This window comes from Coregonus clupeaformis, chromosome 38 (assembly GCF_020615455.1).
Source record: "Coregonus clupeaformis isolate EN_2021a chromosome 38, ASM2061545v1, whole genome shotgun sequence".
Taxonomy (NCBI): domain Eukaryota; kingdom Metazoa; phylum Chordata; class Actinopteri; order Salmoniformes; family Salmonidae; genus Coregonus; species Coregonus clupeaformis.
Window position 1 is genome coordinate 6054842 of NC_059229.1, and position 72089 is coordinate 6126930.

Here is a 72089-nt window from a genome sequence, read left to right on the forward strand (position 1 = left end):
CATGTCACAATATTGTGCTTATCTACTCATAATAGTTTCATAATTTAGTTCACTTACATCAGACAGTTGTTTCACAAAATTAATTTGAATAAAGCCAATTTGCAGATCTTTAGTTATTTAACAATAGGCATCTGCTTACCTTTAAGTTTGTCCGGACTTTTTGTGAACCACAGTCCAATGAAAGAGATGACCAATGGGCCGGAAAGTATCCAGCGAAGTCCCTTCTACCAGATCACGTCGGGGTCACCAATTGTCAAAGTTGCGTCAATTCAAATCTGGCATTAGGAACAAAAGAGGTCAACACGACTTCTAAGGTATACTAGTAATTTTAATTAATGCAAAAACCTTCAATGGTAAATATGATGTTTCGTATATTACGGGCTCTCTGAGATACCTCGCAGGGCACCCCAGAGAACTAAAGACATTGTTCCAGATTCAATACTCAAATACTCTGACAGAGAAAATTTCCCACTTCTCTGCTGGCCAATTAGAGTAGAGACTTGAGCGTGGTTTAAACTTTACTCAGCCAATCCATTGATGCACCCCTGTTGCCAGGCTCTTCTGTTACCAGGCATACGTTCATCATAACAACCTTTCATAGTGAGAAGAGCCAGCTCCCTTAGACATCATTACTATGTCCAAGGAAGGTTCACAGATAACAAAGAACCAGTATATTCCAGCATCTGGAGACACAATCCTTATCTCATTTTACCCCCTAAAACAGCTCTTCACATCAATCACAGCCTGCCAGGTGTCACAGCCTACATTAGCCCAGTCAAGAATGCATTCTTTCTAAGTTAGTCATCCCATCAATTTAGGAGAATAATAAATCCCCAATACTACCAAAGTACGTTCATCTCTAGGAGACAGAACGCGTCTCCTTCCTGAGCGGTATGATGGCTGCGTGGTCCCATGGTGTTTATACTTGCGTACTATTGTTTGTACAGATGAACGTGTTACCTTCAGGCATTTGTAAATTGCTCCCAAGGATGAACCAGACTTGTGGAGGTCTACAACTTTTTTTCTGAGGTCTTGGCTGATTTCTTTTGATTTTCCCATGTAAAGCAAAGAGGCACTGAGTTTGAAGGTAGGCCTTGAAATACATCCACAGGTACACCTCCAATTGACTTAAATGATGTCAATTAGCCTATCAGAAGTTTCTAAAGCCATGACATCATTTTCTGGAATTTTCCAAGCTGTTTAAAGGCACAGTCAACTTAGTGTATGTAAACTTCTGACCCTCTGGAATTATGATACAGTGAATTATAAGTGAAATAATCTGTCTGTAAACAATTGTTGGAAAAATTACTTGTGTCATGCACAAAGTAGATGTCCTAACCGACTTGCCAAAACTATAGTTTGTTGCCAAGAAATGTGTGGAGTGGTTGAAAAAACGAGTTTTAATGACTCCAACCTAAGTGTATGTAAACTTCCGACTTCAACTGTATATAGTTTAGTAGAAAGGGAGGCGGCAGAGGGAATGGATAGTAGGAAGAACAGGGGGTCTGTTCATTTCAGCTGACGAGAGAGAGAGAGAGAGAGAGAGAGAGAGAGAGAGAGAGAGAGAGAGAGACAGAGAGAGACAGAGAGAGACAGAGAGAGACAGAGAGAGAGAGAGAGAGAGAGAGAGAGAGAGAGAGAGAGAGAGAGAGAGAGAGAGAGAGAGAGACAGAGAGAGACAGAGAGAGAGAGAGAGAGAGAGAGAGAGAGAGAGAGAGAGAGAGAGAGAGAGACACAACATTGCTTGGGTAGTCTTGGATAGATGTCAGATCATCTGACAGCAATTACTTGAGGCTTGGATGAAATTCCGATTTCAGATCAGCTGACTAGGGACAGTGAGAGAGAGCATGGAGTATTGCCTGGCTAATGGCTTGGGCCTGGCAGGGCACAGGTGTATGAGGTGTTCTGTTGGCAGGGTGTGAGACTAGTCTGGTGGCCAGTCAGGTCAGTAGTCAGTCAGTGTACTGTAGTCACAGTCAGTAGGGTCATTAACGTATGACTATCTATTCCAAATGTCTGGCTAACTCTGGGCCGACGGTCTAAGGGTCACACCCTTTCCCATTCACTAACAAGGCACTGGGTTACCCTGGTCCCAGAGAGACTGTAACTGGCAAGACAGCACAAACAGACCTTGGGTCAGTGGGATTTCATCAGACAGAAAATAAAGTGTGAGGAGACTAGAGGATCACAATTAACTTCTGGGTGTCCCACTTGGCAGATTGAAATTGATAAAATGGTTCAATTAGGGCCATTGATCAGATGTTAATCTGGGTTTCATTTCCTTCCTGTTTCTGATTGACATCTTATAAGCCAACTTCAAAAATACTGTCACGCTCAGTGGTAGAAATCAATCAATTTTTTTGGTCATATTTAGGTGCCCCACATGGCAGATTGAAACTAGGTTTCTGGTAGCTATCCTCTTCACTGATATGATCCCTGTCTGATATTACATCTTAACATTATGAAATACCAGCAGACTCAAGTGTCATGATCTCAAATAATTATCTGTGTCACTCCTCTAGACATTCAGTATGTATATTATAGGTCACTCATTACACCTCGTGGTGTAACTTCATCTTATTTCGTGGTCCATGTAGTTACCAGACAGATGTATGGTTCAGGAGGTGAAAAGATTGTGACCTAGCGCCACCCAGTGGTATAATGCTACACAGATCACATGTCACACTACAACTTACTTCACTACAAATGCACACAACTTTCTTCAGGAAATGTTCGTTTTCTAGTTGACTTCATGATCCTACGAAAGATCTATACGATTTAAGCGTAAGATTTATACATTTTATTTTTATTGTTTTCTAATAGAGTAACAGGGAGAGAAAAACAAGTTTACATGCTGCAGTCAGTGTAGAACTAACTGGTTACAAGAGCATGACCTACAACAGGGAATGCCAAGACACTGTTAACAAAAATAAAGAATAAAAATGTTCCGAATATTTCAAACCATTTTTCTGGTAACGACGATATAATAAAACATTAACTTGTTGTAAGTACAAAAAGGGGATAATATGTCACATATCTTAAACATGGAAGAATATTCTGACAAACTGGTTATTTAAAAATTATTATTTCTCTGTCTGTCACTATACCTCACAGTTTGAGATTCAAAATGACTGACTATCCTCAGCAGAACTATTTCTGTCAATTTATGGAAAAATCATCAGCACAACATCTGCACAGCACATACCAACAGTTTCAAATCAAAAAAGAACATGCATTTGAATCTCAAAAGTTCTCAATTTTCCATTAAATACAATGAGGTCAAAGGCTGCGCCAGCACTGAAAATCAACCCTCATCTCAAACATCAACATGACTTGCAAAAAAACCCCACCTGAAAACGTTGATAAAAATAAAATACAGACCAGAAAAAACTCAATGGACTCTTATTTTCCCTCCTCGGCCGCTCCTCTGAGAGAAGAAGACGATGGATGTCATCATAACAATGTCATAGAGAAGGGAACAGTGGTGCAACTACTAAGCCCTAGATGACAGACTTGGGAGTTCTGACAAGAGTTCTGACGGTAGAATTAGAATAGATTCCAATGAATGTGTTCTAATTCTATGGTTCTGGTTGAGTTCTGTCGGAGTGGAGAGGACTGAAGGCTCAGTGTTAGGCAGTGCACTACGGAGGTGGGTGAGGAAGAGGAGGATGATGAAGAGTTGATTCTTCTTAACCATGGGTAGTGTCGTCCTCCACAAAGTCTTTTGCCTGCTCTGCCGAGATCACGTCAATGTGACTCACCTGGAAACACACACACACACACACACAGTGAGCCTGTGTCTGAGTTCCACTGAGTCAATCATCTTATGAAACATATTTTTCACGTCTCTGAATGCCAGAGGGTATTAAACAAGTCTAAAACTAGCCAGTGAGTGAGTAACCAGTACCCACGCATTCATACCGATGTGGACCAACGTATAAACTTTTAAGGAACTTCACCTTGTTTCTGAACTTGACTCCGTAGAACTTGTCAGCTGACTCCAGAAGCTCAGGTCTGAATGTAGTGGTGATAAACTGGGCATGGCCCGCCAGCTCTACAATCATATCTGGAACACACATTACACACTGATAAGAGATTTATAGATATGTTATAAATGCTTACATTTCTTCATGCTTGTTGAAGGGTTGTGGTTGTCTGACAACTCAAACTGAATTCTTCCACTGCTCTACATCCTTCAGTCAGACTGCCATCATAGAAGTCGTTTGTGGTGACATCAAAATGATGGGTGTTGTACAAAACAAAGTCATCAGTGATTGGATCATTTCTAACCAATCAGACTATCAAAGCCAATGACGAATGTTCAAATTGTTGCTTTGCCCACGTGTGTTCTGGCTCTGGCCCAACCCATCGGTTTCTGGGACCAATCAGAACGATTAGAATGTGTTTGCGTTCTAGAAATCGTTGGGAGGTACTCAGATCCAGACTCATTGCGGAGAATAAACTAACGTCTATGGGCGTGGCGTAGCATTTGGCCGGCGCAAGGAGTTTGGGTAGCCAGACAAGGGTTGTGGCTGGACGAACATTGAAAATCAAGACAGAAAGCTGTAAATTCAACACACTTATTCAAGTCAGAAAAATTCTGGAATTCTTCATTATCCCATCTCTTCTTATCCAAGGGAGGCCGTCTGTGAGTGGTTGTGTTGTATAAAATATGCTTTTAAAATCGAAAATATTGATTTGATACTAGTGGTGTTATTACCTGAGACAGCCTTCCTGTGCTGTGCGTCCAGGGCCTGGTCAATCTCGTCAAACAGGTAGAAAGGAGCGGGGTCACACTTCTGGATGGCGAAGATGAGGGCCAGGGCCACCAGGGACTTCTGACCTCCAGAGAGCTGCTGCATCTCCCTCATCTCCCCCTGCTTCCCCGTGAACGACACCTGGAGGGGGCAAGAGGAGAGAAACAAATGTGGAATATTATTGAAAAGTATATACACAGAGTGCCTTCAGAAAGTATTCACACCCCTTGACTTTTCCCCCTGAATTTAAAAACGGAATCAATTGAGATTTTGTATCACTGGCCTACACACAATACACCATGATGTCAAAGTGGAATGATTTTAAAAAAAACAAATTAATAAAAAATGAAAAGCTGAAATGTCTTGAGTCAATAAGTATTCAACCCCTTTGTTATGGCAAGCCTAAATAAGTTAAGGAGTAAAAATGTGCTTAAAAGTCACAACAAGTTGCATGGACTCACTGTGTGTGCAATAATAGCATTTAACATGATTTTTGAATGACTACCTCATCTCTGTACCCCACACATACAATTATCTGTAAGGTCCCGCAGTCGAGCAGTGAATTTCAAACACAGATTCAACCACAAAGACCAGGGAGGTTTTCCAGTGGAATTTTGACAGATCGAATTTCATGACTTTTAACCAAATTTCCAAGACCAACAATTGGTGTCGTCTCTATGTATGTATAAAAAAGTAATGTGGTATCGACACTGGGAGACTGCTCTCTGATCTCATGTACCATCTCCTGTTGTTGTGCAAGGCACTTAACCCCCCACAAGCAGAATACCTGTTAGGCAACTGTATAAAACACGTGGTCAACCCTCAGTCTGGAGAGCTACTGGATGTGCAGGCTTTTGATCCAGCCCTGCTCAAACCCATCTGAGCCAGTTTATCAAGGTCCGTTTGAGCAGCTCATTTCTAAAATGGTGGTTTGTTAAGCGGGGGACAGGAATAAAAGCCTGAACACCCATTAGCTCTCCTGGAGGATGGTTGACCACCCTTGATGTAAAATATTGCAACATTACAACCAAATACATTTTATGCCTTTTAAAATAATTTGCTCATTCAATATACCAAAGATCAAATGGCAAGCCCACAAATATTTTTCAGGAAATGTACCTTTTCGAGTTTAGTCATATTTATCTTAGAAGTGTTTATTTTACACGCAGACTATAAACTATTGAGTTGCAATGTCCCAAACATTGGATGCCCAAATCAACTGAAAGTATCAACAAAACACGTTTTGAAGCCATATAATTCAAAAGAAAGGTGGAATCAAATATTTGTCGTAAAATTAAATGTTCGCGATTCACAAATTATTATTTGGATTCACATGATTCGATCCACTGCGATTTAACCAAATCCCAACTAATAAAATGGCGAAGTGCTGCAATGTCCGACTGTCTCTCTCTCCTTGAGCAACGCCCATCTCAACTAGTCTTGCACACATGAAGGTGATGCCACTGAGGTATAGGGTGGTGCCACTGAGGTATAGGGTGGTGCCACTGAGGTACGGGGTGATGCCACTGAGGTATAGGGTGGTGCCACTGAGGTATAGGGTGGTGCCACTGAGGTATAGGGTGATGCCACTGAGGTATAGGGTGGTGCCACTGAGGTATAGGGTGGTGCCACGGAGGTATAGGGTGGTGCCACGGAGGTATAGGGTGGTGCCACTGAGGTATAGGGTGGTGCCACTGAGGTATAGGGTGGTGCCACTGAGGTATAGGGTGGTGCCACGGAGGTATAGGGTGGTGCCACGGAGGTATAGGGTGGTGCCACTGAGGTATAGGGTGGTGCAACTGAGGTATAGGGTGATGCCACTGAGGTATAGGGTGGTGCCACTGAGGTATAGGGTGGTGCCACTGAGGTATAGGGTGGTGCCACGGAGGTATAGGGTGGTGCCACTGAGGTATAGGGTGGTGCCACTGAGGTATAGGGTGGTGCCACTGAGGTATAGGGTGGTGCCACTGAGGTATAGGGTGGTGCCACTGAGGTATAGGGTGGTGCCACTGAGGTATAGGGTGGTGCCACTGAGGTATAGGGTGGTGCCACTGAGGTATAGGGTGGTGCCACTGAGGTATAGGGTGGTGCCACTGAGGTATAGGGTGGTGCCACTGAGGTATAGGGTGGTGCCACTGAGGTATAGGGTGGTGCCACTGAGGTATAGGGTGGTGCCACTGAGGTATAGGGTGGTGCCACGGAGGTATAGGGTGATGCCACGGAGGTATAGGGTGATGCCACGGAGGTATAGGGTGATGCCACGGAGGTATAGGGTGATGTCACGGAGGTATAGGGTGATGCCACGGAGGTATAGGGTGGTGCCACGGAGGTATAGGGTGATGCCACTGAGGTATAGGGTGGTGCCACGGAGGTATAGGGTGATGCCACGGAGGTATAGGGTGATGCCACGGAGGTATAGGGTGATGCCACGGAGGTATAGGGTGATGTCACGGAGGTATAGGGTGATGCCACGGAGGTATAGGGTGATGCCACGGAGGTATAGGGTGATGCCACGGAGGTATAAGGTATTGCGCGCAAACAGATGATGCCTAACCACATTTCGAAATTGCAACTTGTGTATTCTACTATTCTAACTTCCAACATTAAGTTAAGATCCCAACTGAGTTCCTAAAAAAAAATAAAAAATAGGAAAGGGTTGCCATCCCTGTTCTACATGAACCTGGAAATATGATAGAACATGAACTTTTTTTTAAATTAGGAAGAAAAAAATGACATGAGCAACAGCAAACTAGGATGATGTGATACACTCAATAATGAAACTCATAATTTCTTGCCCATTCTGGTGTTTGATTACTTTCTGTGTAAAAGAGGCAACAACTAAAAAATAATCAAAAAGCTCTTCGGAGTACATATGACATTTTCACTATTTATCACAAATCTCTCTCGTGGTTCTCGTGTTCGCTCTCAAACAAACACACACACCCGCACAAACACTCTTACCCTGATGCCGACTCCGGTGAACTGGTCTACAGAGGGCACACTGCTCTGAGAGCCTGAGCCCTTCTCGCTGTCGGTGCCCCCCTCCCCCTCATCCTGGGACTGACCCCCCTCCGTGTCACCCTTTTTCATCACCAGGGTGGCCTTGCCCCCCGGAACCAGCTTCTGGAAAACCTCACTGAAGTTCTTAGACACCTGAGGAGAGGAAAGATGGAATTAGTCATGATATGGTTATTCACTTTGTAACGTAGATTATTACTGTAAAATGAAAAGCGCTTATAAGTAAAAACTGCTATTATCAATCCAGCAATGGGAATGTGCTTGATTGAACTCATGCAGACAGAACTCAACAACCGTGTCCTACATTTGGGGTCTTGAGTTTCATATGGTTAAATCATGAACATTTCTCCTGTTGAAGGATAATGACTTATTCGGGGGGAGTTGAAGTCTATCTGATTGAGACCTTGCTCAGGGGTACAGGTGTATGTGCAGAAGGCCAAATTCAGAGTCACGGTCTATCTGAGACCTAAATCAGGTTGAAAGCGTACCAATTTGAGACTTGATTGAGGTTTTGATTCAAGGGATGAAGCGTACCTCTTTCCCCTAATGAAGAGGTTAGGTACTTGTTAAAAGAGTGAAGTTGAGGACAACGTACCTGTTTGAATGTGAGCTGGATGGCCTCGTACTTCCTGAGCTCCAGGACGTTCATGAGCTCCATGATGGACTTGTGTCCTCGCTCCAGCTCGTCCTGACGCTTGATCAGCTTCTCCTTCTGCTCAGAGAAGTTGACAAACTGGTCCAGGGCCTTCTTGTTTACATGGCTGTACTTCTTCAGCTCTGTGTTGCACTGCTCTAGCTTCCGGAACAGCTACAGAGGGAGGGAGAAGAGGGCGAAAGAACGTTAGGGTAACATTAAAAACGTCTTGTTTACATGGCTGTACTTCTTCAGCTCTGTGTTGCACTGCTCTAGCTTCCCAAACAGCTACAGAGGGAGGGAGGGAGGGAGGGAGAAGAGGGCGAAAGAACGTTAGGGTAACATTAAAAACGTCTTGTTCACGTGGCTGTACTTCTTCAGCTCTGTGTTGCACGGCTTCAGTTTACAGAACCACTTGTGGGGAGGAACATTTGGATGAAGCGGCAAGGTAACACGTTACTATGCATGCTGTATTATAGACATACACGTTAGTTGAATTTCAAGTGAAAAGCTCTTGATGGCAAAGTGCCTAAAATGATATTTCTAATAATCATCACTTGAAGAGGAGTATGAGGAGTCTGCTAAATATGCCATGTCTGCTAAATGGCATATTATTATTATTATTATTATGAGGAGTTGAAATAACCATAATCCCAACTGACACGTATTCCTTCAAAACACTCAAAAAATGATTAATATTCTTCAGTTTCTATGTCAAGTCAAGAGACCCATCACAGAGATAAGCTGTATAAGAGGTATATTATTATCCTTTGGCTTCATCCACTTCTGTATTAGAATCCACTATCTGACCTGGACGGCTAATCAAGACTCAATGTCTTGGGGAGAAAGATTAAGGAAGCTAACGTTCATCATCACGAAGTATGGGATATTTCTAGTCTTGTCAAGGAGAAACACACCCACACACACACTTATGAGAGACGAGCCGGCAGCCCACTTGACACACACGGAGGTGCCCAGGGGCGTCTGGCGGCGGGAGCCGGCAAACTAGGTGTCTGAGTCACAGTGAGGTGACTGCTGCTGCTTTCATAAGTGTGTGAGTGGGTGGGCGGTGTCTCAGCCGTGTGTGTGTGACCAGGCCCTGGCCCCTCGGTCGAGCGATGAGGAGGCTTTCTGAGATGATTGTCGTCGTGACTGTTGGGCTTTGGCTGCTAATCAAAGACATGACAGGGAGCCCAGAGAGAGAGAATGTGTTTACCTATAGCATGTGTGTTTGTTTGTTAAGCATGTGTACGTGTGTAGGTTTATCCCTAGAGTGTGTCCGTGTGTGTTTATTCCTAGAGAGAGAGAGAGAGAGTGTGTGTGTGTATGTTTATTCCTAGAGAGAGAGAGAGTGTTTATTCCTAGAGAGAGAGAGTGTGTGTGTATGTTTATTCCTAGAGAGAGAGAGAGTGTGTGTGTATGTTTATCCTAAGAGAGTGAGTGAGTGAGTGAGTGTATTCACCTGTTTGAGAGTGAGGGTCTGGTACTTCTCGAAGGCCTCCTGTGGTAAGGACCCCAGCTCCCTGATCTTCTTCATACATTCCTCTTTCTTCTTCAGCAGCATGCCCTGTAGTAGGAGTAGTAACAGTAGCATTATGGCCTTAGTAGTATAGTAGTAGCAACAGTACTTTATTACCACAGCATCAGCAATGATCACATAGACAACACCAGGATCAATAACACTGATCTGAACACATTAAGACAATGCTTGAATGTTAAATGTGTTACCCGTCAGGTATTTTAACCTGTTCAATGTCTGCTTATCAAATGTTTGTAATGTCTACTACAGTCTCCTTTCAATGTACATTGTCAAGTCTTATGTCCGTAATGTATTTTTAGTCATGTGTATGGACCCCAGGAAGATTAGCGGGCGTCATGGCGTCAGCCAATGGGCATCCTAATAAAGTACAGTAAGTAGCCTTGGTTTGTGCGAGCCAGAACAGCTCATAGGAGTAGGAGCCCATCTCCTGTTTCTGTACACCCACTTGGCAGAATGCTAGTCTATCGCAGGGCCTTACCCCCAATCTACAGATAACTGCCAAAATAATGGAAACACTGAATTCTAATATAGCTGAAGATTCAAAAGGCAGACCTGTCGGTTGGTCATCTTCTCCAGCTCCTTGGTGTCATGGTTGATGGCGTCGTTCTGTTCCTTCTCTACATTCTTCCAGCGGTCCATGCTCTTGGCGTGATCCTTGACCTCAATCTCCGCCTTGTCGATCAACACGTCCAGGTCTGGGGGAGGAATAGGGACAGATACTATTTAAAAAACGTTGGCACTTTGAAGATGTAGCAATTGTACCATTATTGATATTGTTGATTGTGTGTAGGTTTCCATCAATTCAGGTCTAATAATGTACTACTGTTCAAGAGAGACCAAAACAATACTTAATGTGAGCTCCATTCTTTCTATGTGTGTGTGTGTGTGTGTGTGTGTGTGTGACCTACCCTCTGAGCGTGCCAGTGTATCTTTGATGCGTTTGTTGATTCCCTCCAGCTCTGAGGAGGTGGCTGTGAGCATAGTGCCTCCCTCAGTCTCTCTCAGTTCATTCAACTCCTACACGATCACATGGAGAAAGAAGTTAATAAGGAGTTATAAACGCATTCACAAGCACTACATAAACATGACTTAACAGCTAGAGAGCTTCCCTATGTCTCTCTCAGCTCATACAGCAGCTGTATTCAAAGTCAGGGAACTGCAGTGGGGTCGCCAAAAAAACAAACATATGCGGGAGCAAAAAAGAAAGAACACAGACTATTGTATGGGACAATATACAAAAACGTTTTTGAGAAAGATAATTTGAATTTATTTTATTGAGTACATTTATTTATTGGTTTATTTTGATTTTGATAAGAGATGAAAATGTTATGTATTTAAGGTTATTTGTTGATGTAAAAATGTAAATGTACCGATTTTAAGGTTGTGTCAATATTTGGGGTGAGGTCACAAGACTGAAAAGAATGGGGTCCCCAGAAATTCTGGTGGAAATAATGTGATCCCCGCTGAAGAAGTTTGAATACCACTGTTCTACAGGAGCACAGGGGAAAGAATACACTTCACAAAGGTGTTATAATGCATTCATAAGCACTACATAGATGACTTAACCACTGTGCCCTGCTTTCTCTGTCTCTCTGAGCTTGTTCAGCTCCAATAAGATAACAGGGGCAAGAAGGGTAGACTATTAGCAATCCTAATGAATTTCACAAGGCCCTCATTTCAGAAAGAAAGTATTTATAAGTACTACATAAAGGTGACATAAGAACCACAGGGACGTCACATGACGTTGATACATGCTTCAGTTGGTGTTTGAATGGATGTCCTGTGCCATTTTGGTCATCATCTGTATTGAGTGTATCTTGGTCTTCCTTCTGAATGCTCTCCAACTTGGTCTAGGTTGCTATCTGGACATTCTGGAATTCTACGTTGCTATCTGGATATTCTGGAATTCTACCTGTTCTAGGTTGCCATCTGGACATTCTGGAATTCTACCTGTTCTAGGTTGCTATCTGGACATTCTGGAATTCTACCTGTTCTAGGTTGCTATCTGGATATTCTGGAATTCTACCTGTTCTAGGTTGCTATCTGGACATTCTGGAATTCTACCTGTTCTAGGTTGCCATCTGGATATTCTGGAATTCTACCTGTTCTAGGTTGCTATCTGGACATTCTGGAATTCTACCTGTTCTAGGTTGCTATCTGGACATTCTGGAATTCTACCTGTTCTAGGTTGCTATCTGGACATTCTGGAACCGGACCCGTTCTTGGTTCTGTTCTGAGAATTCTGGAACCGTACCTCTACTGTGGAACCGGAAGTGTTCTAGGTTTCGTTTTGCACATTGTGTAACACCATACCTGTTCTACTTGGTCGAGGCGTTTCCGTAGGTTCTCATTGAGGTACGTCTCCACCCTGGTCATGATCCCCTCCAGCTTGATCCTCTCATTCAGCAGCTGCCTGTTGTCCTACAAACACAAAGATAACATGAAGAATTGTCTCCTTTCATACAACAATACATCACACAAACACAACAATCATGTTTGTTGTTCTACATTCATGTCCTCATCTTTCATAACAAAATATAGAACACATTTCAGAGAGAGAGAGAGACTCTGTTCGTAATAGAATAGATGAGGGGGAAAAAAGAAGAGTGTAACCCCCCCACACACACACCAAACAAATGAGCCTTTATGAGAAAGAAAGAAAAATGAATTTAGAGAACCAAATTAAATGAAAAGAACTGCAGGCGTGGAGAGAAAGAGAGAGCGAGGGAGAGGAGAGAGAGGAGACGGAGGGTCACGGCCAGTCTACCTACTCCTGTACAGAACATGAGAATCTATTTCTATATCGGGACGGTTGCATAACGTTAGCAGATAGAACGGCTGAGGTGGCTCATTGTGAGCAGCTGGCAGTGTGTGTGTATGTGGATGGCTGTGAAGTCAGTGCCCACACCACTGCAGCTAGCTAGCACTCAACTCAAAAATTGACTGAGTCTGAGGGTGTTTGTGTGCTTTTGTATCAAAAGGCAAAGACAATCCAGGTATGACATAACAATGGAAGACAGTGAAATGATCATAACCCATCATTTTCCTCTTTCATGAGGGTCAGAGTGATAAATTAGAATCAAATGAACTTCCGGTATTCATTCACTCACTGTCTGTATTAGGTCTTGACAATATTTAGATATAATCTGCGCCCCATTTAAACTTGTTCCCTGTCTCTAGCTGTAATGTTTAGATGTTGGAGCGGTCTGATCTCGACGTTGAGGTCTTAACAGGAGGTAAAACCATCCAGCTATCCAGCCATTCAAACACCACATACAACCATACATCCACACATAGTTCCATGTTTAAACTTGTTCCCCCTGTAGTCCTTCATTAACTGTCTCCTTACCTGCTGCAGCTGTCTGATCTCGTCGTTGAGATCGTCCACACGTCTCTGGTCCTCCAGACTGAGCTGAGAGAGCAGGTCTGTCCCCAGCTCAGCCTTCAGAGACTCCCTGGTGGACTCCATGGCATGGAGACTGGCCTCTAGAGACTGCAGAGAGCGTTGCTGTGAGGAGAAAACAGAGGAGAGATAGTTAGAGGAGAGGAAGAGTTACAGGGTGGACTCTGTGGAATGGAGACTGGCCTCCAGACTCTGGAGAGAGCGTTGCTGTGAGGAGATAAGAGAGGTAAGGATGAGTGGATAGTACATTAACCGGTGGACTCCATGGCATGAAGACTAGCCTCTAGAGAATGCAGAGAACATTGCTGTGGGGAGAGATTGAATGGGTTGAAATTACTTTGTCAATGCCCAAAAGATGACATTTGGTTTGCAAGCAGCAGGCACAGTTTATAATAATAATAATAATAATAATAATAATAATAATATGCCATTTAGCAGACGCTTTTATCCAAAGCGACTTACAGTCATGCGTGCATACATTATATATTTTTTTGTGTATGGGTGGTCCCGGGGATCGAACCCACTACCTTGGCGTTACAAGCGCCGTGCTCTACCAGCTGAGCTACAGAGGACCAATGTGTTAATGTGTTCAACTGGTGGACTGCATGTTCAAGAGAAGTCTAGACAGAAGAAGACAGGCATAGTATCAAGTCAAGATAGAGATTATTCAGCAACAATCATAAAGTTAGCAATATAAATGTAGGCTACATTAGGCATGAATGTCTTCTCAGACTGCTGCATGTTCTCAAATGTAAAAAGGTGGGGTGCTTGCCATGGTAGCATAATACCTCTAATTTGTAGGGTATAAAAATACACCCTTATCATCCTCTTGGATGTGTATGGTACTTTTCTGAATCTAAATATCAAAACAATCTGACATTTTTTGTCAAAATGTTGAACTGGATCGAGGTCCGATTCAGTCAACTACGGCTACATTTGATTCAGGATTTCCTTGAATAGGGCCCGATAGAAACCAAGAGTCATATTGAAGTCCAAATCAATCTTACCTTCGGCATGAATGTCTTCTCAGACTGCTGCCTCTTTTCCTTGAGCATCTTCATCTCAGACAGGATGGAGTCTCTGGAGGCCTTGAACTTCCTCTGCTGGGTCTCAATCTGCTGCATCTGGTTCATCAGCTGGTCGATCTCATTGTTGATACGTGATGCAGGGTTAAGGAACATACTTTATAAGCAATTATAAACTGGGTGGTTCGAGCCCTTAATGCTGATTGGCTGACAGCCGTAGTATATAACAAAACATTTATTTTTACTGCTCTAATTATGTTGGTAACCAGTTTATAATAGCAATAAGGCACCTCGGAGGTTTGTGATATATGGTTTGTGATATATACCACGACTAAGGCTGTGTCCAGGCACTCCTCGTTGTGTCGTGCTTAAGAACAGCCCTTAGCCGTGGTATATTGGCCATATACCATACCCCCTCTGGCATTAAATTGCTTAAATAGAACCTATATAACCTATAGATCTCATTGTTGATACGTGATGCAGGGTTAAGGAACATACTTTATACACAAATATAACCTATAGATCTCATGTTGATATGTACAGGGGAGGGTTAAGGAACATACTTCAAACATTATGGATATCATTGTTCGATTTATATATTGATTGGTTGGTTTTTAGGATTTGGAGAGGCTCAAAGCATGTAACATTGTATTGGTTACTCAAATCACCCAAAACAAGAGCTTCCGTTTTCCATTCATTTCAAATCAGTAATCAGCAGTTTAAACAATAACAAAGTGTCCTCCCCGCACCCGTTTCTGTAAAAAGCTGAGGGGCTGGAGGAATGCAACCACTCTCAAATTAATTGACAGAGCTATGGATGCAAGGACTGACCATCCATGATATCAACATCATAGTTGTAACCATGTTTTGAAGGTATATAGTGTTTGTTTACATTTACTTTGTTTACAAACTACTTTGGAGAAAAACAAACATATAGTTTGGGTTCTGATGGCATATGACAGTTGAGGCATTCATAAGTTATATTGTTCAAGAATCAATGGGTACACATAATTAATAAGTCAAAAAAGTATGTAGCAACTGCAGATTGCCCCTTTAAAGACCGACTTAAAATAAAGCAGACAGGCATCTCCCTAATGGCAAGCTTACCTAAGGGCCAGAGGTGGTGTAGATAAAAAAAAACATGCTTTAAAATCATTGATTGAACCTCTGACTCAATGCTGGGGGCTTACAGGAGTGACGCCATGTCAACAATCAACTCAAGCCATCCGCCCACACACACAGGTGCACTCAAACAAACGCGCAACGCCATGTCATCAGCTTAGCCATCCACCCACACTCACTCATTCATGGACACATTCAATAAGCTCCTCAGTGTGTCTAAGGGGCCGCTGGGCTGTGCTGCCTGATACTAGTGACACAGCATTGCCCTCTGAGACCTCTTTCTCTCTAATCCTCTTTGGCTCGATCACACACCCATATTATCCCATTTGTCAACCTCCAACATCCACCCATACACACCTCCTCCTTCCTGCTGGGTTCAAGACATAATCTGGCTGCATGAAATCCCCTCTAACCAGCCAATCACACATAACCTCCAGAGACTCAGGGAGAGGAAAACATGACACACCATTACCTACTTAACATGTTTCACAACTAAATGACATGAAACACCACACACTATCACACCCATTTCAATACGAAACATGTTCATCTTTACACATTAAAATCTCCTCCAATTTAGCGCCAGAGCCTGAGAGAGAGGACAACCCACCATCACCTACTGAGTCCCTGTATTTAGGACTAAAATAGCATATTCGTATCTCTGGTGTCTGACTCACTGCAGGTCCACTGTAGGGGACCAGCCAATGGTTGGGAGTTGAGGTAGAGTACGACACACTAGACTGAGACAGGACCATGGTAAATGGGTCAAATCACAAATCAACCCACGCCTGTATTCCTGACTAATCAGAATCAAATATAGAGCCTATAAAATACACGATGCTGAGAACGTGGACGGAATCATGGAATCCAGACATTATAACGGAATTCAACAATATTGAAAAAACGTATTGAACTTAGTAGGGAATCAACTAAATTTATTGAAAATGTATTAATTAGCCCAAGTCTATCATAATACATGAATAGAATGCATCAGATTCATATTTCCTGCAACGTTCTGAAGAGGCAACAATAATTCCCCGTCTGTATCTGCGGTGCGCGCCTACCACTTTGTGTAGCTGTTAGCGATGATGCTAGTGAAGTCTTCTGGTAGACGGAAAGGCTCTCCCAAAAACCTTCGCAATTAAAATGTTAACTACAAAATAGCCTATGCTTACCTGGCAGAATATGATTTGCATCAGTATTTGCTTTGCAAACTCTACTATCAGGTGCGCTACAAAACCACAGCTAAACAGCCAATTGCTGGGTGCCACTAGAATGAAAAGGTAACTACACCCAAATACAAATGTTTATTATTGTTGTTTTCCTTCTTTAAGTGTGATTTTGAATGTGAAAACCTGAAGTAAGAGGGGAAAACAGAAACCTGGAAAAACTAAACGGAATCAGTTTGGGTCTCTAGTTTAGAGGACTAGGGGAGGATCTGTGTGAACCAATGAACCAACCAACTAACAATGGAGTTAAAGGATATGTTCGATGTTCCTGCGGAGGTTCTCGTTGAGTTTGGCCTCCAGCTCTCCCAGCTCCTCCTCAGCCTTCCTCATGTCCTTCTGCAGCTCCAGACGCGACTTCCTGGTGTCATAGTAACCCCCCGTCAGCGCCCCACGGTGGGACACCTGGTCACCTGAGAGACACAGTAACAAGAAAATATATAGAACAAAAAGAACACAAAAAAAGTACAAATCACACACCAGAAAAATAACAGATCTACAAATAAAAAATGAACTGTCCCACAACACACTAACTGGTATGCACTGTGCTGGTCACCTCTGCAGCAGAAAAACACCAGTGATCTCAACGCACACACACAACAAAAACACCAAAACACTTCCAAATTTACACCAAGACACCTCTAGCTACTTGAGCATAGACTGTAAAAGGAGGACAATAATTGGTGTCATTTACATTAATTGTCATCTTGATCATGTAAGCCGATACCTACCCTCCAGCGTTATACAGTCCATGGTGAATGCCCTGGCCAGCTGGGTGGACACCTCCATGCTACGACAGATCAGGGTCTTTCCAAACACGTGCTTGAAGGCCTTGTCAAACTGCTGGCTGTAGCGCAGCTTGCTGATCATGGGGATGGCATCCTAAAGGAGAGAGGGAGAGGACAAATAGGTCAGTTTAACGCTCTTTGACCACCCTAAGTCATAGCAGGCCTGGGTCAAATATAGAGTACAGTATTTGAGGTGTGTTTTATTTTTTTTTACTTGGGAGGGGGGGGGGTTTACACGTTTAGGACTATTCCATTCAAGAATATTCCCTTACGTTGGTCTCAGGGTAGGCGGTGTCCCTGACGTCCAGCTTGCTGAGGGGCAGGAAGGTGACTTCTCCAGGCAGGTTCATCTTGTTGAACTCCGTCAGGATTTTGGTGCTCACCTCGTCTGTCTCCACTATGTGGTAGAACAACCTGGTAGGGAGGGGGACATTAAGGAGTATTTGAGCCGACAAGTTTGAGTAACAGTTACTTTTACATTGAGGAAACAAGCTTCTCTCTCTGGCTTTCTCAACGGTCTTTCCACGATTCACCGTGTCCTCTCCCCGGCTCCTTCTCAAAACACATTGGAGATGGTCAGAGAGGAAGAAACTCTGATCTTCTCATCCAATGTGTTCTCCAATCCAGGCGAATAGAAACGACATAAGGAATCCAAAAAAATACTATTGAAAAAGAGCCTGTCACTCACCTGGTTCCCGCGGTGACCTCCACACAGGTGTAGAAGGCGGGCTCACACTCAAAGTTGTTCATGACAATGCCATGGTAACCGTTGATGACGTGCTGGTTGATCCCCTTTCTGCGGAAATGCTCCAGCACCTTGTTGATGCTGTCAATACCATTCAGAATGGCCTAGTGGGGCCAAAAACAACAATATTTACCTTAAGAAACATGTCAACACTTTTTAAATGCATATTTATCTGTGGCATCATACCAGTGTCTTCATTAGGGATGGGCATTTGAAAAGATTTCACTATTCGAATAATATCATGAATTCTTTTTCAGATATTCGGAAAGTCGAAATAGATGCGTTTTAAAGAAAACATTTGTTTTGATCCCCACGTCCTTGTCTACAACAACTAAATTCATATTAAAACAGCCTACCCGTTGGTTCATCATTGTAGCCTAATCCTCCTCATTTAGCCAACTTAATTCCGTAATTGCAATTCCATTTTGAATTGATTAGAAATCTCCCACTTCTCTTGCTACACATGGAGCCTCTGACGGTAGTGTTGCTTTGATTGACCGACAATAATATACACGTGTGAAAAAGTGTGTAGGCTACCGGTACGTCTTTTTTAGGGGGCCCACTCATAAAAACTGTCCAACTGTTGTTTTATTAAAATGTTGTGGTCTATCTTTGTATATAGCAATGTCACATAGACAATTTAATGTATTAATTAAAATAGGCCTATATTATTTTTCCCCCTCAACAATTAATACTCTCGCAAGTGATTGAATACTAGCGTCCATTTGGATATTTGAATAATCGTTCCCATCCCTAGTCTAAGTACGTGTAAATAGTGATTTTCTACGTTCTGCAGTCCAAAAGACAAGTACTCTCTGTGATGTATGAGTCAGCTTCGACCGGACCACTCAAGCTAAGTAAAGACGGCAATCACCAGGGTAACCATCGGGAATTTTGATAGAACATCATTTTGTGGAGATTCTGATTGATTTTGATAGAAGAAAGGACTGATTAGAGTGTGATTGAAAAAGTAATAAGCAGCTGAGTCATAGACATACACTGTAGCCTGCTAGGAGAGAATGGGGGAGAAATGGGATTCTTTGTTTGACTTTCCTTACCTCTAGGCTATTTCTTTCCCTAATAATTGGTTGAGTCACAAAATCACTACCTCTATCTCTTTCCTTAATAATGTAGTCACAAAGTGAGACTTGGAGTGTTCAGGTGGGATGGCTTTTCAACAGTGTTTGACTCATCGTTGCTAAAGCTGAGCCATCGACCGTCGGTTGAGTAGGTAGTGCGACGGCATGTGTGTGTAGCCTTTATTTCATGGTGTGGACATAATAATACATCTGTAACACCAGGCCAATGACATGACCGGTAGTAAACAGTAAATGTGTGGAAATGCAATGACATGACCGGTAGTAAACAGTAAATGTGTGGAAATGAGTGTCCGTGTGAAGATGTGTGTATTCTTTCTCCTTGGCCGTGTGGCAGGGAGTATAGGAATGGACGGGTGTGTGCGTAAAGGTGTGACCTTTGTAATCTGAGATTGACTCCGAAGATTTACCACATGGCTAGTATGATCACGTGTAAAGGGGAAGGCGTGTGTCCTTTCTAATCTGGCATTGATTCATAGATAAATGGAATTACCACACATGGTTTAGCATAAGGCCAGTAGGATGATATGGATTACATGGACATTCATGTAGAGGTGAAGGTGGGTCTTCTTTAATTAATATGACTCATAGGTCAATCTAACGCCATGGGGGGACTAGGTTATTTTGACCTTGCCGGTGGCAGTATGATGATATGCATGATATGATTATGTATGTTAAGGTGCGAGTTTCATTGGGTAGAAGGTCGTCACACTGACCTTGCCGGTGGCTGCTCTAAGGAGCTGTTGTTTCTTCTCCAGCTCCTCTCGTTTGGCTGCCAGGGCCTGCTGCTCAGCGTTCTCCTCCCGCCACAGATAGCTGTTGGAGGCGCACAGACAAACACACTGGTAGTTCAATGCATTAACTTGTCATTCAGTCCAAAAGGTTATGTACCAAATTATGCAGCCAGGGCAAATATTGTAGATGCAAATTTGTTGAATCATTTCAAGGAAAATGCCTTAATTTTAAGAGCAGCTCTATTATGCCATATTATATTCACTGCCTCTGGTCTTCTCCCTCCTCCTCACACAACTCAGCACCTCAAGGCCTTTCTCTACAGCACACAGCAGCAAAGCTACAGGCAACATCCAACATCCATCTCACAGTGTTATAAATAACTCTCCATTGTTAAGGAGAGGAGAGGGAAACGTAATGGTGACATTCACAGCAGAGCAGACCATAGTCTGGTAAGGAACTAACGGTTGCCAGGCGGAAGCTGAATATAAGTCTTAACGGGGAACAACCATCCAACCTTTTACACGGTGGAGGTTGAGTCATGGCTATAGGCCGTCGTCTTGTCTTAGAGGCAAAGGAAATACATATTTTCTAAGTAAATCAATATTTAAAGTGCAAAGGACGACTCAATGAGCAAAGAGGAATAAAAAAAAAAGAACAAAAAGAAAAGAGCAAATAAAGTTTTGATTTATAAGTTAGAATCAATATATAAAAGAGCAAATGATGACTCAACTCAATGAACATTGAGCAAAAAGTAGTAAAGAAAGAAAAAAGAGAGAAGACGAAGTAAAGATGTACAGGTTCCAATCAATATCTTGGCCTAACAGTGCAATGACTCAACCAAAGAAACAAGATGGAGCCAAAGGGAGGGAAAAAAAAGAAGAAAAAAAAGATGGATCATGATCTTACTTTCTCTCGCTCTGCAGCTCGTCCTTCTTGTTCTTGACTTCGTAGTATTTCTTGTCCAGCTCTTCCACCCTGGTCTTCACCTCATTCAGGTCCTGGTCCAGTTTCTACAGGGGGAAAAAAACAGATCAGTCAGATATAAACTTGATCCCTAGAATTATAGAACAGAGTGAAATCTAGAACAGAATCGAAATGTTCTATTTAAATAAAATAATTTTTACGGCAATATAATCAACCATAATAGTTCCAATTGAATTATAGTATAATGAGTCATGAGTTAGGTTCCATACACTGTACTGTTCCAGGTTCTTCTCCTTGTTGGTCTCAGTGTCCTCCAGGTCTTTATGAATGGCAGCAATCTGCCTCTTCTTGTCGTTGATGGCCTGGTCCAGGGACTTGAGTTCCTTCTTGATCCACTTGTCCCTCTCCTCTTTAGAAGTGAACTGGCTGCCTCGGCCCTGCTTGGCGTACAGGTCAGTTCTCTCCTGGGTGGCCTGGGCAAGTCTGGGTGGAGCGAGGGGGGGAATGAGTAAATATCCTTTTACTAATACATTAAAAAGCTGTTGTCTATAAAATGATGAATTCATTCTTTAAAAATGTGCAGTATGGGGTTTTCCTACAGACCTGGCGATGCCCCTCTCCTCCCTCTCCTTCACAGTGTTGAACTTGGGCTCAGTCTCCTGCAGCTCCTTCTGCTTCTCCTCTATCTTCTCCAGCAGCTTCTGACGCTCCTTCAGCAGACGTTTCTGGAGGAGGAGTTCATCATCATCATATTGTTATTAATTAAGTTAATTATTATAATTATAATTATTTTATATTATATTATTAATATTAATATTATGATTATATGATTATTAATAGTATTACAATTATTATTATTATTATCATCATATTATTATTAATAGTATGCTTATTATATTATTACGGGTGACAACGGGTGACACTCGGAGGCATTTGAGGATACTCATATGTGTGTGGGGTCAGCACTGAAATGAGTTCAAACGCCAGCAGATCATTTTTTATCTGTACACGTGATGACTAGATATGTCAACCATCAGGGAAGGGGGATACCTAGTCAGTTGCACAACAATACATTCAACCGAAATGTGTCTTCTGCATTTAACCCAACCCCTCTGAATCAGAGAGGTGCGGGGGGCTGCCTTCGTCGACGCTGCCGGGGGAGCTTCCTAAAGTCTGCTTTGAACCATTTCACTCAGCAGTCAGAAAGGCAGATGACGCAGGTACACCCACCCGCCCTCTCCCTACTTCCCTCTCCCTGCCCCCCTCCATCCATCCCAACAAAACAAAGCTAACAAAAAAGCTGTTGCAACATTCTCCCGGCCAGGTGGGCCTAATCCAAACTCGCTGAGATGCTGCTGTCTAATCTGCAACACACACAGGGATTGGGGCCAGATCTCTACCCTTGGGCCACTGCCCAGGATGAAGGGATGCAGGGATGGAGAGAGAGGGAGAGAGAGAGAGGATGTTAAGACTAGCAGTAGGGGGAGAGGGATGGAGGGGTGTGGTGTATCAGTGACGCAGATGGAGAGGCTTCTGTCCTTACCCTCTGAGAAAAAGAAGGGGGAGGGATGGAGAAAATAAGAGGTAGGGGGTGTTGGAGGTGTGTGGGGTGGGATTATCACTGACGCAGAAGGAGAGGCTCCCGTTCGAGAATGGAGGGATGGAGAGGTAGGTACGTATGTAGGTAGGTAAGGATGGAGGGATGGTGTGTCACACACACACCTAAACCCACACACAGTGACGCAGATGAGGAGGTTTCTGACCGGCCGTTACCTTTGGTTGACTGTCGCCAACTACACACATCCTGCTCACTCTCTCAGACACGCACACTCATCCCCCTCACACACACACTGTGCTCCCCTACCTTCTGTTCGCTGTTGCCGGCCAGCTCCTCCTGCAGGTCTTTGGATTTGAGCTCCAGCTTGGTCCTCTGTTTAATCTGCTCCTGTCTCTCTGAGCTCAGCTGCTCCTTCTCCTCCTTCATGGCACTGATCTTAGACTTCTTCTCACGTACCACACGCTCCGTCTCCTACAATGGGAGGAAGAGGAAGAGAAGAGAGGAATAACATGTAGACTAGATGGACACTGACTGTAGAGGAAATAGAAAGAAAGCTGGTCAGGTTTGCATACACAAGAGCCCTAAGATAGAAATGATTTTTGCAAGATTGATGGTGAAGCAGATATTTTCTTTTTCACATTGTTCTTTTCAGCACGGTTACAGGAACTGTGGTGGATGGATGCGTAACCAGGCCAGCTCAGTACAGCTTGGCTCAGGAGTGTGAAAAGCTGATCAGGTCCATTTACACTCCAAGCTATTCTGGGCAAATACTGTATGCAGAATCACTTACCTCTACTTTGTCTCTGGCATCCTGCTGGGCGTCTCTCAGATGTCTGGACTTGTCTCCACAGGTCTCTCTCTTGGAGGACAACTGAAAGAGAAAACGCAATTTAGAGAACAGTTAACTATGCAATCAAAAATCTCAAATGCCATTTTAAAAAGGAAGAATTTGAAAGGCCAGACCACAAACGCAAACTTCTACCAACTGAAATTTACTTTTTGTTAGACATCCTGTGCACATGGTGAATAAAATTTGATTTGACTGATATTTATTTCTTGACCCATACTCCATAAACAATAATATTTTTGGTATTCTTGTTACCTCGTCCAGTTTGGCGCGTGTCTCGTTGAGCTCCTGGTTATAGATGGTGTACTCCAGAGCCCTCCTCATCTTGTCCCACTTCTGGTACTGAGCCAGCTCCTCCTTCTCATCCTCCAGGGTCTGGAGACGCTCCTCAATGTACTTCAGCAGCTCATTGATCTTCTCCCTCTTACCCTCTGGGGGAAACACAAAAACAGTGTACCAGTATGTTAGCTAGGTCTACAGTTATATCTACAGGTGTGGTGGCACCACCAAGGGCCATTTGTAATAGGGAAGGGAGATGCTTATTCTGGGAACTAAATTATATAGCTTTTCCTTGGTTAATAATTTGGAAGAGTAGCATTTATTTTGAATGTTTGTGTGTAACGTCTGAAAGTCGACCGTTTTTTCGTAGATAAAGGCACGCTTTGAATTTGTCTAAATCAAAGCCCATCCGAGGTAGTGATTCAGAATACGTCTGTTTAGATCTAGTGTCTGAATGCATGTGAAAACAGTCTTAGATTATGTCATCGTAGGCCTATAGAGAGACTTTGGTTCTTCTTCTACTACTACTGTACCCGTTTCCTTCATGAGGGAGATGGACTCTTCCTTGCGCTCGTCGTACACCCTGGTTCCTGCCACCTCACGCAGCAGCTTCAGACGCTGGGAATCAGGGGCTGTAGCCATCTGGTTAATCTGGATACAGGATAAAGAGAGGAAACACCCATGAACGACACCTACGTATAAAGTTATATGGTTGATCTGGATACAGGATAAAGAGAGGAAACACATGAAAGGTATCCTATGTATAATTTATGTATAAAGTTATATGGTTGATCTGGACACAGATTACGGACGAAGGAAAACATTATCGGTATGAGACGTTGGGTTGTATGAACATATATACAGTCAGCACAGTGGTGCAAAGAAACATGTTTGCAGCATATAACCAATGAATGTTGCACAACAGAGCCTGTTCACAGCATTTCTTCATCGTGCCGTCTTACCTTTCCCTGCTTGACGATGTAGTAGGGGTTACTACGGGAGAAACCAGCACTCTCCAAGAGGTTCATGACGTCATTTTTACTGGAATAAAATCAACATACATGATTGTTGATTATATGATGATTACATATTCAAACAGAGGCAATTTTCTATTTTTGCTCAGTCACAACAGACGTGTAGTCAACAGACACTTACGTCACCATCTTTTTGTCTAAGAAGTACTGGTCCTTCTTGGCGCCAATGACACGACGGAGGGACACCTCCTCTTTGTCGATCTGTAGGGAGAGTGAATTTATTGACCGACAAAAGGAGAGATACGAAAACTAAACATGGCTGACTAAATAGTCAAGGTGACAATTATGTTTGGTGAGAATCTTACCGGCAACCTGTTGTCAGAATTGTCAAATATAATCTCCACAAAAGCCGAGATAACACGAGGACCAGTTCCCTCCTACAGTGACAGGGAATAACATTGTTATTACAGTGTTATGGGGTTAACATCAGACTGAGGATTATATAATATCCATTACGGTTAGTATAACTTCCACTACTTACATGGAGCAAGGCCAGGCGCTGTTCGGGGCGAAGGTGGCTGAACTCATCGCTGAGCACAAACTGAATGGCTGAAAGAAAAACAAACATTTGTTTTTGTTAGATACAGCAAATAAATGTATCACCATTTTTTTTTCTTTCTTCTGATTTCATATGGTAGAAAACATTATTAGAGGACAGGGGAGCGCGCTCACGTACCGTAGAAAAAGTTACTTTTTCCAGATCCGTTTCTTCCCACTGTGAGAAAACATACAGGGAGGGAAATGTCAGTCAGACAATGAATCGAAAGGCAATGGGCCCATTGTTTCCTCTACAGCCAAACCTACATTGTGAGGTGTTGTTGATGACTAAAGATAGCTCAAGGTTTTGGGAGAGAGTAAACTTTGCAGATGCTCACCGATGACATTGGACTTTGGACTGAAAGGATCCACCACAGTCTGGTCCCTGTAACTTCGAAACCCCTGGATGATGACCTGAGAGGATAAGAAGGAAAGTGCTTTCACAAATCTGAATTATCCAAGCTAGCTAGCTAGTTACAGCACCATTGCATTGAATAAAAAAATTCAGACATCCACCAATAGCTTATTTTGACAAGAAGTTGAAATTAGCTGCCAACAATTGCTAGTCAGCTAGCTTGATAGCTATGTCAACAGGCAAGCTGGATGGAGCAGTATCTTCCTAGCTAGCTAATAACAAACAATGTTATCTGAATGTTTCAGCACCACGGCGAGTAACTACTAGCTAACTTAGCTAGCTGATGTGACTACTTTATGAATGGCTTGTCTTGATAGCTAAGTGGCAAGCTAGTTAGCTGACCTAACTAGTTAACGTTAGCTGGATTGAAAAAGGTTACCACATATTGCTAGCAACTATAACGTTAGCTAGCGACTAGCATCACTACTAGTACCTGAGCTAGCTAGCCTACTGACAGACATGGCCTAGAATTGTTTGCAATCCTGCACATTACAATTTTTGTAGATTACTTTTCTAAGTGCCGTATTGTAGACCATCTCCAGCTAGCTAGCTACATGTAAAGGTTCATTTATTTACGGTACTTCTTAGCTAAAGCTAGCTATCTGGCTAGGCCGCTAGCAATAATTTTTAGAGAGCGGGTCTTCGACATGGAGCTCGCGCCGCCAGTTTACCTGTTTGATGTACATGGTCGCCTATTCAGGAACTTTCCTCAGAAAGCGAAACAAACAAATTTAATAAATATCCCTTCTCCTTCAATAAAGGGAAGGTGGGCCTTTAAAGTGTCAGATATCTGATTATTGTGAGTATTTGTCCAAAATGCATGTATCCAAGATTGTTGAATTACCCTGGCGAAAGAGGAATAACAAGGAAAATGGCGTCACGGGCAGAATGAAATGGAACAGTCAATCATGTGAAAAGAGGGGGAGTATAGATATTTAGATTCCTAAATATTAGATACAATCGAAAAATAAAATGTTACTCGTTTACAAGTTAACATATCGATATATAAAGGATCTGTATAAATGTGAACTTGATTCATACAAGTACATACAACATATTTGTTATTAGTATTCTGTTTTATTACATCCCCATTCTATGTACTTGGTATGGTCCTCATGAGTGAGATTGTTGGGCGCCAAAGAGCTGACAGAGAAAGTACATTTTAAACAGAAATACTGTATTTTGAAAAACTGTATTTTTTCGCCAAACGAAGGACTGTGGGAGGGATATTTAAACATGAGAGCGAAGAAACAGGTCACCCATTTGTATAATCGTTTCCTAAATGTGACACTGAATGATGTTCTGTGATTTCCTCTCAGACAGAGCATGCATGGTCAACGATGATTCTGTACATTAATAAACTCAAAATTGCTACAATGTAGTCATCATAGAGATACACTTGTGGGAGTGTCCAGGCAAACATTTCAACATCAGTAGGCCAGTGGAGTGTTCTAGTTTGGAGCTCTCTCTTTTTAGGTCACTGCAGGTGTCACTGTTGCCTAATGCTAATCTCTTGGCCTAGCATACTACTGTATGGTTATGTAGCCATTAGCCTAATTATGCATATGTGTCAGAGGAGGCTGGTGGGAGGAGGTATAGGAGGACAAGCTCATTGTAATGGCTGGAATGGAATAAATGATTGATTCCATTCCAGCCATTACAATGAGCTTCTCCTCCTATAGCTCCTCCCACCAGCCTCCACTGATCAAATCAAATCACATTTTATTTGCCACATGCGCCGAATACAACAGGTGAACAACCTTAGAGTGAAATGCTTACTTACAAGCCCTTAACCAACAATGCAGTTTTAAGGAAATAAAAAAAGTGTTAAGTAAAAAATAGATAAGTAAAAAATAAAAATAGCAAATAATTAAAGAGCAGCAGTAAAATAAAAGAACAGTAGGGAGGCTATATACAGGGGGTACCGGTACAGAGTCAATGTGTGAGGGCACCGGTTAGTCGAGGTAATTGAGGTAATATGTACATATGGGTAGAGTTAAAGTGACTATGCATAGATAATAAACAGAGTAGCAGCAGAGTAAAAAGGGGGTGGGGTGAGGTGGGGGGGACAATGCAAATAGTCCGGGTAGCCATGATTAGCTGTTCAGGAGTCTTATGGCTTGGGGGTAGAAGCTGTTAAGAAGCCTTTTGAACCTAGACTTGGCACTCCGGTACCACATGCCGTGCGGTAGCAGAGAGAACAGTCTATGACAAGGGTGGCTGGAGTCTTTGACAATTTTTAGGGCCTTCCTCTGACACAGCCTGGTATAGAGGTCCTGGATGGCAGGAAGCTTGGCCCCAATGATGTAATGGGCCGTACACACTACCCTCTGTAGTGCCTTGCAGTCGGAGGCCGAGCAGTTGCCATACCAGGCGGTGATGCAACCAGTCAGGATTTTATTTTATTTATTTATTTATTTCACCTTTATTTAAACAGGTAAGCCAGTTGAGAACAAGTTCTCATTTACAACTGCGACCTGGCCTCTCGATGGTGCACCTGTATAACTTTTTGAGGATCTGAGGACCCATGCCAAATCTTTTGAGTCTCCTGAGGGGGAATAGGCTTTGTCATGCCCTCTTCACGACTTTCTTGGTGTGTTTGGACCATGATAGTTTGTTGGTCATGTGGACACCAAGGAACTTGAAGCTCTCAACCTGTTCCACTACAGCCCCGTCGATGAGAATGGGGGTGTGCTCAGTCCTCTTCTTTTTCCTGTAGTCCACAATCATCTCCTTTGTCTTGATCACGTTGAAGGAGAGGTTGTTATCCTGGCACCACACGGCCAGGTCTCTGACCTCCTCCCTATAGGCTGTCTCATCGTTGTCGGTGATCAGGCCTACCACTGTTGTGTCGTCGGCAAACTTAATGATGGTGTTGGAGTCGTGCCTGGCCATGCAGTCATGGGTGAACAGGGAGTACAGGAGGAGACTGAGCACGCACCCCTGAGGGGCCCCTGTGTTGAGGATCAGCGTAGCAGATGTTTTGTTACCTACCCTTACTACCTGAGGGCGGCCCATCAGGAAGTCCAGGATCCAGTTGCAGAGGGAGGTGTTTAGTCCCAGGGTCCTTAGCTTAGTGATGAGCTTTGAGGGCACTATGGTGTTGAACGCTGAGCTGCAGTCAATGAATAGCATCCTCACGTAGGTGTTCCTCTTGTCCAAGTGGGAAAGGGCAGTGTGGAGTGCAATAGAGATTGCATAATCTGTGGATCTGTTGGGGCGGTATGCAAATTGGAGTGGGTCTAGGGTTTCTGGGATAATGGTGTTGATGTGAGCCATGACCAGACTTTCAAAGCACTTCATTGCTACAGACGTTAGTGCTACGGGCCGGTAGTCATTTAGGCAGGTTATCTTAGTGTTCTTGGGCACAGGGACTATGGTGGTCTGCTTGAAACATGTTGGTATTACAGACTCAGTCAGGGACATGTTGAAAATGTCAGTGAAGACACTTGCCAGTTGGTCAGCACATGCTCAGAGTACATGTCCTGGTAATCCGTCTGGCCCTGCAGCCTTGTGAATGTTGACCTGCTTAAAAGTCTTACTCACATCGGCTACGGAGAGTGTGATCACATAGTCATCCGGAACAGCTGATGCTCTCATGCATGCTTCAGTGTTGCTTGCCTCGAAGTGAGCATAGAAGTGATTTAGCTCGTCTGGTAGGCTTGTGTCACTGGGCAGCTCATGGCTGTGCTTCCCTTTGTAGTCTGTAATAGTTTGCAAGCCCTGCCACATCCGACGAGCGTCGGAGCCGGTGTAGTACGATTCAATCTTAGTCCTGTATTGACTCTCTTTGCCTGTTTGATGGTTCGTCGGAGGGCATAGCGGGATTTCTTATAAGCGTCCGAGTTAGAGTCCCGCTCCATGAAAGCGGCAGCTCTACCCTTTAGCTCAGTGCGGATGTTGCCTGTAATCCATGGCTTCTGGTTGGGGTATGTACGTACAGTCACTGTGGGGACGACATCATCAATGCACTTATTGATGAAGCCAGTGACTGATGTGGTGTACTCCTCAATCCTATTGGAAGAATCCCGGAACATATTCCAGTCTGTGCTAGCAAAACAGTCCTGTAGCTTAGCATCATCTGACAACTTCCTTATTAACCGAGTCACTGGTGCTTCCTGCTTTAGTTTTTCTTATAAGCAGGAATCAGGAGGATAGAGTTATGGTCAGATTTGCCAAATGGAGGGCGAGGGAGAGCTTTGTACGCGTCTCTGTGTGTGGAGTAAAGGTGGTCTAGATTTATTTTCCTCTGGTTGCACATTTAACATGCTGGTAGAAATTAGGTAGAACAGATTTACATTTCCCTGCATTAAAGTCCCCGGCCGCTAGGAGTGCTGCCTCTGGATGAGCGTTTTCCTGTTTGCTTATGGCCTTATATAGCTCATTGAGTGCAATCTTAGTGCCAGCATCGGTTTGTGGTGGTAAATAGACAGCCACGAAAAATATTGGTAAATAGAGTATCATGAGATACTCTACCTCAGCCGAGCAAAACCTTGAGACTTCCTTAGTATTAGATTTTATGCACCAGCTGTTGTTTACAAATATACACAGACCGCCACCCCTTGTCTTACCGGAGTCAGCCGTTCTATCCTGCCGATGTAGCGTATATCCCGCCAGCTGTATGTTATCCATGTCGTCGTTCAGCCACGACTCGGTGAAACATAAGATATTACAGTTTTTAATGTCCCGTTGGTAGGATAACCTTAATCTTAGGTCATCCAATTTATTTTCAAATGATTGAACATTGGCTAATAGGATTGATGGAAGAGGCAGTTTACTCGCTCGCCGTCGGATCCTTACAAGGCACCCCGACCTACGTCCACGATATCTCCGTCTCTTTCTCATGTGAATGACGGGGTTTGGGCCTTGTCAGGTGTCTGTAGAATATCCTTTGCGTCCGACTCGTTGAAGAAAAAATCTTTGTCCAATACGAGGTGAGTAATCGCTGTCCTGGTATCCAGAATATCTTGTAGGTCATCAGAGACAGTGGCAGAAACATTATGTACAGAATAAATTACAAATAATGCAAAAAAACACACATAATAGTACAATTGGTTAGAGGGCCGTAAAACGGAAGCCATCTCCTCCGGCTCCATTCTGTGTTACAGCGTTTAAAATATGGTTCAAATAATGATTGTGATGGCAATATTTGATGTGTTGTGCATGCTGCTGTGGCCAAAGAAGAAGATTGTTGTGGCCTATATGTCCCACTCGGGACTAAGAGGACTTAATAGTTGTAAGTAGTAGCACATGTTGCCCTGTGGAGGCTGGTGGGAGGAGCTATAGGAGGACTGGCTCATTGTAATGGCTGGAATGGAATTAATGGAACGGAGTCAAACGTGCTTTCCATATGTTTGATACCGTTCCATTGATTCCATTCCAGCCTTTACAATGAGCCTGTCCTCCTATAACTCCTCTCACCAGCCTCATCTGATGTTGCCCTGTCTTATCTATATAACATGGCTTTATAGGGCCTCATATATATGACAATTTGATTATTATAAGGTTCATATTTGAGAAAAAGAGAACATGAACACAAAGGGACTTTTTGGTGGAAACATTTATTGGCATCCACATTTGTATTTAGAAAAAACACAGACAATCGGATGGACAAACAGGCAAGATGTATCAAATAAATTAGGTTAGAATGCCTTGATGCGGCTTGTGAATAGGCAAAACATCACATTATCAACCCAAGGCATGTATTGCAGTAGTCTTTGTGGTTTCACGCTGCAGTTTAAAGTTCAAACAAAGACTGTAGTCTGAATTTCAGGGACTTTTCCCAACATTAATGAAAAATCCCATATAGACGATCAACGCAATATCTTCTCTCAGTCTTTGTTTCTGTATAGCCAGCCATTCCACATTACTGGCTTGTGCCAGCACCAGACAAATAGAGCATTTTATTTGTATTTTGTTATTTTTCAAGTAATCTGAGACCTACTAAGCAGTCACATTTTAAGGCAGTGCAGTTATAGGGCTCAATTTGAACTGGCGGAGTGGAGGAGTCTGAAGAGGCATGGGGGTGAGGAAGGAGGTAGGGAGGGGGGCGAAAACTGTGGAAGGTTCAAAGTCAAAGTTATTGTTGTTGAATGTGAACTCTTTCGAACTCCCAAAGAAGGAGACTGTCTCTTTACCGATGCAACAGGGTGTGGCGGGTTCGGTGGCGGGTTCTGGGGTCGTCGGCGCGGTAATGGGTGTCGAAGACAGGACCTCAGACTCAAACTGCAGCAGCTGGCCCATGAAGCTGAAGTTGGGTGAGATGACGGAGCGCCGCTGTTTGATGATGTCAAATGCCTCTTCGAGCTGCAGCCGCTTGGTACTCATGATGTAGGCCAGACAGATGGTCGGGGAGCGGGAGATGCCTGCCTCGCAGTGCACCAAGACTCTACCCCCTGTCTGCTTTACACCATCTGGAGAGGAGACAAAACGGTAACATTTACGTTAATGATATGATAAACATGAGCTATTATAATACATTGTCACATTTGGTCAGAAATGTAGTATGGAAATGTTGTATGGCCATGTAGCCACTTACACTGTGTAACACAAATATAGAAGAATTGAATAGAAACGGATAGCTGCATCCTAGAATAGAACCACTCTGGCTAAATTCTCACAGGGAACGAGTGCTTTCAGAGCTATTTTAGTGTGTGAACGCAGAGATTGAATCCCGTTCTTCAGTGTGTAATCATCACCTGCCTCCCCACCCCTTCGCTCTTCCTCTCTTCTCGCCCACACAGACCCTATAAGAGCCCTGCTGCCACACAGTCACCACTCTCCGATTAGACACACACACACTGTGCCCACCACTGACTCACCCTGCACAGCTGCACACGAGACCGTGTCTCTCTCTCTCCCACGTGCCTGTGGGGGAGCTGAGCAGTGTTACACTAAGTTCACCACGGCTGGGAGAGGAGGGAACTTATTCTCCTACACACTCTTTCTGGCACACACACGTGCACACACAAACCTAGATTCTCTCTATCTGTGTCACACACACACATGTATGAGCCACAGAGGGGAACAGCCAGCGATGGTTTCTGACAGCTCCGATCCTGTGAAAACCAAATGAATGAATGATGAAGCTGCTCCCATCTGGAGAGCTGGGAGGCTGTCTAAGAGGAAGCTAGAGAGCCTGTGGGTGTTTTAATGACCCATCCTCTGGCTAATGGCACCCTATTCCCTACATAGTGCACTACTTTTGACTGGGACCGATATGGCTCTGGTTAAATGTAGTGCACTATATAGGGAATAGGGCAGCTAAAGATGTTCTTGACTGCTGTTTTTTTCCAAGAGGTTGATATCCTTTATTTCCAGCTAAATGGTTGACAGTAGGTCGACAGTATAATATTCTACCTCCACCACATTGCATTCATTCAGAGGTTTGGGGAATTGGGAATTGGGATGTGTCTTCTTCATAAAGAGAAACAAGCCTATTGTTTTAGATTTGGATGCAGTTAGTGAATATCTGAACACTCCCTGTATATAGCTCCATTCTTGTGTATTTTATTTTCTCTTATTCCTCTTGTGTTAGTTACTATATAATTTTGTATAATTATTTTTCAAACTCTGCATCGTTGGGAAATCTTCGTAAGCAAGCATTTCACTGTAAAGTCTACACCAGTTGTATTTGGCGCATGTGATAAATACAATTTGATTTGATTTGATTCAAAGATCATGTTTTTTCAAGGAGGCATCCTGTGTTAAGATTCAGCCCTGGGCTGAGAAGGACACCTCTTTGTCTTACGTAATGCTTACAGGCATTAGACAAAGACGCCTAAATGTGGGGGCTTAAAACAAAGAACAACAACAGCAACACCAAGACCGATACAGGTCAGGTGAGGCCTCAATGGTGGGTGAGAATGAGATTCAAGCTCGTCCTCGCCCGTGCCTGGATATAACGTTTATAAATAGAAATGCAGGCTGCTCAACATCTTTGTGAGCGCTATTATCCAACACTTCAAGCCTCTTTCTATCACACATTCACTCTCTGTTCCCTCGGGACTCTGTCTCTGAACACACGCACCATGGTTGAGTTCATTTGGTACCAAACAGAAGAAAAATGACAAACAGGGAGGGAGTGACTCCCTGAACCTGACCACTAAATGCTTGTTTTCATTTTCTATTGCGAGACGTTTCGCTACGGTTTGCCCTAATGAATATGACCCAGATAAACAATAACTAAACAACCTTTGTGTACCTTTGTGTCTGTGAACACAGCCTCCCTCCTTCAAAAACCCTCCACCCACCATTAGTGAGTAGGGCTAGCCAACAACATTTGTCACACTGACTAACTGACTGAGTGAACTGACCACACCCGGTAATAACCCGCAATAAGCCACTAGTGAGATTAACTGTGAGCCGGGAGGCAATGACGGCACTGCAGAGAATATATTTTTAAACTTAAAAGGGGGGAGGATGAGAGAGAGGTGGAGGGAGGGAGTGAGGAGAGGGGGAGGGAGCACAGAGAAGCTGTTCTCTGAATGAAGGCAATCTGGGGATGAGAGAAAGAGAGAGAGAGAGAGAGAGAGAGAGAGAGAGAGAGAGAGAGAGAGAGAAAAAAAAGAGAGAGAGAGAGAGAAAAGAGAGAGAGAGAGAGAGAGAGAGAGAGAGAGAGAGAGAGAAGGCAGGCAGGCAGGCAGGCAGATGAGGCTAAAAGATTAGTGAGAGGTTGTTGCCTGTCCTCCTTTTAGATTGGCAGTGGGTGAGGAGGAGTGAAGCCAATAACTATTTTAATTTAGTTGCTCCATCCCCTCTGTTAATGGACTTGGAATCACATCTTTTCCATGAGAGAAGAAGAAAAGAGCAGAGAAGAAATCGAGGAAAAAAAGAGACAAATGCACAGACCACGACACTCACCAATGAACTGGAAGGCCTCGTGGAAATGCGAGCTGATATCTGCTGTAACGTTGTCCTCCACGGGGATCCACTTGTAGTCGTAGTTGCCCTTGGAGGGCCTGGTGTCCCTCCTGGAGACGTTCAGCAGGGCCGTGACCCCAAGGTCACTCAGATAGTCCTGCCTGGAGGCATGGTAGGCACTGCCCAGGTACAGGAATGGAAGGATCTCCACCGGCTTGCCCTGAAGAGAGAGGGGAGACAACAAAGGAGGGGGGGGGGAAATATTAGACATAAGAACCGCAGTGTGTGAGCCAAGATAGAGGGGAGACGCAACAAAGTGATATTACAACAGTGAGCGGTAGTGACAGAGTGTGGCAGAGATACAGTACATGAAACACAGGGTTTCCCTGGAGACACAACAATGGGGCAGAGATAGAGTAGAGTTTAAATACAGATGTAGGATATTAATTTATGCCAGTTTTCTACAGCAGGAAAATAATCCTGCAGCAACAGGAAATGTGAATTATTATGTGGATTATTATAAATGGACATTTTTGTTTTGATACATTTTCGTAAGGGAAAATCAAGTGTGAAATTTCAAAGTGGAAATTACAAACTTCAGAAGTCTTTTTAAACCTGAAATACACTACAAGTTTTACATTTCCTGCATTGCAGGAAAGTTCTTCTGCAACAGAGTGATCAAATTAAGATCCTAGGTATGTACGTTGCAAGATGCAATAGTACATTTTCTGTACTGTAAACAGATTGTGTTAGCCGATCATGATGGTGTAAGAGGTAGGGAAAAGGTCAGGGATGAAAAGGTTGTAAAGGACTTTGATGCAAGCTGGGGGTCTCTGACTAGTGGCCATCTTCTCTTGATGACTGGGATGCAGTGAAGGTCAAAGCTAATATCAAGCGTGTTGGTGAGAATGTTGAATGATCGAGGCCACTGTTTTGAGAATGGTCAGTAACATATCTGACTCCATAGACAAAATATAATCATTATGAATGTACAGCTGCACGGTTAAGGACAGCGAGACAATATGGGTATTTTGTTTTTCCTATGAGTGTTCAAATAAATCTAATAGATTTTATTCTGTCTTTACTTGAATGAAACTAAATGTGCTCTATCAAGTCCACAAATATCTCTGAACATACAGTACATTAGGCTATATAAATCTATTTTGAATTGCCAAGAAGACAGTATGACTAAACCTAACAGAGAACAGTCATTGTTATCTAACAGGGATGTTCCACTCAGTCAAAAACCCTGCAGCCTCAGCCTCAACCCTAAACCCCAACCCAACCTAGGGGAAGTGGCTAGCCGCCTAACCCTGAAAGAATAGGCAGCAGACAAAAAAAGGAAGTAGTTTTCGTTTCCATACCTGATCGTAATCTGGTTTGAGGTTGGAGCCCGGTTTCTCACAGCATAGGGTGATACTCGGCCTTAATTTACCAGCTTCGGTTCCGTTGTTCTGGTCGACGCCGACAGGCTTCACGACCTCAGTGCAAAGTTCAGGGTACTGGCCATGGAAATTCTCAAACCCCCCTGGTAAATACACAGAACAATACAAAATACATTTAATATTTGAATGAAATTCAATAGCCTACAATTTAATGTATTCCATCGGGGACAATTTAAAAAGGAATTATACACCCAAAACAGATTTGTCTGACATGCATAATGATAAAATGTTTATTTGTGCGTCATGAACGTCAGCATTTGCCAACTAGATTTAGGCCTCATACCAAGCGGTGAAAACTATGTGTTTATAACGGATTATAACCTCATATCACCATATTATAACATCGTAATTAATCTGCATTTCAATTAAAATAATCCAGTTAGGTCTATGAGGACAAGGTGATAATCTGCCAGACTTTAAATGAATGGTTCTGACACATAGTCGAAAGGAAGAGGTATAAATGTTCGAAACGAATTATAAAAATGTATGGTTTCATTGTGAACATTCACACATGGGACATTCTCAGAACAACCAGTCATGATGTTCTCGAGCTCTCACAAGCCTTTCGCGCACTGACTCATCTGCACTCCTTTGACGCACAAAGGACATTTATCTCTATCGACCTGAGAAATGTATTGCTCATATGGGAGGGTTGCTACAACACGGTCAAATAGAACAATGATTTTGCTTCGTAGGTCATTCCATGGAAAACTATACCAAGGCCTTTAAAAAATAATAATGTTGATTTGAAGATATGGGGATATGGGTCACACATGCATCGTTTTCTAAACAAAAAGGGAGGATGTTATAAGGCATATTGAATGTCAACCATTTCATGTTTTTATCTCTGAAATATAGTTTTTATAATGAGTGATTTTTCTAATATAGCATAATTTATTAGCCTAGCCATTGTGTTCAAGTGACTTCATACAGTGAATTAGCCCAGGGCACTTAGTGAAAAAAGTTTATAATGGATTTTGAGCTTTATAGTCCAATAATTTCATAATTTTGTAACAATTCTCACCTTTTAGAAAACAGATGTTTGCCCCACTCGTCAGATTATTGAGCGTATTAATCACTATCTGTGCGATACTGTCCTTTTTCAGTTTCTGCCAGTGCGGAGCCCGGTCATCCAGAACAACCACTGCCGATATGCTCCCCTCTCGCAGCCGTAACAGGGCTTTCTCATCCGGGATGACAAACTGAAGAGGTACCGGCCCTCCTCTGGATCTCCGGACAACAACCGAGTTCAGGTTGGCATTGACAGAGCCTTTGATATTAGAGTTCGAGAACGAAAAATAAGGTCGACAATCCACAATGAGAGAGGTTCCACTTTCCTTCCTGATAATCTTCTTGAGGCGACGGCAATCTATGCTTGAGACTTTCATGTTTGCCTCTAAAAGTGTGTCTTATTTTATAAGCAATTACTGTATACGGGCGGTCTGAGACGAGTAAAGTGAACGCGCCCTACTGAACCACGTAGTTGCTTAGATTTCCTTCAAGGGGATTCCGTCGGATCGGTTTTATAGGAACGGAACCTCCGGCTCATGACATCACGAACCATATATGGACACCGACAAGTATGATTAAAACAGAGCCTGCCCACACCAGAGTGTTGACTAGGTTCTAACGTTCCAACCCCGCCCTCTCGAGGGTGAAGTGAATTTATACTCTCAGCTTGAATCAACTATTACTCATAGCTATCCAAACGTTTCGTTCTCATGTTTATACTGCCCATTCTAGGAACCATAAAAACAGCATTCTTCAAGGAAATACTATGAATACCTCTCGTATTTGAGTAGACGTTAGAATATTGTCCTGTTATCATAAACTAACAATATCTCAAATGCCTCCTGCCCCAATAGAGACTAAAGGTAGACTATTGACTCTATACAATATAAATATAATTTAGATTCGATTTCTATACTCTATACACCTGACCTCACCACCATCAGCCCACTAATAGCCTATAGGTCTATGAATCAGGAAACTAAATCAATGATTGACAGAATAGTCAGAGAAAGAGAGAGGACTCTATTGGACTATGTAGCCTATTGACTAAAGCAAGGTAAACTTCTGTCTGTTATTCCATGTTTAGCCGGTTGTTTTAGCCAATATCTGCAGGTTGTAATCTCATTATGGGCTAATTGGGCTTAAATGTCATGCTACTACACTCATGCAATACTGTATTTTAGGCTATACACCACAGTTAGATAGACTGTGCCATTGTGTATGTGTCTTAGGTCTTACATGGTCCTCTGTAGCTCAGCTGGTAGAGCACGGCGCTTGTAACGCCAAGGTAGTGGGTTCGATCCCCGGGACCACCCATACACAAAAATATATGCACGCATGACTGTAAGTCGCTTTGGATAAAAGCGTCTGCTAAATGGCATATTATCTTAGAATGTGAATGGATAGATGTGATTTTCTTTGAATAATGCTACAAGATAAGCAAGACAGTGAGAGTCTCTCTCTCCTTTACTCTCTCGATTACTCTCTCTTCCTTTGTAGCCTGTCTATCTTTCTCTCTGTCAGACACACACACACACACACAGAGACACACAGAGAAAGAAAGAGAGAGAAAAAAAACGTAAATCTTCTCTGCTCCATAGCTAGTCCTTAGCTGCTCCATAGCTAGTCCTTAGCTGCTCCTTAGCTAGTCCTTAGCTAGTCCAAAACGTGAGCTTGACGTGAGTGAAATAGGGATCCATGGTGCCAGGATGACAGGAAGGAAAGAAGGTGGATGCCAGGGGATTAGTAGCAGAACAGACAGCAGACAGTATTAGTAGCAGAACAGACAGCAGACAGTATTAGTAGCAGAACAGACAGCAGGCAGTATTAGTAGCAGAACAGACAGCAGGCAGTATTAGTAGCAGAACAGACAGCAGACAGTATTAGTAGCAGAACAGACAGCAGGCAGTAAGGAAGTATTAGTAGCAGAACAGACAGCAGGCAGTATTAGTAGCAGAACAGACAGCAGGCAGTATTAGTAGCAGAACAGACAGCAGGCAGTATTAGTAGCAGAACAGACAGCAGGCAGTAAGGCAGTATTAGTAACAGAACAGACAGCAGACAGTATTAGTAGCAGAACAGACAGCAGGCAGTAAGGCAGTATTAGTAACTGAACAGACAGCAGGCAGTATTAGTAGCAGAACAGACAGCAGGCAGTATTAGTAGCAGAACAGACAGCAAGGCAGTATTAGTAGCAGAACAGACAGCAAGGCAGTGTTAGTAGCAAAACAGACAGCAGGCAGTATTAGTAGCAGAACAGACAGCAGGCAGTAAGGCAGTATTAGTAGCAGAACAGACAGCAAGGCAGTATTAGTAGCAGAACAGAGAGCAGGCAGTATTAGTAGCAGAACAGACAGCAGGCAGTATTAGTAGCAGAACAGACAGCAAGGCAGTATTAGTAGCAGAACAGACAGCAAGGCAGTATTAGTAGCAGAACAGACAGCAGGCAGTATTAGTAGCAGAACAGACAGCAGGCAGTATTAGTAGCAGAACAGACAGCTGGCATTATTAGTAGCAGAACAGACAGCAAGGCAGTATTAGTAGCAGAACAGACAGCAAGGCAGTATTAGTAGCAGAACAGACAGCAGGCAGTATTAGTAACAGAACAGACATTTACATTTGAGTCATTTAGCAGACACTCTTATCCAGAGCTACTTACAGTTAGTGAGTGCATACATTTTCATACTGGCCCCCCGTGGGAAATGAACCCACAACCCTGGCGTTGCAAGCACCATGCTCTACCAACTGAGCTACCAGCAGGCAGTAAGGCAGTATTTGCCATATGGTCCCTTTGCTTAATCTGGGGCTGTGACATCACTTACTGAGGAGTGGGAAGCACTCACACCATCCACCATCCGTTTCTCTAGTCTTCGACACACAGGCACACACACACACACGCACTCCCCCTCACACCCACGCACCCACCCACCCACCCACCCATGCCTCAGTGCAGTGCTGTAGCTAATATGGATTGCCTTGGTTTCATTCATGCCTCAGTGCAGTGCTGTAGCTAATATGTTTAGGATGTTGTCTGCAGACCATGCAGGCCTTAATCCTTCTCACTATGAGGTATTTTGTGATTGACTGATACACTAAATGTACTGTACTGAAGCTACAGACAGTATGTCAGTGATAAGGACTGTGTAGGCCTAGTTGTAATTGATTGAATGCTTTATTGTCCCTTTAGCTGACATTTTTCTGGAAACATACTGCATCTCCTGGAACACACATACACAAAATCCAAAACACAGGACATACTTCACTTATGTACAACACATATGTCAGGACATACAGGAAGCAGACGTTGGTTCAAATAGTATTTGTTTTCTTTAACACTTGGGCTTTGTTTGATTATGCTTGCCTGCATGGCGCATTGTCACTCCAAACAGGCTCAATGACATTTCAACGTTCCGACATACAGTTTTCCATGAAAATGCACTGGGTTTCTAGGTAACTTGGTTGAGACTTCCATGTCAGAGTGCATCTAATCAATGTATCCACATCATTTGTCTCACATGGTCTCTCTTCCTCTGAATTTGTTCAAGCTACGGCTGTTTATTTATTTACCGTATAATAAACAATCACTTCTCTCTCTGGAGTGGTAGCCTTACGCATCAAGTGACTTCCTGAAAGAATATAGCCCCACACACACACACACATGCATGCATACACGCACACGCACACACACACACACACACACACACACACACATACACACACACGCACGCTCACACACTTACATACACAGTGGTGGTATGTGTAGCCTACGCATCCAGTGACTTCCTCTTTAAAGAAGAACTATAGATACTTCCATCATTATGGTTTATAAAAAGATTCCCACACAATGGCCACCACATAGACAGGTCCCTGTGCAACACACAGGTGCTTCCTGGTTCTCTGACAACCCACCAAATTCCTATGGCAACACACCATTTCCCCCAATAAGAACACACGATTACTCACCTTAGCTGACTGTTGGACAATGTGTGTTCTAAAGGATCGTTCCCAAAATGGTAATGTATTGCTGATGTTGGGGATTTCACAATCCAGGGGTCGGCTGGTCATAGGGCAGTTTGGGCAAATGCCAGATGGGCTGGTCCATTTGGGCTGTCTATGTTGGATTTCTTTGTAAAAAACTGTCATATAGATGTAGGATTTTAATTTGATCACTCTTTTGTTGCTGAGAATTTTCCTGCACATCAGGAAATGCAAACTTGTAGTGTATTCAAGGTTTTAAAAGGCTTCTAAGGTTTGTAATTTCCACTTTAAAATGTCAGACTTGATTTGCCCTAATAAATGTTTTATCAACCCCTACAAAACAATGTCCATTAATTATAATCCACATAATAATTCACATTTCCTGTTGCTGCAGGATTATTTTCCTTCTGTAGCAAACTGGCTCAAATTAAAATCCTACATCTGTAATTTGTCTAATAACATGGGCCCTGAGCGGGGGGCTGTGTTAGAAATGTCTGGCCCAATTCCTGGCCCATTCCGGCTCTGTCACAATCTTAACACTGTTGGCTATGGAATGTCTACCTAAATTCCCCTCAATAACATTTCTCAATTTCTCATTGGCAGGAATACTAGTAGTAATTCAGAGGAATGTTTGTTACGTACTTTAGCAGTGGGGGTTAATTGTCTCACACTGGGCACAGACATCAGTTCAACGTCTAGTTTTGATTTACATTTGGTTGTCAACCAGTGGAGGCTGGTGGGAGAAGCTATAGGAGGAAGGGCTCATTGTAATGGCTGGAATGGAGTAAATGGAACGGTATCAAACACATTAAACATATGGAAACCACGTTTGACTCCGTTCCATTGATTCTATTCCAGCCATTACAATGAGCCCGTCCTCCTTTAGCTCCACTGTTGCGGCGTGAAATCAACATAACATCTCACCATGTCATCAGACTTAGGTTAAAAGTTGGGTGGAAAAAAGACGAAATGCCCTTACGTTGATGACTGATTGATTCAATTACATTTCCATATTGATTCAACGTCATCACATAGATTTCTTGGGTTGAAATGACGTGGAAACAATGTTGATTCAACCAGTTTTTGCCCAGTGGGCAGTGACATACAACACATAGAGAGCAAAGGGATTAGGACTCTTAGGACTAACTACAATTATGAAGACACTAGCTTCGTCCCAAATAGCACTCTATTCCCTTTAATGTCCACTACTTTTGACCAGGGCCCATAGGGAATAGGGTGCGTCATTTGGGACGAAGCCAGCGTCTGTCTGCATATTTCAAGACATGGCATATGAGGGTGCAGTGAGATACCCGATGGGCTGGACGATACCTTTCTCGTCAATCATCTTGAAAAAACGTATACTTAAAAACTGGAAGTCAACTATTCCTCTTTTGTTAACACAATGGAAAGGTCAAATGCTTTATTATCTAAATGTTGAAAGTGCGTGGGCGACAGAGAGAAACAAAATGGTACAGCTTGATGCCATGTGGCGGAGAGTGATGCGGGCGCTGGAGATGGGGGTGTGAGCAGGTGGGTCTGGGCAGGTGTAATGTCGTTGATGTTTGTGTGCCGTTGTTTGTGTATGTATGTCTTGTATTGTTTAAAAACAATATATACAATCTTACAAAGGAATAGGGTGCCATTTGGCAAATGAATCCTTCCAAATGAATCCTTCCAAATGAATCCTTCCAAATGAATCCTTCCAAATGGTAATGTATGGCTGATGTTGGGGATTTCACAATCATAACAAGGAATTTCTTCCCAATCTGGTAGTGGTCCCAAGGAATTCCGGTAATTTTCTCTTTATCTTGAAATGGATCCCCTTTAACAATAGTTATTCTTCTTGGGTTCCATAGCTATTCTAAGGAATGTTGGTGTGGGTTCCAAGTAACGTTTGTTACTTGGAACATCTGTGGTCCTCTGTAGCTCAGCTGGTAGAGCACGGCGCTTGTAACGCCAAGGTAGTGGGTTCGATCCCCGGGACCACCCATACACACAAAAAAAAAATGTATGTACGCATGACTGTAAGTCGCTTTGGATAAAAGCGTCTGCTAAATGGCATATTATTATTTAGGAGGGGTGGGTCGTGACTAACCATGTGGATTAATGGGGAGCCATTTTTAACTATGGAGACACATACAATATGTTCAAAGGGACCCTTTCTCAATTTCTCAATAAATAACAGTTATGATAATAATACTACAAAGGAATAATGAAGGGTTGTATACTTTAGAAAGAGCTGGTTTGTTACCCAAGAAAGGGAGTCACTCTGATGAGTGAAGACCCTGGCTCAGAATAGCACAACAAACTGGAAATGAAAGAAGATATCATAACAGATCTGAATTATATCTCCTGGATAACGCACACACAGACGCACAAACACACACGCACGCACACACGCACACACATACACACACACACACACTCCAGAGACTTGACTGACTCACCCTAGATTCCACCCACTGCTCCCCCTGTGTCACAAGAGGCACTCAGAGAGGAGAGAGACAGAGAGAGAGAGAGACAGAGAGAGAGAGAGAGAGAGAGAGAGAGAGAGAGAGAGAGAGAGAGAGAGAGAGAGAGAGAGAGAGAGAGGGAACACACAGAGAGAGAGAGAGACAGAGCGAGAGAGAGAGAGAGAGAGAGAGAGAGAGAGAGAGAGAGAGAGAGAGAGAGAGACAGAGACAGAGACAGAGACAGAGACAGAGAGAGGGACAGAGACAGAGAGAGAGACAGAGACAGAGAGAGGGACAGAGAGAGAGAGAGAGAGAGAGAGAGAGAGAGAGAGCGAGAGGGACAGAGAGAGAGAGAGAGAGAGAGAGAGAGAGCGATAGGGACAGAGAGAGAGAGAGAGAGAGAGAGAGAGAGAGGGACAGAGACAGAGAGAGAGGGACAGAGACAGAGAGACGAGAGAGAGAGAGGGACAGAGAGAGAGAGAGAGCGAGAGAGACGAGAGAGAGAGAGAGAGAGGGGGACAGAGAAAGACAGAGAGAGAGAGAGAGAGAGGGACAGAGAGAGAGAGAGAGACAGAGAGAGTGAGAGAGAGAGAGAGAGAGAGGGTCAGAGAGAGAGAGAGAGAGAGAGAGAGAGAGACAGAGAGAAGGAGGGGGACAGAGAGAGAGAGAGAGAGAGGGTCAGAGAGAGAGAGAGAGACAGAGAGAGAGAGGGGGACAGAGAGAGGGACAGAGAGAGAGGGACAGAGAGAGACAGAGAGCGAGAGGGGGACAGAGAGAGAGGGACAGAGAGAGACAGAGAGAGAGAGAGAGAGAGAGAGAGAGAGAGAGAGGGAATAGAGAAGAAGAAAAGAAAGGCTCACCTCTGTTGTTCAGAAAACTCAGAGAGAAAGTGTGCTCTGTGAAAATAGAAATAGCAGGGGCCTCAGGTGGCGACAGATTAGGCCTGTTCTGTTTGTTCTGTCTGTGTGTGTGTGTCTGTGGGTGTGTGTGGGTGTGTGTGGTGTGTGTTTGACTGAGGTCGAGATTGCATAGGGAATACACTCCTTCAAAGGCTATTTGTTTACTAGCATATTCAATCTCTCCCTATCCCAGGGTTCTGTCCCCACATGCTTCAAGATGGCCACCATTGTTCCTGTACCCAAGAAAGCAAAGGTAACTGAACTAAATGACTATCACCCCGTAGCACTCACCTCTGTCATCATGAAGTGCTTTGAGAGACTAGTCAAGGTTCATATCACCTCTACCTTACCTGCCACCCTAGACCAACTTCAATTTGCTCACCACCCCAATAGATCCACAGACGATGCAAATCGTCATCACTATGCACACTGCCCTATCCCATCTGGACAAGAGGAATACCTATGTAAGAATGCTGTTCATTGACTATAGCTCAGCATTCAACACCATAGTACCCTCCAAGCTCATCATTAAGCTTGAGGCCCTGGGTCTGAACCCCGCCCTGTGCAACTTGGTCCTGGACTTCCTGACAGGCCGCCCCCAGTTGGTGAAGGTAGGAAACAACACCTCCACTTCGCTGATCCTAAACACTGGGGCCCCACAAGGGTGTGCGCTCAGCCCACTCCTGTACTCCCTGTTCACCCAATACTGCGTGGCCAAGCACGCCTCCAACTCAATCATCAAGTTTACAGACGACACAACAGTAGTAGGCTTGATTACCAACAATGACTAGACAGCCTACAGGGAGGAGGTGAGGGCTCTGGGAGTGTGATGCCAGGAAAATAACCTCTCACTCAACATCAACAAAACAAAGGAGATGATCGTGGACTTCAGGAAACAGCAGAGGGTGGGTGCACCCCCCTATCAACATCGACGGGACCGCAGTGGAGAAGGTGGAAAGCTTCAAGTTCCTTGGCGTACACATCACTGACAAACTGAAATGGACCACCCACACAGAGAGTGTAGTGAAGAAGGCGCAACACAGCCTCTTCAACCTCAGGAGGCTAAAGTAATTTGGCTTGGCACCTACAACCATCACAAACTTTTACAGATGCACAATTGAGAGCATCCTGTCGGGCTGTATCACTGCCTGGTACGGCAACTGCACCGCCCACAACCGCAAGGCTCTCCAGAGGGTGGTGCGGTCTGCCCAACGCATTACCGGGGGCAAACTACCTGCCCTCCAGGACACCTACAGCACCCGATGTCACAGGAAGGCCAAAAGATCATCGAGGACATCAACCACCCGAGCCACTGCCTGTTCACCCCGCTATCATCCAGAAGGTGAGGTCATTACAGGTGCATCGAAGCTGGGACCGAGAGACTGAAAAACAGCTTCTATCTCAAGGCTGTTAAACAGCCATCCCTAGCACATTAGAGGCTGCTGCCTATAGACATAGACTAGAAATCACTGGCCACTTGAAGAAATGGAACACTAGCCACTTTAATAATGTTTACATATCTTGCATTACTCATCTCATATGTATATAATGTATTCAATACTATTCTACTGTATCTTAGTCCATGCCACTCTGACATCGCTCGTCCATATATGTATATATTCTTAATTCATTCCTTACTTAGATTTGTGTGTATTGGGTATATGTTGTGAAATTGTTGGATATTACTTGTTAGATATTACTGCACTGTCGGAGCTAGAAGCACAAGCATTTCGCTACACCCGCAATAACATCTGCTAAACACGTGTATGTGACCAATACAATTTGATTTGATTTGATTTGGTGTTTTCATCTTGTTTTGTGACATCTGTATTAGTAAATCCATCTACTGACTAGTCCATTTGGGCTGTTATGTCTTTTTGTGTCTGTTCTGCTGTTACTATATACAGACAACATTAGTTTAGCAAGGCTCGACTTAATCCCAAAGGCTACAGATAGAACACCGATTTTGATATATGTACTGGAGGCCTATAATTGCCATCATGACTGCCTTCTGTCAACATTATCAGCTGAGGCGTCATTATTTTCTGTCAACATTATCAGCCGATGCATCATTTTTTTCTGTCAACATTATCAGCCGATGCATCATTCTTTTCTGTCAACATTATCAGCCAGTTTTTTTAAAATCATTGTGTCTCTGCCTTTTGCAGTGCAGCAGCCTCAACTCTCCAGTACATATGTTAATAATGAAAGCTGACGGTAACCTTAAATTACCCAAAGAAAAGTGAAAGCGTGGCATTGATGTATTGAAATCCCCCAGCGTCCCTATTTCCTCTTTGATCAGAATGGAAAGGGAATCTTTTGGTAGTTCTCTACACTATGTTATGTATCTCTGTGGTGTACTGGTGCCATAACCACAACAGAGGCATCACTGACACTGTTACTTTGGTGCTTAGTCAGTTCTCTGCCAACTTCCGCTTTTAGTCAGAGGATGTGCACTAAATGGTATCCTTTTACCTATATAATGCACTACTTTTAAATGTAAAAATATGTGTAAAAATAGTGTGTGTATATATATATATATATATATATATATATATATATATATATATATATAGTACCAGTCAAAAGTTTGGACACACCTACTCATGTCACGGATTCTGCCGAGGCTGCTCCTCCTCCTTGTTCGGGCAGGCTTCGGCGTTCGTCGTCCCCGGAGTACTAGCTGCCACCGTTGAATGTTTCTATGTTTGATTGCTTTTGTCTGTCTATTGCACCTGTGTCCGTTTGTGTCTGATTATGTGTTCTATAAGTTGCCTGTTTTGTATTGGTTAGGTTGTGTGTTGTTTTTCGCATGTCAGTTAGTGCTGCGTGTTTGCTCTGTTTGTTGTTTTGGAGTTTACGCACAGTTTGCGTAATCGCTCGCCTCTGTGTGTTTTTGAGGCCGTTTATTGTATTTTTGCCTAGTGGTTAACTAGTAAACTTTGTTGGACTAAGCTTCGGTGTCCTGCGCCTGACTTCCACCCCACACTTACATCAGCCCTTGACAACTCATTCCAGGGTTTTTCTTTATTTTTACTATTTTCTACATTGTAGAATAATAGTGAAGACATCAAAACTATGAAATAACACATATGAATCATGTAGTAACCAAAAAAGTGTTAAACAAATCAAAATATATTTTATATTTGAGATTCTACAAAGTAGCCACCCTTTGCCTTGATGACAGCTTTGCACACTCTTGGCATTCTCTCAATCAGCTTCACCTGGAATGCTTTTCCAACAGTCTTGAAGGAGTTCCCAAATATGCTGAGCACTTGTTGGCTCAAAATAAACAAAAATAAGTTAGTCAACCTCTCATCCCGTTCCCCCAACCCTACCCATCCAACATGTCTCCATCCAACCACCCACCTCCCACCCCCCACCCTGAAACCATGTTTTCCACCCCTCACATCTCTATCTGCCCGCCCATCACCCTACCCACCAGAAGTAAATATAAGTCGTCTTACAGCATAAGGAAACAGACAGATAAATAGACTTGGTGAGTGGATGGAGCAGTGTTGAGGTGCTAGCCGAGATTGAGTTTGCCTCATACCGAAGTCCTCAATGCAGCTTCTAGGAAGAAATCAAATAGCTTTAAGCTCCGTGGTATAAATCAGACTGTATCTATGTCCTAAATGACATCCTATTCCCTATATAGTGCACTAATTTTGACTTAGAGCCCAATGGGCCCTGGGAGAAAGTAGTGCACTACATAAGGAATAGGGTGGCATTTGGGACTCATACTATGGATCATAATGGACTGTCAGCCCTTGCATTCATAGCTCCATCCATAAATGTTATAGTGGTTGGTGGTTCAATTCTATATCCCCATCTTTCAGCTTTATTGAGCTGTCAATTTGTTGTTTTTCAAATAACAGAGTGGGCTTATAATGCTACTTCAAGGAGGAATTATAAACACAGTTTCAAGCCCCTAGTATGAGTCAGAACTAGGCTCATAAACTTCAGAGCACAGTGCAAATAATCTCATCTGTGCCTGCATTGAGGAAGACTAAGTAATTTAGAGACAGCATCTGAAAGAAATGGGTTTCAGTTAGCTATCAAGGAAAGGATGGAGGACAAACTTAGTGAAAGCAGTGAGTGACATTGTGCAAAAGTCATTCAAATACTGACATTGGTTATTTCCTTGTCAGTGTGCAGTCATCATTTCAAGAGGACACTGAGACAAGAAAGAGCCACGTACTGTCGGCCATCTATTGCAATAAAGGGGTCTGCTGTAGGCTACTGATATTTAACGTTTGACAGGATGAGAGAATGTTTCATTCTGATCCTAGAGGTTTCCAATAGAACACACAACTTGCATCAAGAGTATCCTTTATGTTGTTGTGGTGACCTATTTCTTTAATTAGCGACATTCATAATCTCGCAGAAACGTTGGTGTGAAAAGCGGTCAGACGCTGAAAATAACAACCTTCAACTTTTCTGGAACATTTCCTGAAGATTGGAAAGAAGGGCAAGCCAGCCTTTGTTGTTGGAGGAAGTACATTCCCTTACCAGCTCAAAAACATTCCACTGAACAATTGGACATTTGTGTTGTGTCATGCGACTGTGTGTGATGTGTGAAAGTGTATACAGAGGGGGAGAGGATTGAATATGAATATAAATAATTTGGTGACGGCAAGAACCTCTGTAAGCGTCTTAGGGAAAGTAAGGAAAGTAAGGAAAGGGATTTTACCTATATTCCCAAGCCATTGTTCCACACGACTTCATAACAACAGCTATTATTAATACAAAATGGCAGACTCTAGACGGAACCACAGGGTCGTGTGGAGGGAAACCATGTCAGAGATCCCCAGCAGCACAGATGCAACAGCGATAAAGAGGTTCTATTAATGAACCGGAACTCTGTGTCATCCCCCTCTACCCCTCTTCCATCCCTACAGCTCTGTCCCTCCCTCCCTCTCTCCCTCTCTTTACCTGTGTGGGAGGCAGAAAGCCAAATCCACTCAGCCAGAATTAAAGGCAGCGGGACCACAGATTGCACCGCTCTACTTCTACCTCCCTAATCACACATAGACAGACAGTTCCACTCACCCAGAGCAGGGAGAGAGGGATGGGGGGGGGGTTGGAGCACATCCATGGCATAGGAAGATTTCCTCCTGATCCCCCCCTTCTCCCCCATACACACGCACGCACACACACATGCATGCACACACACTCTGTCATCATGAGGAGCAGGTGTTGGAGTGTCCGAGAAATGGATTTGTAATTGGTGGCAGGATTGACATAGCATGAGACAAACACAAAGAGAGATCCTATCTGGGTTAAACCTACAGTACCGTCACTACGTCATAGAAACATGGGATTTGTGTTCTCTCTACCCTTCTGCTTTCAAAGAGGAACAAGAACAGTAAACGGTTTCTATTAGCCTTTCAATCGCTAGGTTTTTGTGGGGGGTGTACAGTAGCTTCAATGCTATATTTAAAGTTCCATTATAAACTGGGTGGTTTGAGCCCTGAATGTTGATTGGCTGACAGCCGTGGTATATCAGACCGTATACCACGGGTATGACAAAACATGTATTTTTACTGCTCTAATTACATTGGTAATCAGTTTATAATAGCAATAAGGCACCTCGGGGGTTTATGATATATGGCCAATATACCACGGCTAAGGGCTGTATCCAGGCACTCCGCGTTGCGTCGTGCATAAGAACAGCCCTTAGCTGTTGTATATTGGCCATATTCCACACCTCCTCAGGCCTTATTGTTTAATTATAACAGTCAAGTCAAATTACACTTGACATTCTGACAGACAGAAGTCATGAGTTTTTTGGGGATTTATCTCAAGTATGATGTCACACAGACAGAATGGAATTAAAACCACCACAACAAACCTTCACAGAAGTAACAATGTTTCCAATTTACGTAAGACACCACACTGTTAAGGGCCCTGTAACTATCAGGGGGTGAAGAAGTATGCAATCATCAAAGTGCTATACACTACATACAGTAAGTCTTGAACAATTACATGTAGCTGCCATTGTGGGAGTTTTAAAAGAGACATAGGCCTACAGTTGGCTGTCTAGGGGGTGAGTTGGCAGGTGGGTTGGCAGACAGCTGTGGGCTTTGACATTCTCTCTCTCTCTCTCTCTCTCTCTCTCTCTCTCTCTCTCTCTCTCTCTCTCTCTCTCTCTCTCTCTCTCTCTCTCTCTCTCTCTCTCTCTCTCTCTCTCTCTCTCTCTCTCTCTATACCATCCTTCCTTCAACGATGTCTCTTGAGGCTGGCGATGGAGCCGAGGTGAGTGACTCATACTGTCTGTAGTCACCATCTAACTTCCCTTTTTGAGTGTGTATGTATGTGTGTGTATGTGTGTGTATGTATGTGTGTGTATATGTGTGTATGTGTGTGTGTGCATGTGTGCGCGTGCGAGGGTGTGACTGTCTTTTCCTCTTCCCCATTGGGTATGAGTCTCCCTCCCTCAGGGGAGAGAAATATGTGAGGCAGTGCTGTGGAGGAGGGAGGAAGGTGACACATCCTATAGCTTCATCCCCTCCTCCTTCTCCCCTCCTGCCCTGTCTCCCCTCCCCCTCCTCACGTTGCTATCAAACACTCACACAACTATCACACACTCGACACTGTATATTGCCATAATATTACTTTTGAAATGTCTCTAATCCTTTGGAACTTTTGTGAGTGTAATGTTTACTGTTCATTTTATATAGTTTATTTCACATTTGTTTATTATGTATTTCACTCGCTTTGGCAACGTCAACATATGTTTCCCATGACAATAAAGCCCTTTGAAATGAATTGAGAGAATAATTTGACCCTGCCTAACACACTATTTTGACTTGTGAAGACTGATTCTGCCTGAGAAAAGGAACCGTTTTCACCACCAGACAATCAGTGACAACAACCTCAGGAGATAGACAGGTAGCTATCTAAACTCCTCTTTAAACCTCAGGAGGAGATAGACAGGTAGCTATCTAAACTCCTCTTTAAACCTCAGGAGGAGATAGACAGGTAGCTATCTAAACTCCTCTTTAAATGATGACTCATAATGTGGAGGATAAATCATGGAAATCTCAATTTTCAGGACCCCTATTTTACCATGGGTGCCAGTCTGTTGGTAGCGATTGCTTCTAGTATAACCTTCTGGGTTCAAATCCAGGTTTTATGCACGTCACAAGACTGTGTTAGCCTGCTGAGGTAAAGCCCTATACATTACTAAGCAGGTAGTAATCGAACAGGCTGAAACTCTCCCAGACAGTCTGTCCTTTTCCAGTCTCAACCTCTCAGTTTACGGCGCTTTACTAGTACAATCACAATATGATGGAAACTATGGCAGCAGAAATCACAACAGAAAAACTCCCATAATAAGAGTGTCTTCCTTTTTCTCTGATCACATACTAATCAAATCAAATCAAATCAAATTTTATTGGTCACATGCGCCGAATACAACAGGTGCAGACATTACAGTGAAATGCTTACTTACAGCCCTTAACCAACAGTGCATTTATTTTAAACAAAAAAGTAAGAATAAAACAACAACAAAAAAGTGTTGAGAAAAAAAGAGCAGAAGTAAAATAAAGTGACAGTAGGGAGGCTATATATACAGTAAAATAAAGTGACAGTAGGGAGGCTATATATACAGGGGGGGTACCGTTGCATAGTCAATGTGCGGGGGCACCGGCTAGTTGAGGTAGTTGAGGTAATATGTACATGTGGGTAGAGTTAAAGTGACTATGCATAAATACTTAACAGAGTAGCAGCAGCGTAAAAAGGATGGGGTGGGGGGGCAGTGCAAATAGTCCGGGTAGCCATGATTAGCTGTTCAGGAGTCTTATGGCTTGGGGGTAGAAGCTGTTGAGAAGTCTTTTGGACCTAGACTTGGCACTCCGGTACCGCTTGCCGTGCGGTAGCAGAGAGAACAGTCTATGACTAGGGTGGCTGGAGTCTTTGACAATTTTGAGGGCCTTCCTCTGACACCGCCTGGTATAGAGGTCCTGGATGGCAGGGAGCTTTGCCCCAGTGATGTACTGGGCCGTACGCACTACCCTCTGTAGTGCCTTGCGGTCAGAGGCCAAGCAGTTGCCATACCAGGCGGTGATGCAACCAGTCAGGATGCTCTCGATGGTGCAGCTGTAGAATTTTTTGAGGATCTGAGGACCCATGCCAAATCTTTTTAGTCTCCTACTAATGTAGGATCTTTAATTTGAGCCAGTTTGCTATAGTAGGAAAATAGTCCTGCCACAACAGGAAATGTGAATTATTATGTGGATTATATATAATGTGAAAATTACAAACATCAGAAGCCTTTTTGAACCTAAATACAGGAAAATTCTCAGCAACAAAAGAGTGATCAAATTAAGATCCTACATCTGTAATCTGTTCCTTTGGTGACTCATGGATTTGAGTCAGGGAGGCAGAGACAAATCAGAGGCAGAGGGCGCATATGTGTGTGTGTGTGAGTGCACGGTTGTGTGTCTATGTGTGTGTGTGTGTGTGTGTGTGTGTGTGTGTACCCTTCCACCACTAAGCCTGTGCGCTGTCTGTGAGAAAAGGCCATTAATCTGCAGGGTAGGAGGGTAGCAGACAGCGTTAGACACATGTGGGTCAGACGGGCTGGCAGAGAGAGCCTGAGCAAAAATACACAGATGGAGCACTAGTGCACATTCAAAAGCTGTGGAAGTCCTAATCATAGAATTACAATTAGAATGCTATAGTCAGATCATGTGAGTCTAATTTTAGCTGGCTGAAGAAAGCACCAAAACTGTAGTACAAACACAATTATTAGTGGGACTTCATTAAATCAGATCACCTGTCAAAGTTTCTACAGTTACTGAAAGCATCAGTTCAATAAAATCCTCCCTGCCTCCCAGAGCGAGAACAAGAGAGCTGTCCTTTCTTTCAACCCACTACTTTTATGACAGATGATCAAAACAAAATGGTATGACTCAACCAACTCAACTACTCCAAACTGTATTTCAAACCTGAAAAACCTGAGTCATATATGTAACAATAGGTCTATCTGGAAGTCCACAGAAAGTTTCTGCAATACCCCCTGGACAATCACGGGTGTTTCTAACTGACCTACTGTAGTAATTCAGAGAATACCATCTGATTGGTTCCTTTGTTCCTGTAAAGACTATTGCCTTCTCTGACATTGAGTAGGAATAAAGGTGTAGAGACCGTAGGGATTTCTCATTCATAAAATTAGGGCCTTTCCTAAAGCTGATTGGGTAAATCTTTGGGCCTGAATTTTGCCCCAAAAGAATGGTGTTGGGAATGTACAGACGCCTCGTTTGTTTAGTGTCTGTAGTGATGCAGTTGGAAAAGTTTTTATCCAGTATAACAGTATTGTCCTATATGCAAATCTCACAGCATTGACCTAAAAAGGCTCTATTTGTCTTGCAACAAAGGAAGTTGAATGCTGCTTTTACAGTTAAAATGTAATTAATAATACAAAATAAGTCCTTAACCTTGTTATCAAAACCTCTTCATTCAGAAGTACACTGGCTGCTGATTAGAGGGGCTAGATGTCTCTCACTCAGAGGAGACGGGTAGGGTCGAATGTTACCTTGGTAAGTACTCTAACAGACCACAGGTTAGCAAAAGAGCATATTACAAGATAACATTGTATTTTTATTAGCATTACACATTGCTAAAAGGTTAAAAAATCAACCCATTTCAAGAGCAAAGAGGACACTGCCTGCATGGCTTGAATATTATGGCTCTCTTATCCCTCATTGGCTTGAAATTGACTTGGTGGTCACACTTTATTTGGACAGTCCGGAAAGTTCACCTGTAGATGCTCTGGTCATACTATCAACAAACTATCTGTTGATAAGAAACTGCTTGCTAAGGTTACGGTTAGGGTTAGGTTTAGAATAAGGGTTAGGGTATGTGTTAAGGTTAGGGTAAGGGTCAAGTTTAGGGTTAGGATAAGGGTTAAGGTTAGGGTTAGTAGATAGTTAGTTGAAATGTTACTGATAGTCTCCCATCTATTTTCCCCATTCCTATTGACTTTGGTCAGCCAATCCCATATAATGTGGAGATGCGTATGTTATCAGCCCACGGCACCCGGGTTCATTAACGTCTTGTTTGGCCAGGCCTGGGCTTTACTCTGTGACTCACTGGCCTTGCAGACAGCCATTCACACACTCACGTACACTCTGACATGTACGTACGCGGGCACGCACACAGGCACGCAAACAAGTGCACACAGACGCACACAAACAGACGTGCACACACACACACACACACACACTTATTAGCAGCTGCCATCATCAGAAGGAAGTTGGTGACCTCAGTGGCGCTGCCCATTTTAGGTCACATTTACCAGAACTGAGCTGGTTCAGTGTTTTAGTGAGATCCTCTTCTCAGGCTGAAAAACACGTAGGCTGCTTGGATGGAGAGGGTGAAAGGGTGAGATATTCTAATGTAGTGTAAGTGGGAAAAAGCAGAAGATACCAGCTGGTAGTCTTGTTATAGCCGACAGTGTGCACAAGCTACTTTGTCTCAACAGTGCTTTCAAATTTTACCCAATGAGGGAAAAAAAAGTATTTCCCCTTTATTTAGATGCAAAGTGACACAGAGACATTTCGTTTCTGTGGTGAGGTTAGAACACCTGTTAAACTTCCCGTTTTAATCATATGAGGTGACTTTCAGTTTTGCTTGAGTTGATTCCTGTTAAAGAGCATTTTATAGGAAAGGTGTATTCCATCACAGTGATTACTAACAAAGTTGTGCAACCAGAATAAGATTGGAAAGATTTTTTAGAACTGTCTTATAAACCCACAGTCACCCTCAATACATTTACATTTTACATTTACGTCATTTAGCAGACGCTCTTATCCAGAGCGACTTACAGTTAGTGAGTGCATACATTATTAATTTTTAATACTGGCCCCCCGTGGGAAGCGAACCCACAACCCTGGCGTTGCAAACGCCATGCTCTACCAACTGAGCTACATCCCTGCCGGCCATTCCCTCCCCTACCCTGGACGACGCTGGCCAATTGCGCGCCGTCCCATGGGTCTCCCGGTCGCGGCCGGCTACGACAGAGCCTGGATTCTAACCAGGATCTCTAGTGGCACAGCTAGCACTGCGATGCAGTGCCTTAGACCACATTTCCCAACCCACACGTAACCAGCCATGAAAAGGCGTCCAACAAACCAACTGTAACTCCAAATATATTTTCCAATCCACACGTAACAACACAAAATGTGGATTCAGCACTAAAACTTGCTGGCTGCGATAAGAGAGGTTTCCAAACATCAGTTTCCCCGACTGTAGAAGAAAAGGACAATGTTTGGCATGCGGGAGGAAACTGCTTCCTGTTGGCCCAGGACACACTTCCTGTTCACTTCCTGTCCTAGCTGTGCTGAGTGACAACAGCACTTCCTGTAGGACAGGAAATGGCTGGGAGAAGCCTGTGGTGCCTTGGGCCTCTGGAACATACTGGACCTAAACTAAACTGTGCCTTTAGAGTTTAGACAAGGGCCCCTCAATGCCCATTTCATTCTGAAGTCTATGTATGTTTCAATACAGTACCTTGTAGTGCAGCTACTTTCAACTGAAGTGGGCCTCTAGATCAGGGACCTCCAGGTTCCAATTTCATCTTTAAACACAGTATGTTATTCTAGTTAGCCCGTACATTGACCTACATCATTCTGGTTGCACTCTACAGGTTGTATCTAAAGATATCCAAACATGTTAGGTGAGAAGGTTAAAAATAAACCAGAACAAAATAGCTGGAATATTTATTTACACACGTATGTAGAAGTACTGGAAGATGAGTCATCTTCACATATTAGGCCTGTCAGTGAGTGGTAGGGTGTGAGGCCCCTCCCCTTTCAGCATACTGCAAGGGTGGAATCTGCTGAGGTGGTAGTGAAACCCACTTTTGTCAAACCACGGCGCTCACACATCTGGGCTGTGTGTGTGTGTGTGAGGGTGGGGTGTGTGGTGTGTGTCTTATGTGCGCACATAGGAAATACGCAAGTGTTTAGGAAATAAGCGGGGGGGGGGTAAGGCAACTTTGACACAAATGTGGTGTGTAGTGTGTTTGTGTGTGGGGAGGGGGGGGGGGGGTGTGTTTGTTGTGTTGTGTTGTGAAACCCTTATTTCTGCAGTAGTGAGGGACTACAAGCCTACACATGCTGATTTTATGATGAGGAATAATCATGGTATTGGGCCTGAGGCTGAGGCATATCCTGAATAATGGGAAGGACTGTGACTTCCCAGTTCCCATCATTTGCATATTATTCAATGTAGAACATCAAATCATTTCCATATGTAAATGATAACTAACTATGACCTTATGCTACTGTGTGAGGGATTCCGTATCAACGCCTAAGGACAATTCTATATGAATACTATTCAATTCTGGCTAAACCTGAATGGCTAAAACACATATTATATGAGTGACTACCACATCCTTACCTTCAGAGATATTGCCATTTGAAGCTTTGGACAAACTGAATTTAGGTAACGTAGTTCAGTCCCTGATCTAACTGGTCTGAAACTGTGCAGGCCTACTTTGGTCCCATGTCCCACATCTACCAAGGTCCCCATCTTCTCTCCACCATGCCCCACCAGAGTGTCTCGAGGCTAGGGGAAGGAAGCCGGAGCGGGTGGGTCCAGGGCCAGGAGCTCCATGTTTATGTAATAACATCCTGCCTGCTGACTGCAGCCAACAGTGAATAATCTGCCCCAATCTGTTCTGTTCCCCCGGTCGCCTGGCGTCTGCTCTCCCACCCGCCACCCAGCCCTGCCAAGAACCAGCCTGGCACTGGCTGGTCCCAGATCTGTCTCTGCTTGAGCCAACTCTGTCTATCAATGTCATGGCAAGAACCAGACTGGTCCCATATCTGTTTGTGCTACAGCCAACGTTGTCATGCCTGGTTCTGGCTGGTCCCATATCAGTATATACTTTAGTCAAATAACTGGCTACCGTCACGCCATACAATGGCTCTGACTATCAGTGTCATGGCAGGATTTGGCTGGTCCCAGATCTGTATGTTTTAGCCAACTGCTCTGACTATAGTGTCATGGCAGGGCTTGGCTGGTCCTAGATCTGTATGTGCTGTAGTCAACTGCTATTGTTGTCATGCAATAAGCTATCCTGGTCCTAGATCTGTGTGTGTTTCAGCCAACTCCTTTCATGCTATCATATAGCCTGGTCCCAGATCAGTATATGCTCTAGCCAACGTTGCCATGCCAAGAGCTAGCCTGGTCCCAGATCTCTATATACTTTAGCCAGCTAACTGACCACCGTCATGCCATACAATGGTATAATATGTTTGATTTAGCCTGGTCCCAGATCTGTATGTTTTAGCCAACTGCTCTGACTATCAGTGTCATGGCAGGGTTTGGCTGGAGCTCCTACAGATCTGGCACCAGGCTATATCTTGGCCTGAAACAGAGAGTTACGCAGGAAGAGGAGGCCACATATGCAGTCAGCATGCCTGGCTGTTAGTTAGATGTGATGATAGAGTCTTGGCTGTAACGGGGTGGTGACAATGAAGACGGGGTAGTGTGTATTAACACTCCAGATATAAAAGTGCTGATTTGAAGTACAGTGTGGAAATACAGGGAGAAAACCATGCAATCATATTAGTATGTGCGCTCTGGCTGACATTTGTGATGACTGTTTTCCTACCGGTATTCATGATGACAATAGCAAGGATAACGACGAGGACAGACTTGTTTGTGGGTGTGGTCAATCAAGAGCTGTGACTAAACCACCTTACCTCTGCGTGTCATTGGCCAACGCCTCTGTAGACCACAACGCTTTCACTGGCAATCTCTCTTAGTACTTATTCACCTGAGATAATGCTATATGTGTAAGAAAATCTACCTGCCTTAACATTCCCAGGCAGGATCCAGGAACCATACCCCCAGGCCTGCTGATGAGTCAACCCAAAGAGGGATGCCTCCAACTGGGGGAGACGTCTTGGTTACCTTGGGCTCTCTTGGAGAAGAAAAGGGAAGAATGATCAATCTCCAAACCCTCAGCGATGTGTAGAAGATAAGTGTGATAGGGCTATTGAGAGAGAAAAGGGGCTATTTCGAGCTTCCTGCGTGTGTAATGCGTATGGTTGTGTAGCTTTGGGCAGGGGAGGTGGAAGAAGTGTTAATTTCGTCAACAAAAATAGTGACTAGAATATTCGTCAAACACCTATTTTTCAGTGCCAATTGACGAGACTATAACTGACTAAATAGACCCAGAAAAAACTATAACTAAACAAAAATGATTTTTCATTTCAGTTGACTAAAACGAGACGAGACTCAAATCTGACTACTAAAATGACTGGACAAGAGATTGAGAGCTTTTCAGTGATAAGCACAGTTCATATTAGCAGCACAGATGCGCAGCACAGTTCTGTTCAGCAGTGGGAAGGATGCGCCACACCCGGAACACACAGCCTAGCCTACATCCGCTGGTGAACTGCGGGGGAGCAAGCGATGAGTGTTGGCAGACAGGCAGACAGGCTTCACTCCGGCTCCAACTATACACCTCGCGCATGTGACTCTCTTACTTCCCCGTAGCTAACCAGTCACCGCCAGCCTTCTAGATACCCTTTACCAGGTTAAGAAACACTAGCTGCTTTACAAAATAAATTTAAAACAATGGCAGCATTAAGATTAATAGTAAAACAACAGTCTAGCTATGTTTTTCTCTCCCTTGAATGTAGAAAAGGTTCTGTGGCCAACATACTAGCCAAGTCTCCTGCTTTTTCTCAGAGAAAAGGGCTTGATTCAAGCCATTACCATTCAGAAGATATGACCCATAATACCGGCGCTACGCTTTTTTCTTTATATCCTGCATCAGTTTACATTCATAAAGCATATCGCAGGCCGTTCTAAAAAAAGGCTACTTGCGGACCGGAAACCATTTGTTTAGGCTACACCTTGTTCAGTCATGTTACCTCATTAGCTAGCTATAGCTAATAACCTGGGGGCGCATTCAGCAGGACGCAACGTTTTGGAACTTTCAGATAGAATTATGCTATGTAGAACAAACATGCCTCTCTGACATGTTGAATAAGGACTAAAGTGGAATTTCATGGAATTTCTATCTGCAACGTTCGAGAACGTTTTGCAATTGAACGTTGCCATGGTAACATTACTAGTACTCTATATACAGACATTTGGCGGCACAGAGAGAAAGGAAAATGTATAGGAAACAGTTTATTGACTAAATGTCTCTTACCACTACTCTATATCTGTCTGAGTAAATAACTTTATTTTGAGCACTTGGACCAGGACTCGAACAATGGGAATTGGACTTCAACCATATGGACTTGTGACTCGACTACATCACTGGGTGAAACAGTCATTATCTCCCGTTCAAAGTCATTGTCCCCCGTTCTACTTCTGGACATGTGGCTGCGGCATCTGTGGAACGTTGATAACAATGGTGATGACACGACAGAGTGACAGAGGTGCAACCCATACTACTGCGAATACTTTACGCCAACTCTCTCTCTCTCTCTCTCTCTCTCTCTCTCTCTCTCTCTCTCTCTCTCTCTCTCTCTCTCTCTCTCTCTCTCTCTCTCTCTCTCTCTCTCTCTCTCTCTCTCTCGACCGTGTGTTCACGCAGGTGTTCTTCCATGTGTGTGTGTCATTCCGTGGTCTCCGTCAATATATGACTGCATGACTCCTCCAAAGCCCTCTCTGATGACGCACATCTCAACAGGCTCAGCTCTGTAATACATCTCTTCCTCATCTCCCTGCCCTATTTATTAAAAGACCCTCATATATAGGTGTGTGTGCGTGCGTACATGCGTGCGCTCGTGTGTGTGTAGGTGATGACCATTGAGGCCAATGCACTCTTCTGTAATATGATCATAACACTGTCAGCTTTTAGTGATGCAAACCAGACAGGATTATTCAGTATTATGTGTGTATTTGCCCAACATGGATGGGCAGAACACTGTTAGCATTTAATGTTGTCAGCCAGACAGTACAAAGGGATTACAATATTATTATACCATTATTGCATTATTATTGCACATTTATAACATCGCCAACGCTATGTCGCAAATTTGATCACGGTGACTCTGTTCCGATATGTGACTTGACTCAAAGGAAATGATTGTGTTTGATGTGTTTTGCCTGAACAAGATGGGGGTTCTGTCTTATGTTTGACTCATGGCATAGTGGCACACACACACACACACACACACACACACACACACGGAGCTCCTGGCAATGGACCTACCAGCTCTGGCTTCCTTCCCCCAGCATCGAGACACTCTGGTGGGGCACAGTGGAGAAGAGACGTGGGCCTGGGTGGATGTGGGTCCAAAGTAGGCTTGCACAATCTCAGCCACTTCGCTTGGATCAGGGACTGATCTTTGCAACCCAAATTCAGTTTTTCAAAGCTTCAAAAATGATTGAACAACCATCACTATTTATTTATTGGTTGACACGTCTCTTATTCATAGAGGTATTCATGATGACAATACCAGTGTGGACAGACTTGTGGTTGTGGCCAATCAAGACTAAGCCACCATACCTCTGCATGTCATTGGCCAACGCCCAGGGTTGGGTAGGTTACTTTCTAAATGTAATCTGTAAAGTTACTAGTTACCTGCACAAAATTGTAATCAGTAATGTATCTTTTGGATTGCCCAAACTCAGTAACGTAATCTTTCAGTCACTTTCCCCTTAAGAGCCATTAGAACAAGACAAAAAGGATCCATCAAACACATTTGGTGTGTCATCATAGTGGTCTCTGACATCATAGTGGTCTCTGACTTGTGGTAAGACTCGCTCAGGTGGAACAAACTTAAACTTGCGCCTTTTTTCAATGCTGAATTGAATGTCATTGAGAAAACAGAAAGGTGTCATAATGGATTTTTTCCACGCAAACATCCTTTCTGATTACAATATTTTAGCTGGTAATGTAACTGATTACAGTTAAAGTTTTTTTGTAATCCGATTACATACCCTGCCAACGCCGCCATAGACCGCACCCCTTTTACTGGAAATCTATCCGTATTCTAATTCACCTGTGAAGACGATATCTGTCAGTAACATCTTCCTGTAAGTTATAGGAACTCTCTCCTTTCTCTACCTAGTCACCTGACATGATCTGTGTAAGCAAGTCTACCTGCGTTAACACTCCCGGGCAGGAACCAGGAACCATGCCCCCCCAAGGGCCTACCGATATGTCAAACCAGCTGGATGAGTCAGCTGGATGAGTCAATGCAACTCAGAGAGACATCTTTACCTGGGTCTCTCCTGGGGGAAGAGAGAGGGGAGGATAACCCACCTCCAGAACCTCAGGGATGGAAGTAACAGCAGTATGAAAGATGTCTATTTTGAGCTCCCTGCTTCCGTATTGTAGTATATTGTCCATATGGTAGTATATTGGTAGTATATTGTTCGTATGGTAGTATATTGTTCGCACAGTAGTATATTGTCTGTATGGTAGTATATTGGTAGTATATTGTCCGTATGGTAGTATATTGGTGGTATATTGTCCGTATGGTAGTATATTGTCCATACGGTAGTACACTGCTCAAAAAAATAAAGGGAACACTTAAACAACACATCCTAGATCTGAATGAATGAAATAATCTTATTAAATACTTTTTTCTTTACATAGTTGAATGTGCTGACAACAAAATCACACAACAATTATCAATGGAAATCAAATTTATCAACCCATGGAGGTCTGGATTTGGAGTCACCCTCAAAATTAAAGTGGAAAACTACACTACAGGCTGATCCAACTTTGATGTAATGTCCTTAAAACAAGTCAAAATGAGGCTCAGTAGTGTGTGTGGCCTCCACATGCCTGTATGACCTCCCTACAACGCCTGGGCATGCTCCTGATGAGGTGGCGGATGGTCTCCTGAGGGATCTCCTCCCAGACCTGGACTAAAGCATCCGCCAACTCCTGGACAGTCTGTGGTGCAACGTGGCATTGGTGGATGGAGCGAGACATGATGTCCCAGATGTGCTCAATTGGATTCAGGTCTGGGGAACGGGCGGGCCAGTCCATAGCATCAATGCCTTCCTCTTGCAGGAACTGCTGACACACTCCAGCCACATGAGGTCTAGCATTGTCTTGCATTAGGAGGAACCCAGGGCCAACCGCACCAGCATATGGTCTCACAAGGGGTCTGAGGATCTCATCTCGGTACCTAATGGCAGTCAGGCTACCTCTGGCGAGCACATGGAGGGCTGTGCGGCCCCCCAAAGAAATGCCACCCCACACCATGACTGACCCACCGCCAAACCGGTCATGCTGGAGGATGTTGCAGGCAGCAGAACGTTCTCCATGGCGTCTCCAGACTATGTCACGTCTGTCACATGTGAAGAGCACAGGGCGCCAGTGGCGAATTTGCCAATCTTGGTGTTCTCTGGCAAATGCCAAACATCCTGCACGGTGTTGGGCTGTAAGCACAACCCCCACCTGTGGACGTCGGGCCCTCATACCACCCTCATGGAGTCTGTTTCTGACCGTTTGAGCAGACACATGCACATTTGTGGCCTGCTGGTCATTTTGCAGGGCTCTGGCAGTGCTCCTCCTGCTCCTCCTTGCACAAAGGCGGAGGTAGCGGTCCTGCTGCTGGGTTGTTGCCCTCCTACGGCCTCCTCCACGTCTCCTGATGTACTGGCCTGTCTCCTGGTAGCGCCTCCATGCTCTGGACACTACGCTGACAGACACAGCAAACCTTCTTGCCACAGCTCGCATTGATGTGCCATCCTGGATGAGCTGCACTACCTGAGCCACTTTTGTGGGTTGTAGACTCCGTCTCATGCTACCACTAGAGTGAAAGCACCGCCAGCATTCAAAAGTTACCAAAACATCAGCCAGGAAGCATAGGAACTGAGAAGTGGTCTGTGGTCACCACCTGCAGAACCACTTCTTTATTGGGGGTGTCTTGCTAATTGCCTATAATTTCCACCTGTTCTCTATTCCATTTGCACAACAGCATGTGAAATGTATTGTCAATCAGCGTTGCTTCCTAAGTGGACAGTTTGATTTCACAAACGAGTGTGATTGACTTACATTGTGTTGTTTAAGTGTTCCCTTTATTTTTTTGAGCAGTGTATATTGTCTGTATGGTAGTATATTGGTAGTATATTGTCTGTATGGTAGTATATTGGTAGTATATTGTCCGTATGGTATTATATTGTCTGTATATTAGTATATTGGTAGTTCAGTATATTGTCCGCATGGTAGTATATTGTCCGTACGGTAGTATATTGTCTGTATGGTAGTATATTGGTAGTAGATTGTCCGTATGGTAGTATATTGGTAGCATATTGTCCGTATGGTAGTATTTTGTCCGTAGATTAGTATATTGGTAGTACAGTATATTGTCCGTATGGTAGTATATTGTCCATACGGTAGTATATTGTCTGTATGGTAGTATATTGGTAGTATATTGTCCGTATGGTAGTATATTGTCTGTACGGTAGTATATTGTCTGTATGGTAGTATATTGGTAGTATATTGTCCGTATGGTAGTATATTGGTAGTATATTGTCCGTATGGTAGTATATTGTCCGTATGGTAGTATATTGGTAGTATATTGTCCGTACGGTAGTATATTGTCCGTATGGTAGTATATTGTCCGTATGGTACTATATTGGTAGTATATTGTCCGTATGGTAGTATATTGGTATTTTGATAGTATATTGTCCATATGGTAGTATATTGTCCGTATGGTAGTATATTGTCCGTATGGTAGTATATTGGTAGTATATTGTCTGTATAGTAGTATATTGGTAGTATATTGTCCGTACGGTAGTATATTGTCCGTATGGTAGTATATTGTTCATATGGTACTATATTGGTAGTACATTGTCCGTATGGTAGTATATTGGTAGTATATTGTACGTATGGTAGTATATTGTACGTATGGTAGTATATTGTAAGTATATTGTCTGTATCGTAGTATATGGATAGTATGTTGTCCGTATGGTAGTATATTGATAGTATATTGTCCTTTTGGTAGTATATTGTCCGTATGGTAGTATATTGATAGTACATTGTCCGTTTGGTAGTATATTGGTATATTGATAGTATATTGTCCGTATGGTAGTATATTGTGCCTATGGTAGTATATTGTTGTAGTGGGTGATTTGGACGGAGTCAGGCGCAGGAGGTGTAAATCACAGAATAATAGTTTATTCGGCCAATACAGCAGTTCGCAGCAATGCGTAAAACAACTACAGTGCGACCTAACGGCGTACTGGGAAAAAACAAATGGAATGATGAGAAGAGGAGCGACAGTGGCTAGATGGCCGGTAACGACGAATGCCGAAGCCTGCCCGAACAAGGAGAGGAGGCAGCTTCGGAGGAAGCCGTGACAGTACCCCCCGAATCCAGGATGGAACGGACAGAGTACGCCGGGGCCCCCTCGATGTCTAGAGGGGGTGGACGGACCTCCCGTACCTCAGACTCCTGGAGAGGACCAGCCACCACCGGCCTGAGGAGAAACACGTGAAACGAGGGGTTAATACGGTAATCAGGAGGGAGCAGCAACCTATACGTAACCTCGTTAACTCTCCTCAGCACTTTGAACGGCCCCACAAACCGCAGGCTCAGTCGAGAAGGCCAGGCCCGATCACCCGGTACAAAGACCGGGGCCTCACTGCGGTGGCAGTCAGCATTGGCCTTCTGACGACACACGGCACGCTGGAGGTGGACGTGGGCGGCGTTCCACGTCTCCTTCGCGTGCCGAAACCAATCGTCCACTGCTGGAGCTTCGGTCTGGCTCTGATGCCACGGTGCCAGGACCGGCTGATACCCTAAAACACATTGAAATGGTGACAGGTGAGTGGAGGAGTGGCGGAGAGAGTTCTGGGCATATTCGGCCCATGGCAAGAACACCGACCACTCCCCCGGCCAGTCCTGGCAGTAGGACCGCAGGAACCTACCCACATCCTGATTCACCTGTTCCACTTGCCCATTAGATTCGGGGTGACCAAGAGGTCAGGCTGACCAAGACCCATAGACGTTCCATGAACGCCTTCCAGAACCTGGACGTAAACTGGGGACCCCGGTCAGACACTATGTCCTCTGGCACCGCGTAGTGCCGGAAGACATGAGTTAACAGTTTGCAGGGCCGTGGGGAGACCAGGCAGAGGAAGGACGTGGCAGGTTTTAGAGAAGCGGTCCACAATGACCAGGATGGGGGTGTTACCCTGAGAGAGGGGAAGATCAGTTAGGACATCAATGGATAAGTGGGACCATGGCCATTGTGGAACTGGTAAGGGATGTAACTTATCCGCTGGAAGGTGCCTAGGTGCCTTACTCTGGGCGCACACCGAGCAGGAGGAGACATACACCCTCACGTCCTTAGCCAAGGTAGGCCACCAGTACTTCCCGGTCAGGCAGCGCACTGTACGGCCGATGCCTGGGTGACCAAAGGAGGGGGACGTGTGTGCCCAATAGATGATCACGGACACTAGACGGCACGTACCGTAGCCCAGCTGGGCACTGAGGTGAAGATGGCTCTGTGTGTAACGCCCGCTCTATGTCCGCGTCCACCACCCATACCACCGGCGCCACAATGCAGGAGGTCGGGAGTATGGGGGTGTTGTCAATGGGCCTCTCCTCTGTGTCGTACAGCCGTGATAGTGCGTCTGCCTTCACGTTCTTAGTGCCTGGTATATAGGACAGTGTGAAATCAAACCGGGTGAAGAACAAGGCCACCTGGCCTGGCGAGGGTTCAGCCTCCTCGCTGCCTGGATGTACTCCAGGTTACGGTGGTCAGTCCAGACGAGGAAAGGGTGTTTCAACCCCTCGAGCCAGTGCCTCCACGCTGTCAGGGCTCTGACAACAGCCAACAGCTCCCGATCACCAATGTCATAGTTCTGCTCCGCCGGGCTGAGCTTTTTAGAGAAGAAGGCACAGGGGCGAAGCTTGGTTGGCGAGCCCGAGCGTTGGGATAGGACAGTGCCTACCCCTACCTCGGACGCATCCACCTCCACTACGAACGGCAATGATGGATCGGGATGGGCCAGTACCGGGGCTGAGGTGAACAGAGCCCTCAGGTTACTGAAAGCCCTGTCAGCCTCAGCAGACCAGCGGAGCCGGGACGGCCCACCCTTCAACAGAGAGGTGATGGGGGCTGCAACCTTGCCAAAGCCCCGGTTAAACCTCTGATAGTAATTGGCAAAGCCAATGAAGCGCTGCACCTCCTTACCGTGAGAACGCTGAAATGCGGTCTCCCTCCATCTCCACACCTGAGGTGGTGATGTGGTATCCAAGGAAGGAGACGGATTGCTGGAAGAACAGACACTTTTCTGCCTTGGCATACAGGTCATGCTTCAACAGTCGGCCAAGCACTCTGCGAACCAGGGACACATGCTCGGCGCGCGTAGCGGAATACACCAGGATGTCATCGATGTAAACCACCACACCACGACCAAGCATGTCCCGAAACACCTCGTTCACAAAGGACTGGAAGACTGATGGAGCATTCATCAACCCGTACGGCATCACCAGGTATTCATAATTCCCCGAGGGTGTGCTAAATGCTGTCTTCCACTCGTCCCCTTCCCGGACATGCACCAGGTTATACGCACTCCTGACATCCAATTTCGTGAAGAAGCGCGCCCCATGCATTGATTCGATCACAGAGGAAATGAGGGGTAGAGGATAACTATAGCGAATGGTAGTTTTATTAAGTGCACAGAAATCAATGCAAGGGCGCAGACCCCCGTCTTTCTTCTTCACGAAAAAGAAACTCGAGCAGGTGGGTGAGGTGGAGGGACGTATGAACCCCTGACGCAGGGACTCAGAGACGTATGTTTCCATAGTCTCCGTTTCCGCCTGCGACAGGGGATATACATAACTCCTGGGCGACACAGCATCTAACCGGAGGTTTATCGTGCAATCCCCCGCCCGATGGGGTGGTAATTTGGTCGCCTGCGTTTTGGAAAACGCGTGCGCTAAATCGAGGTATTCGGGAGGAATGCGCACGGTGGAGGTATTGTCTGGACTTTCCACCGTGGTCGCACCAACGGAAACAGCGAGACACCTACCCTGACACTCTCGCGACCACCCCGTGAGAGCCCTCTGTGGCCATGAAAAGGTGGGGTCGTGTAGTGCTAGCCAGGGAAGGCCCAACACAACAGGGAAATCAGGGGACTCAATAATGTGAAACGTGATTTGCTCATTATGGGTCTCCTGCGTAATCATCGTGACTGGTGCTGTAACCTCCCTAACAACACCTGACCCTAATGGTCGACTGTCAAGTGCTTTGATGGGTAATGGAATAGACAGGGGAACCAATGGAATACATAGACTAAGAGCTAAAGACCTGTCCATAAAGTTCCCAGCTGCGCCTGAATCTACCAGCGCCTTACACTAGGGTGTAAATCAGGGAAGTTGACGTAGATGATGAAATGCGCAGCAGAGGGCTCTGAGCGAGTGTGGGTTTACGCTACCTGGGGTGACGCGAGAGTGCCCTGCCGGCTGCCTCCAGAACCAGAAGAACTCTGACAACATCGTGCAGCAGAATGTCCTCTCTTGCCACAAGAGTGACACGGGATCTGTCGTCCTCCATTCTCCCGGAATGCTGCACCACCCAGCTCCATCGGAACGTGATCTGGGTTGAAGGGGGGTGAAATGGGCAGGCCCCTTCCAGGACGTCCTCTCGAAGCAAGGGCGCAGACCCCCAGTTGGTTGAAGGTCAATGTGGTATCCCGGAAGGCTAGCTCCCTTCGGGCGTGGTCGATGAGGGCCCGCTCGTTCCACCCGGACCCAGCCGCTAGAGTTCTAAACTCCAGGGCAAAGTCTTGCACGGTCCTCATCCCCTGCCTCAGATGGAACAGATGCTCGCCCACCTCTCTTCCTTCGGGGGGATGATCGAAGACTGCCCGGAAGAGGCGAGCAAACTCTCTGTAGTTGTCCAACGTGTCTCCTCCTTCACTCCAGACCGCGTTGGCCTACTCCAGGGCTTTCTCCGAGAGGCAGGAGACAAGGGCGGACACCTTCTCCCGATCTGAGGGAGCAGGGCTGATGGTGTTGAAATAGTGGTCCAGCTGCAGGAGGAAACCCTGGCAGCGGGAAGTTGTCCCGTCGTATTCCCTCGGTCGAGACAGGTGAATACCTCTGGGTGCTGGTGTGTGGGTGGCTGGATTCGGTCGCTCAGCTGGTTCCGCAGGGTCGGGTCCTCTCCTCTCCTCTCCAGGCGCTAGACGGCCTGGAGAACCTGATCCATCGCTTCACCCAAGCTGGCTAACATGTTGGAATATTCCCAGACCCGCTCAAAGACTCCAGGCATACTCCCAGCACCTGCTGACTCCATGCTGTTGGGTGTGTGATTCTGTCGTGGGTGATTTGGACGGAGTCAGGCGCAGGAGGTGTGAATCACAGAATAATGGTTTATTCGGCCAATACAGCAGTTCGCAGCAATGCGTAAAACAACTACAGTGCAACTTAACGGCGTGGTGGGAAAAACAAAACACACGGGTGAATATCCCGGTGATAAGGTACATAATGCTCCACCGAGCTATCGACACCTCCACATGGAAACAATCACACACAAAGACATTGGGGGCAGAGGGAATACTTATACAGGGACTGATGAGGGGCAATGAACCAGGTGTGTGTGAAAAACAAGACAAAACAAATGGAATGATGAGAAGAGGAGCGGCAGTGGCTAGAAGGCCGGTGACGACGAACGCCGAAGCCTGCCCGAACAAGGAGAGGAGGCAGCTTCAGAGGAAGTTGTGACAATTGTGCCTATGGTTGTGTAGCTTTGGGCAGGACAGGTGGAAGAGGTTGGGCCCACACACACAAAATGTGCAATACTGCTGCTGATGGCTGATTCATACACTACCACACTTCTCTCCTGCACCTGCATGCACAAGAGAGTGTGTGTGTGTGTGTGGTTTTGTTTGGTTTGGTATTACTATCCATGTGGGGACCAGAAGTAAAACAAGGAACATTTGGACAAGTGGGGACATTTCGCCGGTCCCCACAAGGAAAAAGGGTATTTTAGGCTTAGGGTTAGGTTAAGGGATTAGGGTTACAATTAGGGTTAGGATTAAGGTTAGGGGTTAGGTTCAGTTTTACAGTTAAGGTTAGGGTTAGGGATTAGGGGGTTGGGGTTAAGGTTAGGGTTAGGGGTTAGGGAAAATAGGATTGTAAACGGGAATACATTTCTGGGTCCCCACAAGCATAGTAAAACAAACGTCTGTGTGTGTGTGTGTGTGCGTGCGTGTCATTCCACGGTCTCTGTTAATAGATGAACTGCATGACTTTTCCAAAGCCCTCTCTGATAACGCACATCACAACAGGCTCAGCTCTCTCCAAGAGGAATCTCTTCCCCATCTCCCCACCATGTTTATTAAAAGCTCCATATATAAACTCAGCAAAAAAAGAAACGTCTCTTTTTCAGGACCCTGTCTTTCAAAGATAATTCGTAAAAATCCAAATAACTTCACAGATCTTCATTGTAAAGGGTTTAAACACTGTTTCCCATGCTTGTTCAATGAACCGTAAACAATTAATGAAAATGCACCTGTGGAACGTGATCGTCCTCGCAGTGGCAGACCACGTGTAACAACACCTGCACAGGATCGGTACATCCGAACATAACACCCGCAGGACAGGTACAGGATGGCAACAACAACTGCCCGAGTTACACCAGGAACGCACAATCCCTCCATCGGTGCTCAGACTGTCCGTAATAGGCTGAGAGATGCTGGACTGAGGGCTTGTAGGCCTGTTGGTAGGCAGGTCCTCACCAGACATCACCGGCAACAACGTCGCCTATGGGCACAAACCCACCGTCGCTGGACCAGACAGGACTGGCAAAAAGTGCTCTTCACTGACGAGTCGCGGTTTTGTCTCACCAGGGGTGATGGTCGGATTCGCATTTATCGTTGAAGGAATGAGCGTTACACCGAGGCCTCTACTCTGGAGCGGGATCGATTTGGAGGTGGAGGGTCCGTCATAGTCTGGGGCGGTGTGTCACAGCATCATCGGACTGAGCTTGTTGTCATTGCAGGCAAGCTCAACGCTGCGCGTTACAGGGAAGACATCCTCCTCCCTCATGTGGTACCCTTCCTGCAGGCTCATCCTGACATGACCCTCCAGCATTGCAATACCACCAGCCATACTGCTCGTTCTGTGCGTGATTTCCTGCAAGACAGGAATGTCAGTGTTCTGCCATGGCCAGCGAAGAGTCCGGATCTCAATCCCATTGAGCACGTCTGGGACCTGTTGGATCGGAGGGTGAGGGCTAGGGCCATTCCCCTCAGAAATGTCCGGGAACTTGCAGGTGCCTTGGTGGAAGAGTGGCGTAACATCTCACAGCAAGAACGGGCAAATCTGGTGCAGTCCATGAGGAGGAGATGCACTGCAGTACTTAATGCAGCTGGTGGCCACACCAGATACTGACTGTTACTTTGGATTTTGACCCCCCCTTTGTTCAGGGACACATTGATCAATTTCTGTGAGTCACATGTCTGTGGAACTTGTTCAGTTTATGTCTCAGTTGTTGAATCTTGTTATGTTCATACAAATATTTACACATGGTAAGTTTGCTGAAAATAAACGCAGTTGACAGTGAGAGGACGTTTATTTTTTTTGCTGAGTTTATACGTAGGTTTTTACCATTAAGGCCAATGCACTATTTTCTAATATGATCATAACACTGTCAGCTTTTAATGTTGCAAACCAGACAAGACTATAACATAATTATTACAGTATTACATTATTATAACAAAGTTATGACGGTATTGCTAATGCTATGTGTTACATATTTTATAATGGTGACTCCATTCCAAATCCAATATGTGACTTGACTCAATAGAGAAATGATTGTGTTTGATGTGTTTTGCCTGAACAAGATGGGGTTCTGTCTAATGTTTGACTCACACATTAGACACGCACGCACACGCACGCACGCACGCACGCACGCACGCACGCACGCACGCACGCACACACACACACACACACACACACACACACACACACACACACACACACACACACATACACACACACACACACAGAATTACATGAATACATAATCCAGCAACGGTGAGTCAGTCCTTCTCTCCTCCAGGTCCGTCTCCATTCAGCAGCCCTGCAGCAGACTGAAAACTATGGGTGACAGGGCTTTCAGTTGCGCGGCTCCGTGGCTGTGGAACGCACTTCCAGACACTATTATGGCTGCAGAGTCTCTGTCCTCCTTTAAGACACAGCTCAAGACCGTGCTGTTCAGAAAAGCTCTCAATGACCTCTGCTAATTCTGTTGTCATGTCCTCCAGATCTGATGACACCTTCTGCTAATTCTGTTCTCATGTCCTCCAGATCTGACGACACCTCTGCTAATTCTGTTGTCCTCCAGATCTGATGACACCTTCTGCTAATTCTGTTGTCATGTCCTCCAGATCTGACGACACCTTCTGCTAATTCTGTTCTCATGTCCTCCAGATCTGACGACGCCTTCTGCTAATTCTGTTCTCATGTCCTCCAGATCTGATGACGCCTTCTGCTAATTCTGTTCTCATGTCCTCCAGATCTGACGACGCCTTCTGCTAATTCTGTTCTCATGTCCTCTGACGATACCTGTATAGTAGAAGATTGTTGTCTGAGTTCTATGTTCTGTGTTTTGGATTGTTTTTATTATTATTATTATTTATTAATGTTTTTGCACCTTGGGTCTGAGAAAAGCTCTTTACAAATTAAATGAATTATTATTATTATTATTGTAAAGCTTTGTGAAATACACAAGAAAGAATAGAAGACAGAAAGAGGGGGAACAGAACAGGTCTCTGGACAAGGATGACAGGCCTG

At 44.4% G+C, this 72089-nt stretch overlaps 2 protein-coding genes across 2 annotated transcripts; both read right to left on the reverse strand.

Moving 5' to 3' along the window:
- Positions 1 to 2785: 2785 nt before the first annotated feature.
- Positions 2786 to 26559, reverse strand: smc3 (structural maintenance of chromosomes 3). Its single transcript, XM_041867460.1, has 30 exons — positions 26356 to 26559; positions 25608 to 25683; positions 25409 to 25447; positions 25214 to 25281; positions 25038 to 25109; positions 24854 to 24933; positions 24661 to 24739; positions 24232 to 24349; positions 23675 to 23850; positions 23363 to 23443; positions 22879 to 23043; positions 21618 to 21739; positions 21284 to 21497; positions 20997 to 21100; positions 20072 to 20171; positions 18202 to 18362; positions 17786 to 17927; positions 17457 to 17607; positions 16986 to 17138; positions 14360 to 14511; positions 13299 to 13457; positions 12263 to 12370; positions 10858 to 10966; positions 10502 to 10644; positions 9872 to 9976; positions 8371 to 8583; positions 7719 to 7910; positions 4721 to 4898; positions 3960 to 4066; positions 2786 to 3761 (listed from the first exon to the last, which is right to left on the reverse strand). Exons 1-30 carry the CDS (start codon positions 26368 to 26370, stop codon positions 3690 to 3692), a joined length of 3654 nt encoding a protein of 1217 aa, XP_041723394.1. The 5' UTR covers positions 26371 to 26559; the 3' UTR covers positions 2786 to 3689.
- Positions 26560 to 31226: 4667 nt separating this feature from the next.
- dusp5 (dual specificity phosphatase 5) lies at positions 31227 to 37506 on the reverse strand. Its single transcript, XM_041867324.2, has 4 exons — positions 37016 to 37506; positions 35911 to 36074; positions 34547 to 34766; positions 31227 to 32097 (listed from the first exon to the last, which is right to left on the reverse strand). The coding sequence occupies exons 1-4, from the start codon at positions 37377 to 37379 to the stop codon at positions 31643 to 31645; spliced, it is 1203 nt and encodes a 400-aa protein (XP_041723258.1). The 5' UTR covers positions 37380 to 37506; the 3' UTR covers positions 31227 to 31642.
- Positions 37507 to 72089: the final 34583 nt, after the last annotated feature.

Bases quoted from the DNA above. Each gene is read 5' to 3' on its own strand.
- dusp5 (XM_041867324.2), bottom strand. From the start codon at position 37,379: ATGAAAGTCTCAAGCATAGATTGCCGTCGCCTCAAGAAGATTATCAGG. The intron at 36,075-37,015 runs GTGAGAATTGTT...TGTATTTACCAG, and splicing joins AAACATCTGTTTTCTAAAAG to GGGGGTTTGAGAATTTCCAT. The intron at 34,767-35,910 runs GTATGGAAACGA...CTCTCTCTTCAG, and splicing joins TCAAACCAGATTACGATCAG to GGCAAGCCGGTGGAGATCCT.
- smc3 (XM_041867460.1), bottom strand. The intron at 25,448-25,607 runs GTGAGCATCTGC...GTTTTCTCACAG, and splicing joins TCCAAAGTCCAATGTCATCG to TGGGAAGAAACGGATCTGGA. The intron at 14,512-16,985 runs ATATCCTTTAAC...ACCCTGCATCAC, and splicing joins CCTCCGCAGGAACATCGAAC to GTATCAACAATGAGATCGAC.